General features: G+C 37.8%; 1 protein-coding gene and 1 pseudogene across 1 annotated transcript; both read right to left on the reverse strand.

Moving 5' to 3' along the window:
- Positions 1-4,112: 4,112 nt before the first annotated feature.
- Positions 4,113-5,582, reverse strand: LOC149951774 (uncharacterized; annotated as a pseudogene).
- Positions 5,583-24,602: 19,020 nt separating this feature from the next.
- On the reverse strand, positions 24,603-26,072 carry LOC149951775 (uncharacterized). The gene has a single exon (XM_090168202.1). It carries the CDS (start codon positions 25,964-25,966, stop codon positions 24,662-24,664), a length of 1,305 nt encoding a protein of 434 aa, XP_090024328.1. The 5' UTR covers positions 25,967-26,072; the 3' UTR covers positions 24,603-24,661.
- Between the last annotated feature and the right edge of the window lie 46,017 nt (positions 26,073-72,089).

The raw sequence follows: 72,089 nt of genomic DNA on the forward strand, positions 1-72,089 counted from the left end.
TAATGTTTTTCACCAATTTTGAAAAATTATTTTTCGACCACTAGGTGCGAGATAAAAAATTTCTATTATAAAGTTGTAGGCCGTCATCGAAAACCCTTAAAAATTGTTCACTCGACGAAAAACAATTTATTTATCAGTGAAAATTCGAGCTTGAAAAATTTACAAGTTGGTGAAGCCAAATTACGATTGTTTGAAACGATAATTGAAACCGAATTACCTAATCCAGTTGAAACTTTGGTTAAAAAAACGACCGGATTTAAAAAACACGAGGCTATAGGTCAATCCTAAACATGCATTGGGTATTTAAAGGAAAACTTTGGGAGATTATTATCAGTGTTTGATAATATTTCGAACAATGCCTCGTTATTCAGTAGCTGAGCGTACCGAGATAGTTGCCATTTACTATGGAGAAGCAGCGCAAAACCTTAGAAGAGTGACTGAAATCTTCGCAGAAAGACATCCAAATGGAGCACCATCTGTAAATACAGTAAGACGAGCAATTCACGATTTCAATCAATTTGGTAACTTGCAACCTAGGTTTCGCGGATTGGGTCAACCGGATTTAGACTTCGAGAACAATGTACTCGCGTACTTTGTGGCATATCCTCGTCACAGTTGCGCTAACGCCGCTGCTGATTTGGGTTGTTCTGCAAATCGTGTGTGGAAAATTCTTCGTAAGAATCGCTATCACCCATACAGAGCTACGCTCCACCAAGGACTAATTGACGGAGACCATCAAAGACGTTATGAATTTAGCAACTGGTTACTAAATGCTGTCCAAGAAGATAGACAATTTTTGCGCCATGTTTTGTTCTCCGACGAAGCGTCATTTTCTAGAGATGGGCCCTTTAATCATCAAAACAGCCATCTTTGGTCTGACATCAACCCACATTGGGATTTTGAATATCATCACCAGGTTCAATTTGAACGGGTCAATGTTTGGGTTGGACTTGTTGGAAACCGTTTGATTGGTCCCTTTTTCCTGCCGACGAACCTCAACGGCCAAAGGTATTTACATTTTCTACAGAACGAACTGAGTGACGCAATCGACGACCTTCCTTTGGCTGAAAGACGTCAGTTGTGGTTTCAGCAAGATGGCGCCCCTCCGCATTTTTCCCGGCAAGTAACTGAGCACCTCAACAACGAGATTCCTGAAAGGTGGATAGGGAGAAATGGTCCAGTGCATTGGGCAGCAAGGTCACCTGACCTAACACCGCTGGATTATTTTCTCTGGGGATTCGTTAAAGCAAAGGTATACGCCACGCCCATTGAAACTAGGGAGGAACTCATTAGACGAATAATCAGTGCTTGCCGAGACGTCACACCAGAAATGGTAGAGAAAGCGTTTGAGAACTTAATTGTCCGCGCACAAACCTGTGTTGCAGCCAATGGTGATATTATTGAAAATGTTTTGTAAAAATTTATGTGAATAAAATATCTGCATTTAAAAACCAAACGTGTACATTTTTTCAAGTGTGAAAACTCTACTACGTTTGTATTAGACTTGTTCCCTTTTCAATTATCGTTTCAAACAATCGTAATTTGGCTTCACCAACTTGTAAATTTTTCAAGCTCGAATTTTCACTGATAAATAAGTTGTTTTTCGTCGAGTGAACAATTTTTAAGGGTTTTCGATGACGGCCTACAACTTTATAATAGAAATTTTTTATCTCGCACCTAGTGGTCGAAAAATAATTTTTCAAAATTGGTGAAAAACATTACCGAAAACGCTCAAATTTCTCAAACTGATGTCCCCCGGTATAGAGAATTGACCTTCCAAATTTGAAATCGGTACTATAAATAGTTTTTGAAAAAAAACACTTTTCCGAGCAAAAAAAAAGACCCTGTATATCTGATGTTTGTGTATATATATATATATATACATGTATATGTATATATATATATATATATGTATATGTATATATATGAGGTCAGGGGTTTCGGTCTTGCGGTCACTGGTTATTGGTCCCGTGGTCAAAAACTACGAAGGTAAGCAATCTCAAAACGTCCCTATAACCTGACGGCAGGGGCCACAATGCCACAGGCCAAATTTCGTGCGAATCGGACAATTATCTTGGGCGTGCATAGAAGGTAACAACCAATATATATATATATATATATTGGTTGTTACCTTCTATGCACGCCCAAGATAATTGTCCGATTCGCACGAAATTTGGCCTGTGGCATTAAAAATATAGGAAAATATAGGAAATATAGGAAGTCTGGTCACCCTGAATTAATAAAGCGCAAGGACAGTCACTTAAAACTTCGCGATTTAATTTAATATGTGGCGTGCTCAAGAGTTGTAGCTTCAAATAACCTGTACATACTTACTCCAAATGGAGAAACTAAAAATATTGTGTACAAAAACGCGTTATCATAACTACATCTTAAACTAACCAAAGAAATCAAATATATGTTAAACCGCAATTTACTCAACTAGCTGAAAGCACGGCCGGAGGCCCGTCTTCTCAGCTAGTCCAATATAAAATGTAATTGTTTTATCGCTGCATAGAAATTTATTTTAAGTCAATTTTCCCATTTTGCCTCAGTTCGAAAAACAAATTGGTACTTGAAGTTGCCAGTGACATAGTACTATAGTCAGATCCAATACTATTTAATGGCATATTGGGAATCAATAATTGGTTCTTCAGCTTGTGGGATGCGATTTTCAAAGTCCTGATGGAAAATGTTTCCTGATCATCACTACTGCCTGTTTGTAAAATATACTTATCGGGCATGCTAGTATACACATAAGAATGTTCTTTCAAATCTTTGCTGTAGTGTTTGGTCTGAATGTTGCTCAGTTTCAGTATTTTCAGTTGACCAGGGAAATATCGGTAGTGTAGCATAGTATTTCAGAATGGGTATCTTTCCAACACCATTTGGTCTCAAACACGAGTTTTCTTCAAAATTTATCAAACTATTTCGTAGTTCTTTATATCATAAGACTGTTTCTTTAACAGCTTTTGCCCATTTCATCATAACATCATCACTTAGAAACTGAAATAAACAGCATACTTTAACTATTCAGCAAAATATCTTATGATTCAAATATTTCAAAGATCTTAAGCCCAAAACAGCTTAGTTTAAAAAAAACTAAATGTGCAATTTTGAATAAGACGAAAAGGGTTTATATAGTGGCTTTATAATTAAGTTTATACTCTATTTCATGAATTATCTGCCAAGGCTTAGGGGAAATATCTCTGGGAAAGAACGATAGAAATAAAATTTTTTGTAGAATCTTATTCCAAGTAAAGTGCAAGTATAAAAGAATAAAATAAATAACTTATCTTTATCGTACGACAAAAATTCGTAATGGAAGCAGTCGAAAAAACTGTCAACACAAACGTCGAGTGTAACTACGCCGCCATTTTAACAATCTACGATCAGAGACTACTCAATAATCGGTCAAAGCCCTCTGAACCCATTAAGCCCGCGCAAAAACTCCATTGTCCCCCGATGAGCTTCCCCCTTTTCGCCGGGAGGCGTAAATAGGAATATGGTCGATTCAAGATTTTTTAAGATTTATGTTCTCCTAAAATACTCATTTTACAGTCTTATACGAGTCTTCTTTTACACTTGATTTAATATAAATTTAAGCTAAAACAACAGTCGTATTAATAAGCTAATTAAGTCTTTTTCGAGTGTCAAAGCTGGTCTTTTAAATTATGACTTGGTTAAGATTTAAATAAACCTAATATACGTTAATATATTTAAATATGACATAATCCTTTTGCTCCTTATCACAACCTAAAATGAGTCTCCTGTTTTGGTAAGGGTATGTAGATCCCCCAGTGTCACGAATGAATGACAAATAAGGCACGGAAGCCGCTAGAGTGGCGCCATCTCTGGACTCCTTGCTATAATAAAAGACAGGCTAAGCCTACTACAATTTAATTACGACTCCAATAATAAGTCTATTAATAAGTGAATCTCTCCGGCCACTAGAAACAGTCGTTTACAAAATAGAGGCTTAGCAAAGAATCTTGAGATAGAATTTCGCCCGCTTTGCAAATAATCACGTTAAAAAGAACAAATCGATAGGATAAAAACTTTTATTAAGACTCAGTTAGAACTTAACAGGGAAAAAATCAAACGATCTCCTTCAATTTGTGAAAACCTCCAACAAAGTCGTTTTGAAAGAATTTTCCAAATTAATGAAATATACCTAAAGTAAATTAGTTAGAAACCAATACGTTTTGATCTTAGGGAGGAAACTCAGTCTTGAACGGGGTGTCAGGGTTCGATGGGACACCCTCGTTATTGTCCCCAACTGGGCAAAATTCCAACTCTTCTCTCCTGACGACTGACGAAATCGGAAATTGGTCGATGAAGTCATAAAAAGGCTCGAATTTGACGCTGCTGACATCGATGTTGAGGCATTCGGAGCAGGTAACATTTTCTCTGTCGATGGTTGTGGCGTCTGTGTCAGGTTCGCCAATTTCCGCTTTCACGGCGTGGACGCCGTGGGGCTTGTCAATTAGAGATTCAATCTGTTCCTTCGTCAAACGTCGCAGTTGCACCAAACAATACCTACCACCTGTTTGACGACCAGAGGGGTCCAATTGACGTGGTTTTGATTGGCGCACTTGGTGGTGACGGTTCGAAACGCCAATTTGGTTTCCAGGTGAGCCATGAATTCTAAGGTGACCTTGGAGGGTTTTACTGCTAGCGAAGTTCCGGTCGCAACTGGGTAATTTGTGGGCCTTTTCCACTTCAGAGTGACGTGCTCTTTCGTGGCGAAGTACAATGTATTTATGTTGGGCCCGATATAGGCACTTCGCACATCCAAATGGCTTCTCGTTCGAGTGAGTTCTTCTGTGGCAAATCAAACCAAAATTACTCGCAGACGCGTAACTACACTGGTCACACTGAAATGGTTTTTCGCCGGAGTGAGTTCTTAGGTGGTTAATCAAATCCCCCTTCCTTGCAGAAGCATAGCCACACTGGTCGCACCAAAATGGTTTTTCAACAGAGTGAGTTCTTAGGTGGCTAATCAAATCCCCCTTCCTTGCAGAAGCATAGCCACACTGGTCGCACCGAAATGGTTTTTCGCCCGAGTGAGTTCTTCTATGGAGAATCAAACGACCCTTTTTTGCAGAAGCATAACCACACTGGTCGCACTGAAATGGTTTTTCACCCGTGTGAGTTCTTCTGTGGGAAATCAAACCAGTATTACTTGCAGACGCGTAGCTACACTGGTAACAATGATATGGTTTTTCACCGGAGTGGGTTCTTCTATGGATAACCAAATTCCCCTTCGTTGCTGACGCGTAGCTACACTGGTCGCACTGAAAGGGTTTCTCACCCGAGTGAGTTCTTCTGTGGAAAATCAAACCAGTATTTCTTGCAGACGCGAAGCTACACTGGTCACACTGAAATGGTTTTTCGCCAGAGTGGGTTCTTCTATGAATAACCAAATTACTCTTTATTGCTGACGCCTAGCTACACTGGTCGCAATGAAAGGGTTTCTCACCCGAGTGAGTTCTTCTGTGTTGAATCAAAGAAAGCTTGTGGCTCGTGGCGCACTTTTTTTCTCGGCCATTCATTTTGACAGAATCACGCTTTACTAATTTGGGCCGAAGTTCCTTATGGAATTATGAATTTTTTTCGCAAATACGCCTCCAGAAATGCCTAAAATTTAAACAAAAGGAATACTATAATATTTCGGGTCATTCCATACGGTTACGACCAATCATGTCACCATGGGTCAATCAATTTTTTTTAAATTTTAAACACCGATAGATTTGTCTAAAAAACGGTGATATCCAAGGTTTTAGCTGAAAATATTAAGTAGTTTTAGAATAAACACATTTTAACCGAAACCCCACATTTTTTGGTATATCGTATCTCGATTTCAGTACCCTTTCGCTTTAAGTCTAATAACTTTTTATAAATATATTTTATTTTAACAAAATACCACAATCTTACACATTTCGGCAAGGCCAATTTAATGGTGGAGTTTATATAGTCCTAACTGGAATTGATACCAGGTTATTGGATGTCAAAATGTACATTTTTATTTTTGGGGGTCTCATTCGGGGGGTTAAAGGGTCATGTGGGCGATTGAAAACACGAAATATAAATACACTATTAAATAGCTCTAGAAAAGAGTTTTAAAATAAGCTCTTAAAAAAGGGGTATATTCCTTGTTTTTATTTAATAAATCAATAACTATTTTCTTGAAATTCCACACTTTTGAAATTTTATATTTTGGATATCATACAAAAAATGGTTTAAATCTTTTAGAAATTATTAATACGTATTTAACGATGTGTGATAAATAATGCTCGAATATTTTCTAAATCATAATCTTTAAGAATAAAGGATCTAGCTCTGGAAGCAGTCGCTGTAGGGGTTGATATCAGTCGCAAAATCAAGTTAAGAGGTACATGGCATTTGTCGTCCCGTTTAGGCCATGACAGACTGTTAACTTATGTATTTATTTTTCAACCCTTAATTTTGAGTAGTAAATTGATAAAATATTAAATTGAAACTAATTGCGTGTTAAATAGAGGCATAAACTTTTTAGTGTCGCCTGTAAAGTTTTGTTGTAACTGTAAACTTAACCTAATTGATAAATACCTAGAAAAAACCTTATACCCTTCAGTATTAAAGTTTTGTAATCCACCATTTTGGTTAGCTTGGAAAATACATTAAGAAACACATGGTACAATAAATGCTTCCGAATTTTATTTTTACCTTTTGTAATACCAAGCTCCCAAAAGAATCAACACTCGCAAAATATTCATTTTATATCATCTATAATGTGTGGTAGGTTCAATTTAACTTTCTTTAACTGACCAGTTCATTTTTCACTGAAACTTAAGCGGAATTCACAATTTAAAGAAATAAAAATTAATTATATGTATAGTCAGGAGTGGTTCTTTGAAATATTTTCAATTACTAACCCTAAAACAATATTACTTTTAACTACGTATACAATCACAAAACTCAACGGCTCATGTTTCTCACTTCGTAAAACTCACCTTTTTATATCTGCTTATGGAAGAGATGATTTTATATAATGATTTTTGAGGCACCAGTTTAAAATGATTAACATTAAGGTCAACGTTAAAATAATAAGTAATAGACGAAATTTCATGAAAGGGTACTGAAATCGAGATACGATATACCAAAAAATCTGGGGTTTCGGTTAAAATGTGTTTATTCTAAAACTACTTAATATTTTCAGCTAAAACCTTGGATATCACCGTTTTTTAGGCAAATCTATCAGTGTTTATAATTTAAAAAAAATCGATTGACCCATGGTGACATGGTTGGTCGAAACCGTATGGAATGACCCTTTCGTTGAAACAGATTCGGCGGCCAGCCCTCGTAAAAGGGTCATTCCATGTCAAATCGCGAGGTTGGGAGGCACTACCTCACCAATTTGTACATCAAATTTTGGTGCGTAAGTAGCCTTGAAATAATGAACATTTCCAAAATTTTGGCCCTCTATCGATAAAATTGGCCATTTTATGAACAATTGAAATTTTCCCACACCAAAGGCTCTACCGACCCAAAAATCAACATTTTTGGCCATATCTTCCAGCTAAATACCTTTAAACAATCGCAAATTTGTTTTCTAGGCGTATATTGGACAAGGAATCGTATTCTTGCTTCAAAAATTACCTGTAGATATTGGTTTGGAAGATATTAACGTTTTCGGGGGGTCTAAAAACCCCCCAAAAAACGGAAATGACGTCACCTTCGATTTTTTTTATTTTTATCATTATTTAGCTATTGACCCAAGAAGCATACATGTAATGTTTCAACAATGAGAAATGTTTGATTAAAAATGTATAAGAAAAATTCTAGTTCGAATTGAATTTTTGATTCTGTTGATAATAGAGATAATTTGTGAATGACCTTTAAAAAGGTGTTCAAGGTCATCAAAATTTACATTATCGCTGGGGCTTTTAAATGGTTTATGTGCCCTGAAAGTTTCATTTACTTGACATTATTAGCTTTAGAATTATTGACCCTTAAGCGCGTCTTCTTGGACCATGTCTGTTTTACATAAACTGAACAATGTTCAATGTAAAGAGTTTATTTCGAAATTAACCATTTTAAATGGCCCAACGATAAAGTAAATTTTGATGACCTTGAACACCTTTTTCAAGGTCATTCACAAATTATCTCTATTATCAACAGATTAAAAACTTCAAATCGAACTAGAATTTTTCTTATACATTTTTAACCAAACATTTCTCATTGTTGAAACATTACATGTATGCTTCTTGGGTCAATAGCTAAATAATATAAAAAAAATTAAAAAAATCGAAGGTTACGTCATTTCCGTTTTTTTGGGGTTTCTTAGACCCCACGAAAACGTTAATATCTTCCAAACCAATATCAACAGGTCTTTTTTGAGGCAAGAATACGATTCCTTGTCCAAAATACACATAGAAAACAAATTTGCGATTGTTTAAAGGTATTTAGCTGGAAGATATGGCCAAAATGTGGATTTTTTGGCCAATTTAATCGATAGAGGGACAAAATTTTGGAAATGGTCATTATTTTAAGGCTATTTACGCACCAAAATTTGATGTACAAATAGGTGAGGTAGTGCTTCCCAACCTCTCGATTTGACATGGACTGACCCAAAAGTAAGTTTTGAAAAGAGAGGAGGTTAAGCAGAGCGCTCTAGAAGTTTGAACGTCAGAGGAGAGTCACGTGAGCATTCTCCACGGTTTTATTTTCGCATTTATACTGGATTTTTTTCGCTTTTGAATATTAATAGATGGCGCTAGAGTAGGCGCAAAAAATATTTTAAGGGCACCATTACCGAGGTGCGAGTTAGGCTCGAGCTAGTACGTAAATAAATGAGAGGTCGAACGATTTAAGCAAATTTGAAATATCAATAGTGAAGTTAATTATTAAGTTATGGCTTAGAGAAATTCTTCGGGTAAATAGTGTGCAGTGTATAATTGTTCAAACAGCGGTAACAAATTAAATGATTATAAAAATTCCGAGTGTGAAGAACATAAACCTTTGCTTCAGTTGATTGTTATAACGACTATTCACTTTTTTGGTGGAAATTTTAACGAAATCGGGTCGGAAATTGAAAATTATACGTTTTCAAAGTTCATATTTAACCTGCCACGCGATAAATTGACGAAAATTACCTCGTTGTCGCTAAATAAAATTTATTTGATTCGGGATTGCCAAACTGTTGTGTTGTGAGAGTGAGATAAAAATAAGTTGTTACGCAACTCGTTTTGAAATTTTTAATATTTAGGCTTAGTGAGTACGAGCGATTGACGCGCAGCGCCTCTAGGGGCGAACTCACGCGTAACTTGGTGAAATTAATTTAAAGTTGGCGATAATTAAACGTTAATTAACCTACCAAATGATATAAGAAATATTTCACTGGCATTTTTTCCCGTTTATATAAACTTAAATGTAATATACAATCGTCTTGAAAAATCGTTTATCGCTTTATAACATTAAAAATTAATATTTTTCCCGGGCCCTGTTAAGTTTGCGTTGTCAACCCGCGTATTAGAAAGCAAATGAAAGGCAGTGAATCTTTCCCAGTACTAAGCCTCGGTTTAATCTGCCGCGTATTTTAAAACGGAAAAACCCGAACTAAGATGGGCACTATCATATCTTTTTTGAATCTGATACTTTTTTTTATCGATTTAAGAAATTTTCTTTAAAATTTGATATGATTTTTAACACAAAAAATTCTATAGAAAGAAAAATTGATTTGAAAGGTTTCAAAATACCGTAAAAAGATTGATTGATTTGTGATTCCGCATATTTACGTTACGAAAATTTTATTTTAATGGGATAGGACACGTGTCGACATATATTGAAAAAAAATAAATGCTATTCATTTTTACTGGTCAAGTGAAATTTGATTTGAAAGTGATAGAGGTCGCCATCTACCGAAAAAAATTGAAACGAGATTTTTGTAGGTTAGGTGAAGCTTAATTTTGGATAGTTTCGAAAAACAAAGTTAAAATATTGATTTGAATTTAATATAATCTTCGGCTCTCGGTCAAAAAGTTGATTACTAACAGTCTTTTTCATTTTCCTGGTTACGTAAAAGGGGGGAGGGGTAAACCGTTGTTTTATTTATACGGCATTTCGTCCATAGTTCCTCTAAAACATGTCTTTTGACGAGAGTCACGTGATTTCGCGTGCAATTAATTATTTACGGCATGGGTACAGCACGGCCAACTTTGATGACGCACTTTTCGCGCTTAAGCACGTCATCGAAGTTGGCCGTGGGCAAAGTAAAACTAAAACCAAAACCAGAACCGTAGTTCACATTATTCCGGTGGATTAGGGATTAGGTTTGTAAATTTCTACTTAAGGTATTCGGAGAAAAAAGTGCCTAATTGATTTTTATTTGATATATAAACTTAAGTGACTTTAGTGAAAAATTGATTGGAATTTAATAGAGGTACCGTGTAAAGATTTTTGAAAGGAACAAAATTGATCTAGTAGAAAGTACTAATTTGATTTTGATTTGATATATAGACTTAACCATTAGATAAAAATTGATAGGAATTTGATAGTGGTGTTTACTCAAAATGTTTGAAAGGTAAAAATCTATAGGATAGAAAGTACTCATTTTTGATTTTCATTTGATATTTACACTTTTTGGGATATTGATAGAAAAATTGATCGTAATAGTGAAAGTGGCGCTAAATGAAAATTTTGAGAGGAAAGAAAATTGATAAAGAAAAGTTACTCATCTTTGATTTTAAATTGATATTTAAATGTTGTGGGGTTTAAAACAAAAATTGATCGGGATAATGATAGTGGCGCCTTCTTAATGATTTTGAGAGGTAAAAAGATAGATAGGAAAAACAAGTGACCATCTTTGAACCCGAACGCTCGTTCTAATAAGATACAAATAACGAAATACGTTCTAAGTCCATTTAACGCCCAAAATCCCACGTATTTTGTTATTGGTTTCGTATTACAATTAGCGTTCGCCATCATTTAAAGATAGTACTCAGGTTTTTGAGTTTCAAAATACGCGGTAGATTAAACCGAGGCTTGAGGCTGGGCAAGAGTCACCGCCTTCAAATTTTCGTCTACTTTAAAGATACATTGTGAACGAACCAAAGGATGAAAAGTTACGAAACTTTTTAAATAAACCTTGAAACTTATTTCGAGTTATATTTATAATTCACTGATGACTAAATTCGCGAAAAGTATTAATATCGTTCCGAATTACAACGTACTTTCTAAAATCTCATTTTGCTTTCTAATACGCGCGTTGACAACGCAAACTTTACCTAAACAAGCAGATGTTCGATTATCTATCTGGCGCGTTAAAAATATTATTTTTGAACGTTATAAAGCGATAAAGGATTTTTCAAGATGATTTTATATTACATTTAAGTTCATATTAACGGAAAAAAATTGTCAGTGGAATATTTCGTATACCATTTGGTAAGTTAATTTACGTTTAATTATCACCAACTTTACATTAATTTCAATGGGGGTGGGTAAAAACTTTTAAACCAACAGATTTTACGAAACACTTATGCTCGCACAAATATAAAGTTAAAATCGATATTTAAAAATGGTGTAAATCTTTTTAATTCAATGGGCTTAAATGACCTACCTAAACTGCACAAATTAAAAAATTGCGAGGGACTTAATATAAAAACACAAGATTCAACCAAAACTATAAAAAAAACAGTAATGTTTAAAATCACGCCAAGTGAAATTGTATTAGATTAATGCCTCTGTTGCGGTTCAAAAGTCCACTTTTGACTTAAAGGCCTAGGTTTTCTTCTGCCTGTCCCCCTTTAAATTAGGTCAACATGTTCAGCGGTTGGCCTACCACCAGGGTATTTGTGCTCCACTAAGTTAATTTAAAGGGGGACAGGCCGAAAAAAACCTAGGCCTTTAAATAAATGTTTTGTTGTATAAATTATTTGTAAATAACAAATAAACCATCATTATTATAATAAATAGTTAGAATAATATTTAGTCGATTGGAAAGTTATTTCCGTTATTTTATTTCTGCCGAAAACCAATTTAAAATGTTTGGTTGTTTAGATACGTCCAAATATAAAGTTTTCTGATTCGCGTGCCCTACTTTATCCTACAATTTATCTATGCGGCTGATGGTAACTTTGAATAAAAACGATATTCGTGACCAAGGGTTAGCCAAGAATTTATTTAATTTAATAATTTACATACAAATATTTTTTATTGATCAAAACCAATTGGAAATATTAATTTTGCTTACCTTTATCAAATTAAATTGATATACTTTGTATTAGTAGAGGTATTTTGTTTAGAATAAGGAGTAATTCTAATAAGAATCTCTTTGAAAGTTAACGGGCGCAGCTGTTTTACTAGAGATATTGTATCGATAAGGTAGGACTACCGACGTAGCAAAAGGTTTTATATAAGTGTTACTCGTAACTAAATCATTTTGTATTGTTAATAATAGAGGGTGTCTCAATTTGATCGGCCCAGACGTTTTTCTCGAAAACTGTAGTTGCTAAAAATGTCAAATTATCAGGACAATCAAAAACGGACAATGTTTTATTGAAATAATACGTCATGAAACAAAACAAGCTGGTACCTAGGAGCAACAAACAAAAGGAGAACGCAGCTAGCCTTTAAACACGCTAACGAAGGGTTGTGTACGAATTTCATTGGAGGAGCGTCACGAGCCTTTACGCTGAACGTTTTACGGGGGGGGAGACAATTTCCGAATTTTCCAATTACGACGGCAGCAGGCGCTAAAGCGTCTAGCCAATGAAAAATGTACACAAGAAAATCCACGACTTTTGACGGGTTGCGTTCTCCTTGTGTGGGGTGTTGTGTTTGTTGCTCCTAGCTGGTACTACCCAAAAAGGTTTACGTCTCATGAAAAAGAAAGAGAAACATATCTAATTTGAAACGATTTAGGGTTCGATTTTCTGACAAAAGTGGAATAACCCCTTAATGGTTTAAATTTAAACCATTTATTTAAAAGTGTGGTACGCATTCTCAATCCCATGTCTCAAAGCTTTTAAAAGACACGTAAAGCAACTAAAATTTTGGTCCCCCTTGATACGGTTTTCCGTACTTGGCATTGGCCTTTCGCTAAAGCGAATGCCCTTATTACGAAGCCAAGCTTTACTGGATGTGCATTTGAAATACATATTTCCATCATTTGGTTTGTTACAAATACAGTATTTTTTTGATTTCCATTTATTTTAGTTCCATTTGGTTTAATTTTTCTTGTGGTACGACGTTTGTTACAGACCAAAATTTGATTTGATTGCAAAGACAAAACGCCATTTAATACTGGTACGCGAGATAATTGTAACTCATCAATGGGCCTACTAACATTTTGTTTATCGACTACTTTGATAACATTGTTATCAATATTAGATGTTCGGAATCATTATCAGCAACAAATAAGTCTTTATTATACTGCATTTTTGTTCTAGAAAACAAAGTTTCAGCTTCTACATGATTAAAGTTATTGTTTGGAGACCGGATAGGACCATTAAGCATTTCCTTAAATATGCTTTTATTCCACCTTTATTTTGATTGTATATTTTCGAGTAAAAAATGGCCGCACGCTTTAGGCTTCTTTTGCTAACGTTGAGATTAGAAGCCACTCATACCCGTTTTGAGTGGCATTTCACATCAAATTCCGCACTCCTGCTTCGCTCGTAATTGATCCTCTCAAGCATTGCATTCGCCACATTCACAATTAGATATCTTTGAATCTGGAACACCATTTTTATGTACCTAAACCGAATTACTTTATAGGTTCTCAAGAATCTAATCTGATTTGTTATTTCAACAGGAAATTTTTGTAAAAAAATTGTGTTGTAGGTCAGATAATATTCCGTATTTTCCGAAAAGCATAAAAATGTTTTTATCCCACGATTAGTCTAATACATGTATATTGTTTGATAATTTAAATAAAGCAGCATTTTCACCTCATTTTTTCGAATCTAAAAGTAAAACTAAACCTCTAGACTAGTTTAAACTGATTAACAATGTAACACTATTAATGTTTTGTATTATGTTAACTGATATTAGACATTTTATATCGATAATAAGCTAAAAACATCAAAAACCCTTAAAAGTAATTTATGTTTAAATTTTTTATTTTTCCGATTTTCGGAAAATTAATCTGAATTTAAGGGACCATAAGAGAAAAACACGCGTAGTGAGAGCGCATGGTGATAAATTGTTCGAAATTTGTATACAGCTCTGAAAATTGATATACACGTGCCTTGAACTATACTCTCGACTACCTAAATTTTATTTTTCAAAAAAACTGACTGGAAAAACTTTTATAAGCAAAAAACTCCCTTGATGCCGAGGACGCACGAATCTAAGTTTGAATGTGTTTTTAAAATGATTTGTTCTACGTTGCGCCGCATCTCCGCAACTTTAGGATTAAAAAATGGTAAATCGCGTGTAGCTTGCGTGGTAAAGTTATGAATTTTTTTTATGATAATACGTGTCACAGTGCTACTTAAAACCTGATATGGAACCACATCGAGGTATTTTTTCACTTGACGTTTTGAACGATTTTACCTTTTTCTCTATAGGGAAAAATGGTAAATCGAGTTTAGCTCGGGTCGTAAAGGTGGTTAAAATATAGATTTTTTTTATGGTGATACGTGACATAGTATTACTTAAAAGCTGATATGGAACTACATCGAGACATTTTTTTTAATTAAATGTACCATTATGTGCGCGTGTGAAGGTAATTGTGATAATTAAGAAAACTTCTCATTCTGTTTTACCCGTACGTAATTCAATAATTTCAATATTTCCATATTTATGTATTATAATTCTATATTTATAATAATTGTAATTTTTTATTTAAAAACAAATCACTTTTCACATTTTTGGACATTTTTATTATACATAAAGTATGTAATAAACGTAGATCATTTCAGTTGTATTTGAAGTTTTTCTTATTTATTAGGTAGAAACAAAAACGGGAAATTTAAAAAAAAACGTTAGTGAAATAATATCTCGATGTGGTTCCATATCAGGTTTTAAGTAGTACTGTGACAAGTATCACCATAAAACATTTCATAACTTTACCACCTTTACCACCCGAGCTACACTCGATATACCATTTTTCCCTAAGCAGAAAAATGAAAAATGGTAAAAAACGTCAAGGAAAAAAATACCTCGATGTGGTTCCTTATCAGGTTTTAAGTAGCACTGTGACACGTATTACCATAAAAAAAATCATAACTTTACCACCTTTACCACGCGAGCTACACACGATTTATCATTTTTTATTCTTTAAGTAGCGGAGATGGGTTCAACTTAGAACACAAATTTAAAAACACTTAAACTAAGATGAACGCGGCCTCGGCAACAAAGTTGTTTTTTCATTAAATAAAAGTTTTTCCAGTCGGTTTTTTGGAAAATAAAATTTAGATAGTTGAGAGTATAGTTCAAGGCACGTGTATATCAATTTTCAGAGCTGTATAAAAATTTCGAACAATTCGGGTATATTTTGTAACCATGCGCTCTCACTAGCGTAGTTACCTTGAGTAAATAAGGATTTCAGTTTCGACAATTCCAAATCGTTTTTTTTTTCTCTCGACGTGATTTTCCCCTTAATATTAGTCAATTTAGATACGAAATTTATCCATAAACTGAGCACATTTAAAAGGCTGTTGTGGACTACTATAACTTTCAATTATGGATATATTTAACACGAAATTATTTTTGAAGTTAAGGTGAATGCGTGGTAGTCATTAGGAGCCGTAATAAAAGACCAAAATTAGATGATATCGAGGAAAGTGAGTTTGAAATTAAAAACCTTCAATTTAATTCCGAGAATGTGGGAAGTGTTCTATGTTGCGTTAGTAACAAGCTAATGCCAGTAAGTGGGGTGGCGTAGTTGTTAGCACTTTCGCCTCGCAGCAAGAGGAGCCGGGTTCGATCCCAACTTGTGGCTCGCTTGGCTTACCACCACCCCGCTGCGCGTTGTAACCCGGCCACCTAAATCAATGTCTTTAAAAGTCGCTTGATGATTTAGGCCTTACGTGGTGCCTTGGGTATTAGCCTAGCTGATTATTATTAATATTAGTTAGTCACAAGATAAGCAATTTCATAAAAGTATCGAAAAACCCGTAATTGCGAGCCGCCTGGAGCTTTCCAGTATTAAAGGTGCTAGTGCACAAAAACAATGCTTTCCATGCAAAAACCAACCTTATCGGAAGTAGTTCGAAATGGCCTAACCATCAAATTGAAACAATTCCCCTCGAAGTGAAATGGTAGTACTAATTTTTTCACAGACAAATAAGTAACGTCCGTTGCTTAAATATCGAAATTGGAGTACGATCTTTATCTATCGAAGATCAAAATGAGAATGAAAATTGTCTGACCGAGAAAAAAAAGGACTGGTGGTTCAAGTAGAGACTTCAGAAGATCTTAAAAAGCTCAGGGTGACTATGCTTCCTTTATTTTATAATTTTTTCTATAATTAGCTATGATTTTGTATTTCGTGTGGTTTTTTCGAATTTCGCGCGTGCCTAGTTCGCTTAATGTACTAAATCCCTTTGATAAAATGTAAACTGCTTCTCCAAAGAACTGCACTGCACTGACTAAGGAATATCGTCATCTGCTTATTAATCTGATTTCACTGAGGCTTAGCGTTGCCTCTAATAGTAAAACAAATTTTAATTTTAGATAATACTCCTATATGCTCCTATATTCTCCAAGAAAATACTCTTATATTCTCCTATAAATCGACTGGTGAATTTCCTATATTCCTATCAATGTTTTGGGGTTTTTTTAGTGGTCACCCTGGAAGCTGTAAAAGTATTGGGGTATCGACCGCTCTTAGCGATTCAGTAAAAATCTAGAACACATAGTTAACTAACACACGGGTAATGATTTCTGCCGTTGATAAAGAAATTCAGTAGGAATATCTTCCTAAGAAGTTACTTACTAGTAACGAACTTGCTTTTGAAGAAAAGGATTTAACTCAAAAGTTATCTTCTAAAAACCGTAGCGGAATCGATTTAACCATTTCGGCTTGAAATATGCATGATTCAATGTTAAATTGGTGAGTAATCGATGACATAAGCGAAAGCGACCAATAGATATCTTCAATGATTTTCAGGAGTACTCAACACTGAGGGAAAGGTAATGCGACTAAAAGATCTAGATGTAGATCGATTTAAAGCTGAATATTTTCAAGAAGATTCCGCTACATAAGGCGGATCAAATACTAGTATTTATATTGAGTGGCGTTCAAAAAAATTGTTACATTTGTCCTCTCATGGATGGTCAAATGCCAACTTCATAGGCAGATGTAAAGATGCCACGACCAAGTGCGTAGAAACGAGCTCAAAGACACCTACAAGCGTGATCTTATAGGCTAGAAATGTGTAAAACATGACTTAACGCTTAAGTTTACGAAGGAATACTGTAGAACAGACAAAATCAAATGACCCGTTCGCGTTATATACCGGTTTATATATATATATATGGTATAGAAATATAATAATAATCAGCTAGGCTTATACCCAAGGCACCACCTTAGGCCCAAGTCATCTAGCGACTTATTATGCCTTAAACAAAAAATTGAGTCTTTAACTAAAGAATCTCGTTGATAATATAACACTTCTAATTATTAAAAAGCCGCTAGTATTATTAGCATTAATTAATTCATATTAAACCATGAATTTAGATCTCCTTTGATACTGGCGCCATCACGTTCAAAAAAGGGTGAGCTTTTAAGCCCCGCCCACAGTCGCCTGCCGAAAATTTCGCAACTATTAATATTTTAAGTCGGTTTGATAAGAGCAATTATTGGTAAGAAAAACGCGAAAGTTGCGCGTGAAATTAGTTTTAGTTCATCTAAAATAAATTTAGCGAGTGTAGAATAAACCCAAAAGGTTATTGCTAGGTTAGCCCTTGATAAGGAGGAAGGAATTTTAAAACCACAAAGGCTCAAACATCTAGACAATATTGGTTTACGTTTGTTAACAGAAGTGAATGAGAAACCAGTGGCGTAGCCAAGGGAGGGGCACAGGGGGCACATGCGTATGGTCGTACGTACAAATATTGGGTACGCTACTGTGAGACACCCAGTCTTGACTTTGATACTTATCAATCAAGTATATTGACTGAATTTTAATTGATATTTACCAAATTCAAACCGAATTCTTAGCTGTAGCCAAGAGGTATAAAAATTATTCAACCTGACTTCAATGATGCTAAGCCTAGGTCCGATAAGTTACGTAAATGAACTGATGATAGATTCTTAAAATTATCAGAAGAGGTGGAAAGAATGACTGTCAAAAGAATCACTTTTGAACTAGTCATATAGGTAGAAACGGACATTTTAAAAGCACTTTTTAAACCACAATTAATGTAAGACTAAAGGCCTTTTCACACGAGCCAACCTTTTTACACAACTAGATGAGTCAACTCGAGTTGAGTCATCTAATTGGTTCGTGTGAATAGAAGATCGATGAGTTGATCCACCAGATCAGTTGGCGATAAAAAAATGGATCATTGATCCATTTTTGCTGACTCAGCAATTTGATTTGAAATATTTTAGCCAATCAAAATGAAGTTCCCGTCGGGAGTTTTGCCGCATAATTTTGTTAGGCCTAAATTTAAATTTACCGCTTTTTCGTGTTTCGTCTCTTATTTTCTGATGCTTACGACAGATGGTGTTTAAATCGCTGACGGGTCAAAGATCGAGACGTCTGTATTTGAACGCGACTGTTACGCGCGCGTTTGTTAAAGAAAGTTTTATCTTTGTTAAGTAATCTTTTTGCAATGAAACCTACAAAGGTAATTGAAATTTCAATAACATTTGTTTGAAAAGGGTGGAATATATCTATAATAGGAAATTTTTACCAGGTTATATTTCCTTGGACACCTGGAAAAATTAGGATTTTGATTGAATATATTCAAAACAATCCTTTTTTGTATAATACCAAAGATGACTTGTACAAGGATAAGGAAAAAAGAGAACTTAAGTTTCGTGAAGTTGCTGAAATCATTGGATGTTCAGGTACAGTTCTTTAAATTTTATGTTTGATCAATTTTCATATACATTTCTTATAACCCCTTTCATTAATTTATATTTATTTCATAGTTTCTGATGCCAAAGACAAATGGCAGAAGTTGCGAACTTATTACAACAAGGAACACTCGAAAGCTATTTCAAAAGCAAGTGGAATGGGAACTGGACAAGTATATGCCCCAAAGTGGGAGTTTTATACATCCATGATGTTTTTAAGTTCGAGTTTGGAAACTGCACCCTCTACTTCAAATCTGGATTTCGAAATAGATGGAAAAGTATGTAAATTTCGAAAGAAATAACTACTACATCGTAGATAAAACTAAAGCTAAACCGTTTAAACTAAAATTAGGTTTACACCATAAATGAGGAGCCTAATACCTGTCTTTTTCAAGAACTAATAGAAGAATCTGAAGAAGAATCTGTGGTCCCAGATGATTTACCACTCCCAAAGAAGAAGAAAATTGGATGTACTCGTTCCAAAAAATGTGAACCATCAGCAACAGACAAAAAGAATGAACTAATGGAAAGCTGCATTAATTTGCTTAAGGCTCCAATATCTGCAAATGAGAAAGTTCAAAGCGCCGATGAATTGTTTGGATTGCACTTAGCCCACATGATAGCTCCCCTTTCACCTAAAAGCAAGGACTATGTTAAAATAAAAGTTATGGAAGTAGTTTTCCATACTGTACACAAGGAATCCTTAAAGGAGTAAAAATTTTCTTATTGTGTAAATCATAAACATATATATATTTATATATAGCCTTGTCATATTTAATATACATATAACCCTGTCATATTTAATATATATAACCCTGTCATATTTCAAATATTTATTCAAACAAAAACATACTAAATAAAGTTCATGTTCAAAATTGTGCAAAGTTTTCTTGCCCTTCCAAGGCCCCTTCTCCTAGGAAATATTTTTTCAAGTTTTCCCTGGTTTCTCGTGCTTCTTGAGTGCTATGGACCCCAAATTTGGTCAATGGCTGAAGGTTTTTGTTTGAAACAATCTGGTAGTTTCTTGTTGAAGCGTAAGTAGTTACATTGGCTCTGAGAAAGTTATGCAAGACACATGCTGCAAGAACTATAGTCACTACATTGTCTGGTACAGCTTGGATTGGTTTTAGAAAAATCCGAAACCGGTTGCTTAAGATGCCAAAAAAGTTTTCTGACACTCGTCTTGCCCGAGAATGTCTAAAATTTAATAATTTTGTCTTAAATCAAGTGAAAATTATCAACAAATGAATTAACAGCCAGTGGCGTAGACAAGGGGGGGAGTATTCCCGGGTACAGGACCCACTTTGGGGCTATCTTTACCGGTACAAAATTTCATCCCCTTGACGAATTTCTGGCTACACCACTGTTAACAGCTACCGTTTGTTGTGGATAGAATTTTCAAAAGATATTTCTCTTAGTGCATATGGACGAATGAGGTACGGTTTCATAGGAAATCCTTCATCACCAATGATAACAAAGTTAGTTGGTTGAGTTTGGCCTGGTTCAAAGATAAATATAAAAAAAATTAACTTCATTAAGCCAAGGGTCACAATAATATAAAGTAGCTACCTGGTAATGCGGTGGGTGTTGGGAGATTCATTTCTTTCCTTTCCAGCATTTTGCCCAGTTTTGATTTTGAAAATACTGCTGTGTCATGTGCTCTACCATTGGTTCCAACGTCGAGAAAAATAGCCTAATAATATATCATTAATTATTGTAATGGTAAATTTAAATTGTTGTGATCTTATTACCTTGAGGTCTGCGTCAACCAATGCCAATAATACCAAACTGAAATCACCTTTGTAATTGTAATAAAAAGACCCTGAATTTGGAGGTGGATAAACGGTCACATGCTTCCCATCTAAAGCTCCGATGCAACGTGGATGTTGCCACTGTTCTTGAAAACCTTTGGCAACATTTAACCATTCAGATGAACTTTTAGGTGTTTTTATGTAACTAAAGAGATATTTCTAAAGATAAATCACTTAAATTTGAACTTTTATCAAAAACACATACTCTTTACATAAAGATTCAAAAAGAGCCTTGCATGTTTCATACACAATACCGTGAATGGTGCTAATACCTAGTCTAAACTGAAAATGAAGAGACGTGAAACTCTCACCTAAAAACCAAATCACAAGTTAAGAAAATATGAGTGCTTATAGTTCAAAATATTTATTTTCATACCCTACCTGATGCCAAAAATCTTAGCGTGACATTCAGTCTTTCTTCGGCACTAATTGATTCTCTCATTACAGTGTTGTTTTTTTCAATATAGCATTTTACTTTACAGAGTAATGTAACGAAACAATCCTCGTCCATTCGCAAATATCTCCTATAGCTTTTTTTGTCTTCTAATTTTAATTCCCTAATTAAATTTTCTGAAGCGCCTTGCTTTTTCCTACGAGACAACCAAGGCTTAACCCAAAACTCCCTTTTTGATTTTTCATTATAACCTTCTTCAGCATCATCAAGCATAACTGTTAAAAGCAAACCACTTGCAGCCTTACGTTTTAATGCCATCCTGTTAAAATATTATTCGAATATTAATATGAAATCTATCCTTTGCTTGAAAATTAAAACCACAAGAGACAAACCTTGGAGAGAGAAAAGCCATCTGCTTTAATTGGCTTCCGGAATGGATATCGCTGTAAATCGCATCATTACGTCACTTATTTTTTATTGGCCCGTTAAATGATGGATAGAAAAAGTTGCCGGTAAAAGTTGGAACGTGTGAAAAGGAGGGTTTTTTGAGTCCAAAAGATGAACTAGTTGTATCAACTTTTTGACTCATCTAGTTGTGTAAAAAAGTTGGCTCGTGTGAAAAGGCCTTTAGAGAGTCTAAAAACGAAACGCAAAATGAACTCACTAAAACTCCAAAGTGCGAGCGGGATTTTTCGCGTCATATCCTTTCACCTCCGATTGGCTCCATTAAGTAGTCGTTGTGACGTCAATCGGCAGAAAGTCCATCCTTATTTTAATAATGATGGTACCAGGTAAATAACCTACTGTTCTATATTCATGGTTGAATATGAATAAATTCATGTTATTACTAATAAAAAGAGTTATATTATCCATGAGACCCTTTTGCCGATATTGGCCGATACCGAAATTACAAAAAGAGGCCGATATATCGGTGCATGCCTAAATTACACCAAATTTACATTTTAATTTCCAGGGTTACGCGTAAAAAATACATTTCCATATCTTTAAGTATATTCTTACTCTGTCACACTTGTTGTTGATTATGATTATGAGTGTATAATCAGGTTGACAATGAAAGTTTGATTTTATGACACTTGTAAAATAAACTACAAAACTAAGCTAAGACTACGGTGCGCCTAGATTATTAACTACTTGTGCCTTATTACTAAAAACTAAAACGTATACATGTAACAAACCCGTTAAGCGGTTGAACTAATTATTTATAACAAAACTACAACGCACTCTCGTTAGGCGAGATGTGCTGACTAAGAGTTACGTTGGGAATATAGTTTCCTTTTGTTTGTCTTTAAACAATTATATACTCAGAATTTGAAGAACACTGCTGTACACGAACCGGTTGAAGCCTCTATGATACTCTAATTATCGTGCTGGGGCGTTGTGCTGCACCATGATGGCCGTTGGTGAAATGATGGTGGTATGGCGGCGGGTACGACGGCTTTACTTGGGCTCTGGTAGAGTCTACTGCCTCTATAAACTCCTCCAACTCCTCTCTCTCTTTCGAGTTTCGTTTCATTCGTGGTTTAACCTAGGAGCAACAAACACAACACCCCACACATTGAGAACGCAACCCGTCAAAAGTCGTGGATTTTCTTGTGTACGTTTTTCATTGGCTAGACGCTATAGCGCCTGCTGCCGTCGGAAGGGGGAAATTCGGAAATTGTCTCCTTTTTACGTTCAGCGTAAAGGTTCGTGACGCTCCTCCAATGAAATTCGTACCGAACCCTTCGTTAGCGTGTTTAAAGGCTAGCTGCGTTCTCCTTGTGTTTGTTGCTCCTAGGTTTAACGAAAATAGTTTACTTTTCTTCTCAATCAAAATCACAACCGGGCCTAATAATTATTTTTCAAAACACGAGCCCGTTTTTTAAAAGCGCGTGCCTCGATCGAGAAACTTCAAATCTCTGCACGAGTCTATTTTTAATCCTCAAAGATCTTTTTAAAGACCGAGAACAGAGCGAATTTCCACCCCTCTTATCCTGTACTTAATTTTTTGACGAGTGACAACTGATTGACATCTCTGACAGCTTGAGTGACCGCCTGGACTATTCCATGTATCGTGACTTACCTCTTTTTTTATTCTAATTGTATATATTCTATTCAAAAACAGTCAAAGCCGTCGGTCACGCTGTCACTCAATTTGGCGGGGGTCAAAATTCGCGCACGAGAAAATGGAATCCCTGTTCTCGGCCTTTAAACGTTTGCCAATGTTTTCAGTTTTATTTGTAATTCATCTATTGTTCGACCTAATTGTCTGTAATACATTTCTTTACATCTGGGATTAAAAGCGGGTTGATTTAATACAAAGGAAAAAGTCCTACGCAGTAGTAATTGAAATAGGCATACACAAGCCTACGTAGTAGAAAAACGATATCAAACCGAAGGCACCTCGTAAATTTTTTGTTAAACGTCGGGTCGCGCGCGCCTAAAAAAAATATTTTTTATTTCGATAATAAGTCTAATATTATGATTAAAAACCTCTGGTTTCAAAACTTCTACAAGTAAACAGAATCCCTCCACTTCAGTTCCTTCTATTTTAGGAATAAAAATACAGCTTGGATTTGTCCCAAATTGCTCGAGCTACGGAGGAGAGAAATTCGCCGAAAATTTCAGGATTTTAAGGAGCGAAAAAGGTCAGTTTCGGACTCAATGATATTTTGGGAAAGAGAACGTTATGGGCTTCAAAACAAGCCCGCATTCATTCGTTTTTATTACTATCGATTTTTCGTGCAACCAACACTTAAATCTTTTAAATACATATTCTAAATATCTAATTTTATATAAATAAATAGATTTTCCCAGCTACCTTGATGTGGAGCTAATATTTCGGCTGGTCCGACTATCTGATTAAGGATTTACAAAATGAATAAAGGCGGTATTGCGAAAACTTCACCATGGACAATAGTGTAAATGATATACTTATTACGTTACTTACACCAGCACGTAATTAAAACTTCGTTTTGTACAAACCACTTAAATGTAAGTTGATCCCACAGTGTCTTAGATAAATGACCACTAGGGCACGGAAGCCGTTAAAAGACAGGTTAAGCTTAACACAATTAAGTTACGTCTCCACCAACCCGTCAATTAATTAGTGAACCTTTCCGGCCTCTAGAAACCGTCGTCTGCTAAATAGAGGCTTAGCAAATAATCTTAAGATAGAGGTTGAGTAACTACATAATTTCGCCTGCTTTTAAAATAAACACGTTAAATAAAGAACAAATTGACAGAAATTTTTTTAATTTGACTTAAAATTGAACGTGAAAAACCCAATCTCCTTCAACTTAAGAACGTCTTTCAACGTTCACCAAGTGAGTCGTTTCGAAGGCATTTTCTAAGTTTATGAAATATGAAAAGTAAATTAGTTGGAAACAAATATAAACACAGAATTGAAATTAAAAATAGTTTCTTTAGTTTCGTCAAATAAATTCACAAGTTTTCTCCTTCGGGAGGGAACTCGGTCTTGATCGGGGTGTCAAGGTTCCTTGAGACACCCTCGTTTTTATCCCTAACTGGGTTAAATTCCAACTCTTCTCTCCTGACGACTGACGGAATCGGAAATAGGTCGATGAAGTCATAAAAAGGCTCTAGTTTGACGCTGCTGACATCCATGTTTAGGCATTCAGAGCAGGAAACTCTTTCTCTGTCGATGGTTGCGGTGTCCGGTTCGCCAATTTCCGCTTTCACGGCGTGGACGCGGTAGGGCTTTTCAGTGAGATATTCGATCTGTTCCTTCGTCAAACGTCGCAGTTGCACCAAACAATATCTACCACCCGTTTGACGACCAGAGGAGTCAAATTGACGTGGTTTTGATTGGCAATCTTGGTGGTGACTGTTCGAAGCGCCAACTTGGTTTCCAGGTGAACCATGAAATGGTTTTTCACCAGAGTGATTTTTTTTGTGGCGAATCCAATCACTTTTACTTGCAGATGCGTACCTACACTGGTCACTTTTAAATGGTTTATCGCCCGAGTGAGTTCTTCTGTGGCGAATCAAATTACCCTTCTGGACAGAAGCGTAGTCACACTGGTTGCACTTAAATGTTTTTTCGCCGGAGTGAGTTTTTCTATGTTGAATCAAATCCCCATTCCTTGCAGAAGCATAGCCACACTGGTCGCACTTAAATGGTTTTTCGCCGGAGTGAGTTTTGCTGTGTTGAATCAAACCCCCCTTCCATGCAAAAGCATAGCCACACTGGTCGCACTTAAATGGTTTTTCGCCGGAGTGAGTTTTGCTGTGTTGAATCAAACCCCCCTTCCATGCAAAAGCATAGCCACACTGGTCGCACTTAAATGGTTTTTCGCCGGAGTGAGTTTTGCTGTGTTGAATCAAACCCCCTTTCCATGCAAAAGCATAGCCACACTGGTCGCACTTAAATGGTTTTTCGCCGGAGTGAGTTTTGCTGTGTTGAATCAAACCCCCCTTCCATGCAAAAGCATAGCCACACTGGTCGCACTTAAATGGTTTTTCGCCGGAGTGAGTTTTGCTGTGTTGAATCAAACCCCCTTTCCATGCAAAAGCATAGCCACACTGGTCGCACTTAAATGGTTTTTCGCCCGAGTGAGTTCTTCTGTGGCAAATCAAACCAGTATTACTTGCACACGCGTAGCTACACTGGTCACACTTGAATGGTTTTTCGCCCGAGTGAGTTCTTCTGTGGCGAATGAAATTACTCTTGTCGCTCGTGGCGTAAACGAACTCTGTGCACTTCAACTTTTTTCCTCGGCCATTCATTTGGACAGAATCACGCTTTACAAATTTAGGTCAAAGTTCCTTTTGGAATTATGAATTTTTTTCGCAAATACGATCAGAAAGTCTTGTATTGTTCGTTATCAGCAAAAGCGCTTCCAGAAAGGTCTAAAATTTAAACAAAAGGAATACTAAAATATTTCTTTAAAACAGATTCGGCGGCTAGCCGTCGTAAGAGAGGTTAAGCAGAGCTCTAGAAGTTTGAACGACAGAGGAGAGTCACGTGATGATTCATTTTATTTTCGCGTTTATACTGGATTTTTTCGCTTTTGAATAATAATAGATGGCGCTAGAGTAGGCGCAAAAAATATTTTAAGGCCACCATTACCGAGGTGCGAGTTTGGCTCGGTCTAGTATGTTTAGAAATGAGAGGTCGAACGATTTAGGCAAATTCGAAATTTAAATAGTGAAGTTCATTATAAAGTTATGGCTTACCGAAACTCTTCGGGTAAATAGTGTGCAGAGTATAATTGTTCAAACAGCGGTAAAAAATTATATGATTAGAAAAATTCCGAGTGTGAAGAACGTAAACCTTTGCTTCATTCTGATTGTTATAACGACTATTCATTATTTTGGTGGAAATTTTAACGAAATCGGGCAGGAAATTGAAAATTATACGTTTTCAAAGTTCAAATTTAACCTGCCACGCGATAAATTGACGGGAATTAATAGTGATAGTGGCGCTATATGAAAATTTTGAGAGGAAAGAAAATTGATAAAGAAAAGTTACTCATCTTTGATTTTAAATTAAAGTCCATTTAACGCCAAAAATCCCACGTATTTCGTTATTTGTTTCGTACTACAATTAGCGTTCGCCATCATTTAAAGATAGTACTCGGGTTTTTGAGTTTCAAAATACGCGGTAGATTAAACCGAGGCTTGAGGCTAGGCAAGAGTCACCGCCTTAAAATTTTCGTCTACTTTAAAGATACATTGTGAACGAACCCAAGGATGAAAAATTACGAAACTAGCTTTTAAATAAACGTTAAGTTATATTTATAATTAACTGATGACTAAATTCGCGAAAAGTATTAATATCGTTCCGAATTACAACTACTTTCTAAAATCTCATTTTGCTTTCTAATATAAACGGAAAAAAATTGTCAATGGAATATTTCGTATAACATTTGGTAGGTTAATTCACGTTTTATTATCACCAACTTTACATTAATTTCAATGGGGGTGGGTAAAAACTTTTAAACCAACAGATTTTACGAAACACTTATGCTCGCACAAATATAAAGTTCAAATCGATATTTAAAAATGGTGTAAATCTTTTTAATTCAATGGGCTTAAATGACCTACCTAAACTGCACAAATTAAAAAAATTGCGAGGGACTTTATATAAAAACACAAGATTCACCCAAAACTATAAAAAAAACAGTGATGTTTAAAATCACGCCAAGTGAAATTGTATTAGATTAATGCCTCTGTTGCGGTTCAAAAGTCCACTTTTGACTTAAAGGCCTAGGGTTTCTTCTGCCTGTCCCCCTTTAAATTAGGTCAACATGTTCAGCGGTTGGCCTACCACCAGGGTATTTGTGCTCCACTAAGTTAATTTAAAGGCGGACAGGCAGAAAAAAACCTAGGCCTTTAACCAAATGTTTTGTTGTATAAATAATTTGTAAATAACAAATAAACCATCATTATTATAATAAATAGTTAGAATCATATTTAGTAGATTGGAAAGTTATTTCCGTTATTTTATTACTGCCGAAAACCAATTTAAAATGTTTGGTTGTTTAGATACGTCCATATATAAAGTTTTCTTATTCGCGTGCCCTACTTTATCCTACAATTTATCTATGCGGCTGATGGTAACTTTGAATAAAAACGATATTCGTGACCAAGGGTTAGCCAAGAATATATTTAATTTAATAATTTACATACAAATATTTTTTATTGATCAAAACCAATTGGAAATATTAATTTTGCTTACCTTTATCAAATTAAATTGATATACTTTGTATTAGTAGATATATTTTGTTTAGAATAAGGAGTAATTCTAATAAGAATCTCTTTGAAAGTTAACAGGCGCAGATGTTTTACTAGAGATATTGTATCGATAAGGTAGGACTACCGACGTAGCAAAAGGTTTTATATAAGTGTTACTCGTAACTAAATCATTTTGTATTGTTAATAATAGAGGGTGTCTCAATTTGATCGGCCCAGACCTTTTTCTCAAAAACTGTAGTTGCTAGAAATGTCAAATTATCAGGATATACTCTCTCCGGGAGGACCCTTTTCTTTTGAAATTTTCCGAAAAATCGTCAAATGTTTAACCATTTTAAAATTTGTAGTTTTTGAACGATAGGTGGTAGACGAAAATTTTCAATCAACAAGTTGTAGAGCGTACTCTGAAACTTATACTGAAGTTGGTTTGGTAATACGTCATGAAACAAAACAAGCTGGTACCTAGGAGCAACAAACACAAGGAGAACGCAGCTAGCTTTTAAACACGCTAACGGAGGGTTGTGTACGAATTTCATTGTAGGAGCGTCACGAACCTTTACGCTGAACGTAAAAAGGAGACAATTTCCGAATTTTCCCAATCCGACAGCAGCGTCTAGCCAATGAAAAACGTACGCAAGAAAATCCATGACTTTTGACGGGTTGCGTTCTCCTTGTGTGGGGTGTTGTGTTTGTTGCTCCTAGCTGGTACTACCCAAAAAGGTTTACGTCTCATGAAAAAGAAAGAGGAACCTATCTAATTTGAAACGATTTAGGGTTCGATTTTCTGACAAAAGTGGAATAACCCCTTAATGGTTTAAATTTAAACCGGTTTTTTTAAAGTGTGGTACGCATTCTCAATCCCATGTCTCAAAGCTTTTAAAAGACACGTAAAGCAACTAAAATTTTGGTCCCCCTTGATACGGTCTTCCGTATTTGGCATTGGCCTTTCGCTTAAGCGAATGCACTTATTACGAAGCCAAGCTTTACAGGATGTGCATTTGAAATACATATTTCCATCATTTGGTTTGTCACAAATACAGTATTTTTTTTTATTTCCATTTATATTAGTTCCATTTGGTTTAATATTCCTTGTGGTACGACGTTTGTTACATTCCAAAATTTGATTTGATTGCAAAGACAAAACGCCATTTAATACTGGTACGCGAGATAATTGTAACTCATCAATGGGCCTACTAACATTTTGTTTATCGACTACTTTGATAACTTTGTTACCAATATTAGATGGTCGGAATCATTATCAGCAACAAATAAGTTTTTATTATACTGCGTTTTTGTTCTAGAAAACAAAGTTTCAGCTTCTACATGATTAAAGTTATTGTTTGGAGAACGGATAGGACCCTTAAGCATTTCCTTAAAAATGCATTTATTCCACCTTTATTTTGATTGTATTTTTTCGAGTAAATAATGGCCGCACGCTTTAGGCTTCTTTTGCGAACGTTGAGATTAGAAGAAACTCATAACCGTTGTGAGTGGAATTTCACATCAAATTCCGCACTCCTGCTTCGATCGTAATTGATCACCTCAAGCATAGCATTCGCCAATTCACAATTAGATATCTTTGAATCTGGAACACCATTTTTATGTACCTAAACCGAATTGCTTTATAGGTTCTCAAGAATCTAATCTGATTTGTTATTTCAACAGGAAATGTTTGTGAAAAAAATTGTGTCAGATAATATTCCGTGTTTTCCGAAAAACATAAAAAAGTTTTTATTCCACGATTAGTCTAATACATGTATATTGTTTGAAAATTTAAATAAAGCGGCATTTTCGCCTCATTTTTTCGAATCTAAAAGTAAAACTAAACCTCTAGACTAGTTTAAACTGATTAACAATGTAACACTATTAATGTTTTGTATTATGTTAACTGATATTAGACATTTTATATCGATAATAAGCTAAAAACATTAAAAACCCTTAAAAGTAAGTTATGTTTAAATTTTTTATTTTTCCGATTTGCGGAAAATTAATCTGAATTTAAGGGACCATAAGAGAAAAACACGCGTAGTGAGAGCGCATGGTGATAAATTGTTCTAAATTGGTATACAGCTCTGAAAATTGATATACACGTGCCTTGAACTATACTCTCGACTACCTAAATTTTATTTTTCAAAAAAACCGACTGGAAAAACTTTTATAAGCAGAAAACTCCCTTGTTGCCGAGGACGCACGTATCTAAGTTTGATTGTGTTTTTAAAATGATATTTTCTACGTTGCGCCGCATCTCCGCAACTTTAGGAATAAGAAATGGTAAATCGCGTGTAGCTTGCGTGGTAAAGGTGGTAAAGTTATGAATTTTTTTATGATAATACGTGTCACAGTGCTACTTAAAACCTGATATGGAACCACATCGAGGTATTTTTTTACTTGACGTTTTTAACGATTTTTCGTTTTTCTCTATAGGAAAAAATGGTAAATCGAGTTTAGCTCGGGTCGTAAAGGTGGTTAAAATATAGATTTTTTTTATGGTGATACGTGACATAGTATTACTTAAAAGCTGATATGGAACTACATCGAGACATTTTTTTTCAATTAAATGTACCATTATGTGCGCGTGTGAAGGAAATTGTGATAATTAAGAAAACTTCTCATTCTGTTTTACCCGTACGTAATTCAATAATTTCAATATTTCCATATTTATGTATTATAATTCTATATTTATAATAATTGTAATTTTTTATTTAAAAAGAAATCACTTTTCACATTTTTAGACATTTTTATTATACATAAAGTAAGTAATAAACGTAGATCATTTCAGTTGTATTTGAAGTTTTTCTTATTTATTAGGTAGAAACAAAAACGGGAAATTTAAAAAAAAAGTTAGTGAAATAATATCTCGATGTGGTTCCATATCAGGTTTTAAGTAGTACTGTGACAAGTATCACCATAAAAAATTTCATAACTTTACCACCTTTACCACCCGAGCGACACTCGATATACCATTTTTCCCTATGCAGAAAAATGAAAAATGGTAAAAAACGTAAAGGAATAAAAATACCTCGATGTGGTTTCATATCAGGTTTTAAGTAGCACTGTGACACGTATTACCATAAAACAATTAATAACTTTACCACCTTTACCACGCGAGCTACACACGATTTATCATTTTTTAATCTTTAAGTAGCGGAGTTGTGGTGCAACTTAGAGCACTTATTTAAAAACACTATAAAACTAAGATGAACGCGGCCTCGGCAACAAGGGTGTTTTTTCATTAAATAAAAGTTTTTCCAGTCGGTTTTTTGGAAAATAAAATTTAGATAGTCGAGAGTATAGTTCAAGGCACGTGTATATCAATTTTCAGAGCTGTATACCAATTTCGAACAATTCGGGTATATTTTGTAAGCATGCGCTCTCACTAGCGTAGTTACCTTGAGTAAATAAGGATTTCAGTTTCGACAATTCCAAATCGGTTTTTTTTCTCTCGACGTGATTTTCCCCTTAATATTAGTCAAAGTCAATCCCCCAACTCTGAACAAAATCGGTGAGAACCACCTCGGGTCGTCTCCTCGTAAGTAAATTTGGAGCTAAGGAACTGAAAACCGCGAAATTTTAAGTTTCAAATTGTTTTCAAACCACCGTTTATTTTAGAAAACTGATCCACCCCCAAGGCTAAACATGGCCGTGACCCCGTCGGATTTTGCCCACTTGTCCACGTGACCAGTCCGCTTCTGGTAAAATACTTAAAATGAAAAATTTCTGATGTTTGGTGTGTTTCATGACTCTGCGGGGGTGCTTTTTTATGAATAATTGATCAGTTCCCCCTTTAGTACTGGAAACCTAGCTAAATATTGATAGAACCCGTAACAAATTAACACAATGCTGAAAATTTGGGAATTTTTAGATTTTGGGGCGCTTTTTCACGTGGTGTAGTCTTCCACATTCTCCCGGACTTGTAATCCTTAAAAATTCTGGTAACTCTGGTGATACTTAGCTTATAAAGACACTGTATGGCTTATTGTAGCTTAAGACATCCTTCATAATTTCTATTTTTTGGTTGTTTGTAGTGCGATAGACCGGAAGTGCACAATCAGACCAGGAAATTTTAGCCCAGGCCCGGACTGGGTATCAAAAGGCGTACCGGGCGGGAAAAGCTAAGGGCGCCAATATCTTTGATCAGAACACTATTATACACCCCCCCTCCCAGGACAGGTCCACCCCTAAAGGTGTTTGCTATTAAATTATTATAGACTTCTGTTGTTACAGGTTCAAATTATTTCAGTCTTTTTTAAGTTTTTAACATTTGTTTTAAATTCCTATTAAACTGGTTATAAATACAGGGTGTTTTGAAATGCTCTGACTGGGCATTTTTGTCAGAAACTGCAAGAGATAGAGTTGCGAAATTTTTAGGGTAATATTTCTAGTGTGGGATCGCTTTAAATCCTAGATTTCAGAAAAATCGGAAATAATTTTGGGTGTTTGTAAAATATATTTTTCACCGGTAGGTGCTAGGAAAAACGTTTCGATAAGAAAGTTGTAGAGTCCTGTCGAAAATGTTCAAAGAAATTGGTTTCATTGGAAAATAACACTTTTTCACGAAGACATGAGCTGATGAAAAAAAACTGTCCATAGGGGCCAATAGCATTCGCATTTTTGTACGTAAATGTAAGAAAGATTTAATTGAACATTTTATTCGAATAACCATAAGAATTTTACAAGTGAGATTCTATGATAAGTGCGTTTGCCGCGATTCATGTTTGGGCACGATGAAGCATGTTTTGAAACGAGCGTCTGATCTTATCAGGAGTGACAAGTTCGAAGGCTGCAATGATTCGGTGACGCAAATTCTTCTATGTTCTCAACGGGCGTTACGTAAACTTGTGCTTTGATGAACGGATCCGTTAGGCCCGGAGACCTCGCAGGCCATCGAACGTGACCGTTCCTGCCACATCAACGTTGAGGGAACTCGTGGTTCAGATGCCCCACTTCACATCTAGGTACGTGGGGTGGTGCGCCGTCATGTTGGTACCACATCTGTCTGTAAGCTTCCAGCGGAATATCTTCTAAAGCGTCTGCTATTTCGTTCTGCAAAAGCGCCAAGTAGCGTTGTCCATTAAGACGAGCTGAGAGGAAAAATATGACAATTACTCGATCCCCGAGCAAACCCGCCCAAACATTCATTCGGAGTTGTTGTTGATGATGGTGAGGGAAACCCCAGTGAGGATTTCGTCACACCACATGTGGGTGTTTTGATGGTTGAAAGGCCCATCTCTCCCAAAGGAACACTCGTCGGTGACCAGCATTTGATCGATGAAATTTGGGTTCTCATCACGCATGGTTATTAGCCAGTTGCAGAAATCAAATCTACGTTACATATCTACTTCGTGCAGAGCTTGGTCGCTCGATACGAATGGAAGTTGTGATTGTGAAGAGTGGTCCACACGTAGTTCCTCGATAATCGACGCTTGCTCGAGGATACGCAACAAAATAGGCTAGAACGGTGACTTCCATGTTGATGTTTTGACGACCTGGTCCACGAAATCTGTGATTGACGTTTCCGTAAGTCTGAAAGTCACGGTGTTTCGGTTTGGTCTTCTATATGGATATCGAACGGTGAACAATTTACTAACCCTATGCGCGATACGATTGGCTTCACCATAAAATACCTCGACCATAAATTGGCGTTTAGGTAAATTACATTTAATTTTTTTAAGGAATTAAATCTTTTACAAAAATGCTAAGGCTATTAAGCCCCTATGGACAGCTTGTTTTTTTTTAAATGCCCAGTCAGAGCAATTCAAATCACCCTGTATAACGGTAACACGGTATATGAGTATTATAGTTCAGGTTTCCGATGAAATCTTCGAATCAGATGTACGACCAGACTTCCTCCCTGGGCAGTATGTCGCGACTACTTTGGACGAGAAGTTATATTTGGGTTAATTCTGGAAACAAATGAAGAATACGAGAGTCTCTGGTGAAATTGTTTCACCCCATGGGGGTCAGAGTTCCTATTTTTGGCCAAATAGAAAAGACGAACACTATATTCCAAAGAGTCAAATTCTGTGCGAGGTTAAACGTCCAACGTGCCCTAGGGGAAGACACTATTATTTTGATAAAGAATGTTTGAAGAAAGTCTTATCGGTTTTCTCAAAATAGAAAAAAAAACTTTAGTTTTTTTCTATCTTAAAAAAATATTTATTGAATGTATTGTTTCACCTTTAATAATTTTTCACAAATTTTTATTTCACCTCCACAAAAATTTTCGGTAAGCAATATACGTGCGCCAAGATGTTTAATATAAAATTTCATCAATTTTGGAGCACACCCTTTTTGTGTAAATAAATGATAAGTCTTACCTTGTGTTTAATTTATTAGCAATATTTTGTGTGAAAATGAATAAACCTTAAAATTAAAAAAAAATTATTTTGACCTTAATAATCGAGATACCATCGATTTTATTTTAACATATATTTTCTCTCTATAAGTAGGCTTTCAGCTAAAATATTTAATGAATTTCCAGTTGACCCTTTTTCTGAATCAAACATCAAGTACTACCCCCCTAATGAGCTCATATTGCAAAAACTAGAGTTGTTAATTTTCCGGAAAAATAAAATGCGGAAAAATAAAATTTGAAACATAAATTACCCTTTAAAGGTTTTTAATGTTTTTAACTTTTTATCGATATAAAATGTCAAATATCAGTAAACATACTACAAAACATTAATAGCGTTACATTGTTAATCAGTTTAAATTAGTCTAGAGGTTTAGTTTTACTTTCAGATTCGAAAAAATGAGGCGAAAATACCGCTTTATTTCAATTTGCAAACAATATATTAGACTAATCATTTTCCGCGGAAAATTTTCCGACTTACAACACTAGCAAAAACTATAACATCTATAAAAAAACTGATCTCAATATCGACTTTAGATGGTCCTTTTAGCCTGGGATACCAAATTTCGTATTTAAAAAACCAATACTAATTGAGATATTCAATATAATATGAAGACAGTGCGCAAAATCTATTAAAAAAAAGTCAAATTTGAAAAATTCATAACTTTTGAAATTTTTCAATTAGGGCCCGCGTGCTTCATACATTTCCATACGAGTGCTATATAAACCCACAAAAAAAGTTTGGTTGAAATCCGCCACTATCGAGCAACAAACCCTGTCGATTTCAGAAATAATTATCCCAAAGTAAAATCTTTATTTTGGAAATTTGACCTTGAACCCGTGACAAAACCATTAGAGAATGTTTACAGATAAGAGGTTTTTGGACTATGTTCGCCACGTGATCGCGTCAGTTGCCCGAGCAAATGGTCCCTTTCGTTTTGGTTTTTAAATTGAAGTGAAAAAACTCTCGAAACGTTCTTCGATATTTTCTCTTAATATAAAATGGAAGAAATGTGTTTAATCCGTAGCGAGATATTAAATATCAGAAAAACGGTTTTAGTTACTAGAGGATTAACTAATCTCATTAATGCTAGTTCGAAGAGAAAAGATGGCTTACATGAAAAACTTGACAAATTATCAGAGTTTCGTTTACATGAAGACTGAAGGAGGGAATATAGTACAGGGAAAATAGCATTTTTCTCGGAAATAATTTGGGACACGCAACTCTCAAAGGGATTGTGTTGCCATCGGGGTCCTGATTTTGGGTAAAAAAGTTTTCCGCGATCAGATGAGTTGATCACGTCTAAAAATGGTCGCCATTTTGCCAATTTTCGGGTTTTTGGGAATAACGTTTCAACGGTGTTTGTTATCACATTTATGATGCGGACCAAAGTTGTAGAGAATGTCATTTCCTATCGAATGGGATATAGTATACCATAGTGCTCCAGCGCCATCTAGAGGAAATAAATTTAAATCCACTTTGCATATAATAAAATAGTGTATTTTTCGACTATTGCTCCACAAAGGCTAGGTATAGCACGTTTTTGATACAGAAAAATGTTTAGACATCACAATTTCAAAAAATGGTATATAAAATATTAATACGATACCCCCATTAGGCTAAAACATATAATTTTGCAAAATTGATGGAAAAAATTTTTTGAAACGAAATGAATATAACAGCATTATTTACTTTGTTCATTATAAATCAATATATATAGTTTACTAAGGTTCTAGTGTTACATTTGTTGTTACTAAATATTTCTTGAATAAAAAATGGAAAATTTAATATTTTAGTACTACCAGAAGTAAAAAAAGTACATGAACCGAAGTTTTCAGTTCATATACTTATTATACAGCTCAATATAGGTAGGGTTTTTTTCGATAAAAATTTATTAATTAAAAATTACATTGAGAAATATTTTTAGAAGAGTTGTTTATATATTTATTAGATCATCCGATTCCTTTTGTCTTCGTATGCATTTAGACACGAAATACCGCTACATTCTCCGCACATTGCAGAGCAACTCATCCCATATCTCCTACAGGTGCAAGTCGTACCACAATTGCTAGTTTTACAATGGCAAAATATCATCTTCAAAATTCTGTCTGGAGCTGGAGGACGGTCCGTTGGAATGGCGATTAGCAATTCACCGTTACTTTTCCAGCCCCACTCTTCAGGATAAAGTTTTCTTCCGATCCATTCTCGTGTTTGAAAATATACTCTTTCAATGTGGTATTTGGCCGATTCGGTTGTAGGAGGAAGGGTAGCTAGCTCGAAAGCCGTTTTTAGTTGTTGTTTTGATACAAATTTGTTGTATAGTAAATACCGGTGTTGGTTTAATGATTTGGTTTTTAACCCGGCTCGGTAAAGTTTAAAAAAAATCCTTTCTCCAGCTGCTTTGTAAAGAGCGTGTCTGTCAGGATTTTCAGTGTTGAAAATTTCCGCTTCTTTCACTAGGCTTTCATTGTCTCTAACCAACTTTAAAACTGTATTTTAGCCTTTTTTGTGGAGGCTCGATGTAGTATCACATCCAGAAAACGCGTGGATAAAAGGCATAATATTAGATAGTCTACCCAATTTATGTTTTAATTTTAGCACATTACTTATTTTGTCGGATTTTAACCCTTTTCTCGGTCTTAACATGAATAAATTTTTGTTAATAACGTGGAAAATTAACAAAACCAAGATATCTGAATCGTCGGCAACGACATAGACTGAATTTACTGGATTATTAATCTTGATTGCTAGCTCGCTAATAAATTTGGATTTGTTTTCCGAATTTGATAAAAAGTCACTCTGAGGCACATTGCATATTAGACCTGGTTGAATCTTAACATTCGGGGAAAACTTCCCTCTGCGTTGCTGTTCTACACTTTTCGTACTCATTTGGCTGGAGTTGTAACCATAAAATACATCGATGACATTTTTTCCATAGTGGTGCTTGATATATCGGATGTATTGCTGGATAATATCCATGTATGTTGCGGGGCGTTGCCAAACGACTTTGTGGAGCAAAGGGCCACCGTCTATAATATACGAATCTTGATCGTTTTTCTGAAAGGCGGTGGAAGGATTATCAATTTTGTCAAATTCTTTCAAGATATTTGGTTTTACAGATTATCGTATCAAGCCATCGACAAAAATCAACGTTGGATATGTAGATAATTCGTAGCTAAAACATTCTTCAAGCTGAACTGGGCTAGTGTTTGTACAAATAATTCTATTAAAAAGTTGGACAGGATTTATACTGACAACATCGTTGTTTATTTTGAGTGTCTTTTTGTTGGAAATTGAAAGAGTCTTAACTTTGTCATTTCTTTTTACTTTTAGGTTTCCAATGGTTGTACCAACAATTTTTTGGAACAAACCATGACCAATTTCCTTAGCACTTTCGCAATTAATTTCATTTTCCGCAACAATTCCATTCTGTAGAGAAACGAGACTGGAGCCTACATCGACGGAAAATGGACTGTGTTCTTCAAACCAGTTTCGAATTTTGGAAAGGTCTAGTTGGTCACGTGAAATTCTCGACTCTCTAAGTTCAATATGTTGTTCACTTGTTGAAGAATGCACTCCGGCTAACTCTTCGATGGCGTAACTAATGGCAGAACACAGCGGCATCGCGGAAATCCATTTCGCCACAGTACTATCTTCGAAACCTCGGCCTTGCGTTAACCATCCTTTAATTTTCAATGCGCGCATTAAGTTTTGTTCTATGACGATATCGGACCAGGTGCCGCTCCAAAATTTATCCGATCTCCGTATTGTGAAATTTCCACATTGAGTAAATTTAATAAAGTACGTCAGCTTCACTCATTTGCTTGGCCATCTTTTCAATTTGGCTTAAATACAAGAGAGTGGATTTCGCGTAGTGAATGTGACCGGTGGAAAAAAAAATGGAACCATTTCTTTTATACAAGCTACATGAAGGTTCAAGTTGCCTGTTCTTTCGGCAAATATGAACAGTTTAACCAAATTAACCATTTCCATGTACATTATCCAAAGCTTAGGAGTTTTCCCCGAACTCTTGAGAGTTTCCATCGTACGTTTGTGCTTTTCATACAAGGTTATCAGTACTTTATTTTCAAGATCTACTTTCTTTGGAGTTTTATATATTGCAAGTAAATCTAACTCGTTCAAATCTTCTTCATTTAAACCAGATATTTTCCATACTAAATGATGTAGCGCCTGCTCCGAGAGTAAATGAGCTCTAACCGCCCTTGCGTATGCGTGTCCGTTCATCATATGGATTATTGAGTTTTTCGCATAAACTGTTTCCCACGCGTTTTCTAGTCCGCTACAATCCATAATGTATCCTATTGAACCCAAAAATGACATAAGAGTGTGAAATCCACCCAGCCGTACTATTATATCTGATATTGGGTTTTCACTTGAAACGGACTCAACCATAGTAACAGCTTTGAAAAACAGAGGTTGATCGAAAGTTAGCACACATACACTTTGATTGTATTTCTGACTTTTTTCATTGGCATAAACTAGTGCGGAGTGTATAGTGTTTAAATTTCCAGGGTTGAGATTAATGAATGGTAAGGCTGACACACTTGACTTTTGGTAATCTGTCTTTATACACGCGCCAGATACATAGCCACTCCAAGAGACTCTCGACTCTATTTCACACAGATCTCCCAAAATAAATGAATAATTTAGCCTATTGATATTTTCATTTAACTCATGAGGTTTCAAAATGTGTGAGTAATCTTTAATTACTATTTTCAAGAGTCCGTTTGAGCCAGCAGATTTATAGTTAGTGACGGGAATTTTTCCGAAATCTCCCAATTCGATGGAAGAAATAACCGCTTTAGGTCTAGGTATTTTCATATTCATTTTAGTCGCGCTTTCAGGAGTAGCGCAACATATTCCTCCCATGGAATGAAATGTACCATGCCTATCGAGTGTTCGCACGTTAAAATCGGCGTTATCAAATACAAATTGAATAAAAGCACCTTCTTCGTATTCTACTTCCGTGTTTACAACAGCTGACGATTCGAATTTATGGGCTTCTTTGTAAGACATACATACTCCTAATTTACAGAGTATATCCAACATATGTTTTGAACCGTACTTTCTGTGTAAATGTACTGCTAGGCCAAATAGAACTGGTGAAATGTAAGATCTCGATCGAACTAAAGACATGATAATATTTCCCAAGGTCAACGATTTTGTATTTCTTTTTTGATCATTTTTATCTACTCCTAGAAGTAGGTTCAAAAAGCGTTTCAAACTTTCTGGTAAATAATTTTCTCCTCCATTTAGAATATCTTCTACAGATGGATAAGACTCGTAGTCAGATACTTGAAGCTTGATGTCCTCTATTAAAATTTTTGCAGCTGTTTCAACTGTCCTTAGTCGTTCTTCGCTCTGGTCAAGCTTTTTGTCTTTGTACCATTGGTCGTTCACGATGGTCTCCATCGTACCTTTAAAACAGAGCATGCTTCCTTTTCCACGTTCTCCAGTGATTACAATGCTATTGCCGAAATATTCCATTACTTATTTTTAAAATGTTTTTCCGTCCAATTAATTGCATTCTCTAGTAAGTAGGAATTAAATTGAGTGTAAAGCTCCGTAACAGAAAATTGACAGAGATCAGTAGATTCTACAAGAAAATTACAAAGCTTATGAAATGCTTCTGTCGATTCAAGTTTCAATGGTCTTCCCGGACGTCCTTTCGCTTTCTCTCTCCCGAAAGCCGTGTGACATACTGCGTGGTATCTTGCTTCCTCGGCAACGAGGTCTATTGTAGAGCATACTCTATGATAAACCTCTTCGCTCCATTGGTCTTGGCGTTCCTTACACTTTTTTTTCAATCGACTCTTTTATTTCAAGAGTTGCTACCAGTCGGGCTGATTGAGTTCGTGAATTTGATTTTTAATTTGACACTTTTTTGCACAAAATAGGCAGTCTTCCTTAATATTGAAAGTTGGTGTGACTGCTCTTGTTACAGTGTTATCTTTTTCAATTTCCTTGGCCTTTAAAAATTGAGCGATTTTTTATTTATTTATATAAGTACGGCGACAATTAGAATGCACACTAATTGAGTCTAACGTATTTAAGTTTTGCCAAATAATATCTCCTCTACTTTTGCTGGCACTGATAATGCCTTTTTTGGTGACTTTAATAACATCGTCACCTACCAGAGGTTCATTACATAATATACAGGCCACTTTCATGATTAATCATTCGCGAAAAATCAATAACTATAAAAAATGTTTCCTTTTACAGAATACTTGCTTTTACTTTAGTCAAAAGCATCAATTTTTCACTATTTTCAGCCCTACGAAAAACTGCTCTTATGCTAAACTCGCTGTTAAATATGGTTAAAGGTAATAATACAAGACATTGAAACAAAAAAAGCTATTTATTTATTTGAAAAATAACAAAAACTATAACGAGAAGTATAAAAACAAGCTCATCCGCGTGACTTTGGTTTCGTATGACTCGTCGTAAACGGAATGTCCGGCTCGAACTATCCAATGACCTTGGATCAAATTCCCCGCGAAATTTGAAAACTTATTACTGACACTAGCATTGGCTCCCTCTAATATCTCTAATTGCCGTTTATTACATAAACGATCCCTCAAATAAAGTATTTAATATTATATTATTTTGCGGAATTATAATTTTATTTCAGCTAGATGGCGCTGTCATATTATAACATTCTATAAACCATATGATTTGAAGTTCTGATGTCTTAAACATTTTTCTGTATCAAAAACGTGCTATACCTAGCCATTGTGGAGCAATAGTCGAAAAATACACTATTTTATTATATGCAAAGTGGATTTAAATTTATTTCCTCTAGATGGCGCTGGCGCACTATGGTATACTATATCCCATTCGATAGGAAATGACGTTATCTACAACTTTGGTCCTCATCATAAATGTGATAACAGCCACCGTTGAAACGTTATTCCCAAAAACCCGAAAATAGACAAAATGGCGACCATTATTAGACGTGATCAACTCATCTGGTCGCGGAAAACTTTTTTACCCAAAATCAGGACCCCGATGGCAACACAATCCCGTTGAGAATTGCTTCTCCCAAATTATTTCCGAGAAAAATGCTATTTTCCCTGTATTATAAAAATTGTGAACCCGAAACGGTTTTTTAAAAACAATAAAGATCTTATAGGCTAGAAATGTATAAAACATGACTTTACGCTTAAGTTTACGAAGGAATACTGTAGAACCTTAGACCAAGAAACACAGGGACGTCGCACGGTAGATATTTCGCACCCGAAGCTTCGTTGCGGCTGCCTATTTCCTATTTATCTCGCGCTGTGTCGCTAGTAGCGAAGGTAAGTCAATTTTTATTGGCTATTTGACACACGTGCACAGCCCTACAATCGGTCAGCATGTGCCTGCAACAGTGCGGCTCCAAAAAACGAAATTTCTGGTATGTTTTTTTAATATTTGTGTCCCTAAAATATTAAAAAAATATAAAATAATTTAAAAATATGTAACTCTTAGCTGATTATTTTTTTTTCAAGTTCTTTAAGAAACGTTATTTTTATCTGTCATGAATGGCGCCTATTGACTATCTGTATCACCTAACCCCCCTCTCCCTACCGCAGCCGCAACAAGGCCCCGCCGAAAAATAAAGCGTTGGGTATGCTATGAGCGAGACGTCCCTGTGTTTCTTGGTCTAAGGTAGAACAGACAAAATCAAATGACCTGTTCGCGTTATATATATATATATATATATATATATATATATATATATATATATATTACTGGCGCCATCACGTTCAAAAAAGGGTGAGCTTTTAAACCCCGCCCACAGTGCCGTCACCGCATACAGTCGCCTGCCTAAAATTTCGCAACTATTCATATTTTAAGTTGGTTTCATAAGAGCAATTATTGGTAAAAAAACGCGAAAGTTGCGCGTGAAATTAGTTTAAGTTTATCTAAAATAAATTTAGCGAGTGTAGAATTAACCCTAAAGGTTATTGCTAGGTTAGCCCTTGATAAACCACAAAGGGTCAAACATCTAGACCCTTTTGGTTTACGTTTGTTAACAAAAGTGAATGAGAACCCAAGTCTTGACTGTGATACTTATCAATCAAGTATTTTGACGGAATTTAAAATTATATTTCCAAAATTCAAACCGAATTCTTAGCTGTAGCCAAGAGGTATAAAAATTATTCAACCTGACTTCAATGATGCTAAGCCTAGGTCCGATAAGTTACGTAAGTGCACTAATGAAAGATTCTTAAAATTATCAGAAGAGGTGGAAAGAATGGCGGTCAAAAGACTCACTTTTGAACTAGTCATATAGGTAGAAACGGAAATTTTAAAAGCACTTTTTAAACCACAACTAATGTAAGACTTAGAGAGTCTAAAAACGAAACGCAAAATGGACACCTTAAAACTCCAGAGTGCGAGCGGGATTTTTCGCGTCATATCCTTTCTCCTCCGATTGGCTCGATTAAGTAGTCGTTGTGACGTCAATCGGCAGAAAGTCCATCCTTATTTTCATAATGATGGTACCAGGTAAATAACCTACTGCTCTATATTCATGGTTGAATATGAATAAATTCATGTTATTAGTAATAAAAAGAGTTATATTATCCATGAGACCCTTTTGCCGATATTGGCCGATACCGATATTACAAAAAGAGGCCGATATATCGGTGCATGCCTAAATTACACCAAATTTACATTTTAATTTCCAAGGTTACGCGTAAAAATACATTTTCGTATCTTTAAGTATATTTCTTACTCTGCCACACTTGTTGTTGATTATGATGATAATCAGGTTGGCTTAATGTGGAATTCTCAGTATATGCTACAACAAACACTAAATGAAAATGTATTAGATATTTCCGGAAAATAAAGTTATTAATGATAAAAAAACAAGCTTTTACTTTTAATAGCATTTAAAACTGTTTTTGCTATTCCCACAGTGTTTAGTAGCCCAATTGCGCTGATTTTGGAAATGGAAACACGTAAAACATTCATACCTGTGCCTATTTCCAATATTTTTCCTTTTCCTTCACCAGATTTCCATTTAATGTTGCACCAACATGAGTGTTTTAATCAGCAGTATTACTCTTATTCATTTTAAATACTAAATTAAGTTTTTATCTTATAAATTCATATTCTAAATATCTAATTTTATAATGACCCTCTAGCTGGCTACTCAAATACTGAATCAAAAATGACTACTTTGTTCAGCTGCCATGCTGGATTGCAAGTTTTAAAATCTCCAGACTTCATGGCTGGCGCTAGATGCTAGGCTACTTTGGACCCAGTTCAGTTTTTTTTTTCACACTCATATAGAACTAATTTTTCTTGAAATAAAATATCCTAGTTTAAAAATTTCAAGTATATTATTAAGTAAATAGACTTAAATTTTTAAACTGTTACAAAAATTTTAATTGTAAGTATGAGAGGGTTTCAAGTACATTTCGCTTAACCAGAATTAGCCAGCCAATGACATATGACCATTTTGTAACCAAGCTTCAAGATTCAAGTGGCAATCCATTACTTGTTTAATATTAATCTTAAGGGGCCAATATAGTAGAACTCATGAATATGAGTTCAGTTGTTTGGACTTCATTACAATATAATTATAAAAGTATAATTTAGAAGTATAGTACAGTAGAACTCATGAAATATTTGGTGTACTGTTTGGAGAAAACTACATATTTATATAATTTGCGCCGCACGTGAGCGAAACTCATTTTACTGAACACTACAAAAATAGCTAGATAAGAGGATCCAGTTGAAAGTTTAACAACAAATTGACGCTTACTTTCATTTTAACTTCAAATTGTAACCTCTAAGCAACTCTCAATTATGTAACTTTCAGGTCCCCAGAAATAAACACGTTAAAAAGAAAAAATCGATAGGGAAAAAAACTTTTATTTAGACCTGAACATGAAAAAATCAAACTATCTCCTTCAATTTATGAATTACCTCCAACAAATCAGTCGTTTTGAAGGAATTTTCTAAGTTGATGAAATATACTTAAAGCAAATTAGTTAGAAACAAATACGTTTTGATCTTCGGGAGGAAACTCCATCTTGATCGGGGTGTCAGGGTTCGATGGAACACCCTCGTTATTGTCCCCAACTGGGCGAAATTCCAACTCTTCTCTCCTGACAACTAAAGAAATCGGAAATTGTTCGATGAAGTCATAAAAAGGCTCGAATTTGACGTTGCTGACATCGATGTTGAGGCATTCGGAGTCGATGGTTGTGGCGTCTGTGTCAGGTTCTCCAATTTCCGCTTTCACGGCGTGGACGCCGTTGGGCTTGTCAATTAGAGATTCAATCTGTTCCTTCGTCAAACGTCGCAGTTGCACCAAACAATACCTACCTCCCGTTTGACGACCAGAGGAGTCAAAAAGACGTGGTTGTGATTGGCGCACTTGTTCTTGATGGTGACTGCTCGAAGCGCCAATTTGGTTTCCAGGTACCCTATAAATTCGAAGGTGACCTTCGAGGGTTTCATTGGTAGCCAAGTTCCGTTCGCAACTGGGGAATTTGTGGGCCTTTCCCCTTTCAGGGTGACGTGCTCTTTCGTGACTAAGAATGTTGTTTTTATATTTAGACCGATATTGGCACTTTGTACATCCAAAGGGTTTCTCGTCCGAGTGTCTTTTTTTGTGGCTCATCAAAACACTCTTACTCGCAGACGCGTAACTACACTGGTCGCACTGAAATGGTTTTTCGCCCGAGTGAGTTCTTCTGTGGCATATCAAACCACGATTACTCGCAGACGCGTAACTACACTGGTCGCACTGAAATGGTTTTTCGCCCGAGTGAGTTCTTCTGTGGCATATCAAACCACGATTACTTGCAGACGCGTAGCTACACTGGTCACACTGAAATGGTTTTTCGCCGGAATGAGTTCTTCTATGGATAATCAAATCCCCTTTCCGTGATGAAGCATAGTCACACTGGTCGCACTGAAACGGTTTTTCGCCCGAGTGAGTTCTTCTATGCAGAATCAAATCCCCCTTCCTTGCAGAAGCATAGCCACACTGGTCGCACTGAAACGGTTTTTCGCCCGAGTGAGTTCTTCTATGCAGAATCAAATCCCCCTTCCTTGCAGAAGCATAGCCACACTGGTCGCACTGAAACGGTTTTTCGCCCGAGTGAGTTCTTCTATGCATAACCAAATCCTTCTTCCATGCAGAAGCATAGCCACACTGGTCGCACTGAAACGGTTTTTCGCCGGAGTGAGTTCTTCTATGCAGAATCAAATCCCCCTTCCTTGCAGAAGCATAACTACACTGGTCGCACTGAAATGGTTTTTCGCCCGAGTGAGTTCTTCTGTGCCTAATCAAACCAGTATTACTTGCAGACGCGTAGCTACACTGGTTACACTGAAAGGGTTTCTCACCCGAGTGAGTTTTTCTATGTCGAATCAAATCCCTCTTCCTTGCAGAAGCATAGCCACACTGGTCGCACTGAAATGGTTTTGCGCCTGAGTGAGTTGTTCTATGTCGAATCAAACCCCCCTTCCACGCAGAAGCATAGCCACACTGGTCGCACTGAAACGGTTTTTCGCCGGAGTGAGTTCTTCTATGCAGAATCAAACCAGTATTACTTGCAGACGCGTAGCTACACTGGTCACACTGAAAGGGTTTCTCACCCGAGTGAGTTTTTCTATGTCGAATCAAATCCCCCTTCCTTGCAGAAGCATAGCCACACTGGTCGCACTGAAATGGTTTTGCGCCTGAGTGAGTTGTTCTATGTCGAATCAAACCCCCCTTCCACGCAGAAGCATAGCCACACTGGTCGCACTGAAATGGTTTTTCGCCAGAGTGGGTTCTTCTGTGGCTAATCAAACAAGTATTACTTGCAGACGCGTAGCTACACTGGTCGCACAGAAAGGGTTTCTCACCCGAGTGAATTCTTCTGTGGTGAATCAAAGCGCGCTTGTGGCTCGTGGCGTAAACGCACTCTGTGCACTTGAACTTTTTTCTTCGGCCACTCATTTGGACAGAATCACGCTTTACCAATTTAGGTCAAAGGTCCTTTTGGAATTATAAATTTGTTTCGCAAATACGATCAGAAAGTCTTGTATTGTTCGTTATCGGCAAAAGCGCTTCCAGAAATGCCTAAAATACAGCGAAATTAAAAAAAGGAATACTAAAATATTTCGTTAAAACAGATTTGGTGGCCAGCCCTCGTAAAAGTAAGTTTTGAAGAGAGGAGGTTAAGCAGAGCGCTCTAGAAGTTTGAACGTCAGAGGAGAGTCACGTGATCATTCTCCACGGGTTTATTTTCGCGTTTATACTGGATTTTTTTCGCTTTTGAATAATAATAGATAGCGCTAGAGTAGGCGCAAAAAATATTTTAAGGCCACCATTACCGAGGTGCTAGTTAGGCTCGGTCTAGTATGTTTAGAAATGAGAGGTCGAACGATTTAGGCAAATTCGAAATTTAAATAGTGAAGTTCATTATAAAGTTATGGCTTACCGAAACTCTTCGGGTAAATAGTGTGCAGAGTATAATTGTTCAAACAGCGGTAAAAAATTATACGATTAGAAAATTCAGAGTGTGAAGAACATAAACCTTCGCTTCATTCTGATTGTTATAACGTCTATTCACATTTTTGGTGGAAATTATAACGAAATCGGGCGGGAAATTGAAAACTATACGTTTTCAAAGTTCAAATTTAACCTGCCCCACGCTATAAATTGACGAGAATTACCTCGTTGTCGCGAAATAAAATTTATTTGATTCGGGATTTCCAAACTGTTGTGTTGTGAGAGTGAGAGAAAAATAAGCTCGGCAACACTTTTCAAATCAAATATACTTTTAATTTTAGATTTTATCGATCTTTACTTCAACCAATATTTATTAAATAAACTAAAATCAGTTTTAATATTAATCTGTCTTTAATAATTACATCATAAAGCTCTATTTATAGCTAACACTACCCCCATTTTCAAAAATTAAGCTTTCTAAATGAATAATACGTAACTAATATATATATATATATATATAAATCTTTAAAATATCCAGCTTTCAACGTTTTTTAGTATAACAATTAATTATGATATGGTTATTGATACCAACAGATTTTACGAAACACTTATGCTCGCACAAATATAAAGTTAAAATCGATATTTAAAAATGATGTAAATCGTTTTAATTCCATGGGCATAAATAACCTACCTAAATTGCGATTGACTTTATATAAAAACACAAGATTCAACCAAAACTATAAAAAACTAGTAATGTTTAAAATCACGCCAAGTTAAATTGTATTAGATTATTGCCTCTGTTACGGTTCAAAAGTCCACTTTTGACTCAACCAAATGTTTTGTTGTATAAATAATTTGTAAATAACAAATGAACCATCATTATAATAATAAATAGTTAGCATAATATTTAGTCGATTGGAAAGTTATTTCCGTTATTTTATTACTGCCGAAAACCAATTTAAAATGTTTGGTTGTTTAGATACGTCCATATATAAAGTTTGCTTATTCGCGTGCCCTACTTTATCGTTCAATTTATCTAAGCGCCTTTTGGATTTCTAGTTGATGGTCCATGATGGTAACTTTGAATAAATACAATATTTGTGACCAAGGGTTAGCTAAGAATTTATTTAATTTAAGAATTTACAAACAAATTTTTTTGATTGATTAAAATCAATTGGAAATATTAATTTTGCTTACCTTTATTAAATTAAATTGATACACTTTGGATTAGTAGAGGTATTTTGTTTAGAATAAGGAGTAATTCGATTAAGAATCTCTTTGAAAGTTAACGGGCGTAGATGTTTTTACCAATGCTTCCATTTCCAAAAGATCATTTTACCCAGACATAAGCTGAAAAATACCCACTTTTACCCATTCCAAATTTTAAAATACCCTGAAAATTCCCATAAAAAACAACGATTTAACTTTTTTTAATTATCACAGTTAAACCTTACTAAATCAGTAGCCCAGGACAAAACAAAGAAAAACGTAGGTATGCAATTCGCTTACTAAGGGACGAAAACAATGTTTTTGTCTGCTCCAATCGGCAAAAGTTTACAACAGAGAAAGAACCTAAAAAGGTCTCGACATAAGCAAAACCAGTTTTCCACTTACTGCCAACTTAGTTACACTTTGTCAAAAAAGAAAATTATATTATTTCATGGTAGATTTTTTTTAATTTTTAAATACCCTTAAATTTCCCATGAAATGTTCAAAATACCTTCATTTTACCCATTACCCTCAATCTCGAAAAAAAATTCCCTCTCGAGGTCAATTTTACGCGAAAAAGGGTAAAATACCCTGAAAGTGGAAGCACTGGTTTTTACTAGAGATATTCTATCGATAAGGTAGGACTACCGACCTAGCAAAGAAGTTTTATAGAAGTATTACACGTAATTAAATCATATGCCGATAAAATTAAATGTAGTTACTTGTGCATAGATTACAACATGGAATTTTAAAAAACTACGGTTTTTTAGTGTGCATAATGTTAATAACTGATTTTTAACATTGTGTACAATTAAATTAGTTGTTTTTTAAAATTCCATATTGTAAATCATAGTGTTTTGCTAATAATATTTCTTAAACGTTTTTTTCATTTGGCCTTTAGTTTATAAGGAACTTCGTATAACCTGCAGCATTTCCAGCTGCTTAGCAGAGGATTTTTCATTTTGAAAGCACAAATCGTCCACTAAGTAAATTTGGAGCTAAGGCACTGAAAACCGCCAAATTTCAAGTTTCAAATTGTTTTTAAACCACCGTTTATTTTAGAAAACCGACCCACCCCAAGGCTAAACATGGCCGTGAACCCGTCGGATTTTGCCCACTTGTCCACGTGACCAGTCCGCTTATGGTAAAATACTTAAACGAAAAATTTATGATGTTTGGTGTGTTTCATGACTGTGCGGGGGTGCTTTTTTATGAATAATTGATAGGTTCACCCTTTAGTACAGGAAAACTAGCTAAAAATTTGATAGAACCCGGAACAAATTAACACAATGTTGAAAATTTGAGAATTTATAGATTTTGGGGCGCTTTTTCACGTGGTGTAGTCTCCCACATTCTCCCGGATTTGTAATGTCCTTAAAAATACTGGTAACTCTGGTCCTACTTAGCTTATCGAGACACTGTATGGCTTATTGTAGCTTAAGACATCCTCCATAATTTCTATTTTATGGTTGTTTGTAGTGCACAATCAGACCAGGAAGTTTTAGCCTACATTACAAAAATTGTGATTTTCCTCTTTTTAATTAATTTATGAAGAGTAATAAGGTCAGATTAGTATTTACACGTTAAATATTTAATTTTCTCTGTACAAAATATGTGGTAGCCTTAACAAAAACTGTCATTAGTACCTTGATCTTCATTTGTTCGTTTGTGCAAGATATTGTTACGCAGCCACTGCCCGACGGACGGACGGACTTCTCTCTCGCGCCCATCCTTCTCTCTCGCCTCTGACCGGAGAGAACCGGTTTCGCGCCTCTCTCTGCCTCTAGAGGATCGCGGTGCTAGGGTCGTCCTTGACCCATATAAAAGGGGTCGCCGGCCCTCGAAACAGGGTCTTCGACACTTTCTCGCCAGTAGGGACTTAAGCTGAAAAAGCTCAGCCCTTCGGGTCGGAACGTTAAGGTGGATAGGTCGCCGGCTGAAAAAGCCAGACCTGACACTTTAACCCGCTAATCGGAGACTAGTCCCCCGCGTACAACTTTTGTATAGTATTGATTAAAGAGATAGTAAACGTATTTGGATTTCGATACGTAACAACTGGTGGAGGCGCCGGGCACGCTCCCATTCCTCACCGTAACCGTATGACCGACGGAAATTTACGTCGATTTTCAAGACGCTCCTGAGTCCCCCGCGGAAGATAACGCATCCGCCGCCGCTTGTACCGACACGGTCACCGTCGTCGCTTCCGCCGCCCACCCTGCCGATTCCGAGACTATTTCCCGACGCTCCCGAAGAAATCTCAGACTAGCCCCAGAATTTGGCTTTCTCTTTCGGCCCCCTCAATCAACTACAACGTCCACCATGGCCAACGTTGCCGCCGCTCTCACAGCTGCGCTAAATGCTCTGACTCTCCGTTAAGATTTGGCGAAATTTGATCCAGACACCGCCGAAGTAAATGACTGGTTGCAAATTTTCAACAACAATACCCCCGAACCCGAAATAATTTCATGCCTCTCAAAAAGTCTCCAGGGAAAGGCTCTTTCCTGGTATGCGCTGCAACTACGAAACTCTGCCACCGCCAACCTAAACTGGACAGGCTGGGAGAACGCTCCAAAAGCAGAATTCAGCCGCTCTCCCCGGGCCTTGTTCAACGAACTCCTTTCCCGCCAACAAAAACCAAGAGAAGACCCAATCAAATATTATAGAGACGTACTCGTTTTATGCTCCCTGGCCAATCCTGGCATGACCGACCAGGAAAAAGTAAATCATCTCGTGCGTGGTCTTGCCAGTGACGTTCGAGACAAAATGGTGCTGATGGAGCCCACTACGACGGCCCAATTCCTCGAAAAATTACAACTTTTGGCAACCCTTTCTCCCCCACCTATCACCCCTGCCACCAGCGAAGGTCGAATCCTCGATCTTCTTGCCACCATTCTAAAAAACCAAACACCCGGTGCAAGTAACAACGTACCACAGCCAACTACCACACCGCTGTTATACACCTCATCCGCAAACGATGGCCTCGAAACGTTACGATCTGAAGTCCATGATCTGCGACGAGATATGGATGAAATTCGGCACCTCTTGAAAAGACGAGACCGTGCCCCAAGCCCTGGTATGCGATGTCACAACTGCGGATCTAGCAACCACTTAGCCGCCTATTGCTGTGGTCGGGACCGCTACCGCCAAACACCAGCCGCATACAGCTACAGGTCACCCTCTGGGGAACACCGCAACCCTTCTAACGACAGAGGGTACGAACGCTCCTCGTCCAATGAACGCCGCGGTTCTGGCTCTCCGTGGCGGGGACGTAACAACTCGCCCCACCCCAACTACAGAAATTCGGGAAACGGTCAGTGACGACGGTATTAGGAGGAACCCGGTCGTCCACGCACATCGCCCCTCTCCTCAGTACGCCCGACAACCTCATCACCGTTCCCGCTGCCGTAAACGGTGTACGTCTACAAGTCGTCATCGACTCTGGCAGCACTAAAAACATTATCAGCTCCGAATTTTGCCAGACAAACGCCATCCCAACCACCTCTGGCTCCGACATACGTCTCAGGGTAGCCGATGGCTCCTTGGTCACCCCGATTGGGACTGCCCAACTCACTCTACAAATCGGCCCCGACCGCTACGACATCGAAGCCCTAGTTATAAGCAACTTTAACCACGCCCTCCTGCTAGGCCTGGCCTTTTGCTACACTCATGGCGTAGATATTAGCTTCAAAAATCGTACCATCAGCTTCAATAATTTCGTTTACGCCCTCCCTGATCACATCTTCGACCATTCACTGAGAGTCCGCTGCGCTGCTGACGTCACCATCCCACCGCAGACCGAAATGGCCCTAGAAGTTTCCATACCGAACGCATCGGACATCCTTCTCGTCGAAGCAGCACCTAGCGCCATCTAGCGTTTCGGCATACTCGTGTGCAAGACACTCACTGACTTCAAGAACGGAACCACTCGGCTTCGGGTGGCCAACCCACATCAGCGCCCGATTTTCATTCCTCGCAGAGCTTACCTTGCAACTGCTCACGAGATTTTCGACCTTCACCTACTCGAGGACGCAACCAATTCAGACCACTCCTTCAGTCTTCCTGAATCTTTAGACATCGGCGAGCAACTCTCGGATCCTGAGCGCCACCAACTACGGCTTCTGCTGCAAAAATACAGCTCCGTCTTCTCTCGACACGAGACCGACCTGGGGCGAACCTCACTGATTACTCATAACATCTGTACTGGGGACTCCGCGCCTATACGATCTCAACCCTACCGGAAGTCCATCACGGAAAGGGAGATCCTCAAAAAAGAAGTTTCTAAACTTCTAAACGCCAAGGTCATTCGTGAATCTTGTAGCCCTTGGGCTGCCCCGGTCATTCTGGTGAAAAAGAGAGATGGGGCCTGGCGTTTCTGCGTCGACTGGCGGAAGCTCAACAACGTAACCAAAAAAGATGTACACTCGCTTCCGTGCATCGATGACACATTGGACAAATTGGCGGGTTCAACACTTTTCACCACGTTGGACCTCGCTTCCGGTTATTTTCAAGTTGAAGTAGCCGAAAACGACAAAGAGAAGACAGCTTTTGTCACACCAGACGGACAGTATGAGTTTAACGTGCTGGGGATGGGCCTTTGCAACGCCCCCGGCACGTTCCAACGGCTCATGTACAAGGCGCTGTGAGGCCTTATGTGTTTGGATGGCGATCGCCTATTTGGACGACATCGTCATCTTCTCGTCCACCTTCACCGACCACCTCACACATTTGGACCAGGTCCTGTCCAGCCTACGCCGCGCTAACCTAAAGGTCAAGCCCAGCAAATGTTCCTTAGCTAAAACCCGTATACGATTCTTGGGACACATCATCGACGGTGATGGTATCTCGCCAGATCCCAAAAACCTGACAGCTGTCGAACATTTTCCGCAACCAAAGACCCAGCGCCAAGTCCAGCAGTTTCTTGGCCTAGCCGGGTATTATCGCCAGTTCGTCAAAGGCTTCTCACAGATTGCCAAGCCACTCATCAACCTGACGAAAAAGGACGAACCTTTCGTTTGGGGTCCTGCAGCCGACGCCGCCTTTCGTCTGCTCCGCAACTGCCTCGTAACCCGCCCAATAATCCAACATCCCCGATGGGATTTACCATTCGAAATATTTACCGATGCCTCTGCTTACGGAATTGGGGCCATCTTAAAACAGCGAGTGGACCACAAAGAACACGTTATTTGCTATACTAGCCGACTTCTTAACTCCGCCGAACCAAACTATAGCCCAACAGAGCGGGAGTGTTTAGCTATAGTTTATGGCGTTCAGCAATTTCGGCCTTATATTTATGGCCGTCCGGTAACTATAGTTACCGATCACCACGGCCTATGTTGGCTCACGTCCGTCAAAAACCATAACGGACGTCTCGCAAAGTGGTCGCTCATTATACAGGAGTTCGCTCCTATCATCAAACACAAAGACGGTCGACGACATCTCGACGCCGACGCCCTTTCTAGGGCACCCCATGATTCACCCCCGCAAGTTGAAGAATCCCTCGTCCTCTCGGCTGAACCCGGTAGCCTTACCAATTCAGTCACACGGTTGGACACCTTTTTTTTTTATTCAATAATCTCACACAATTTTGTTCAATAATTGACGGCTTTTAAAATTCATTTTGCGCGTGAAAATACCCCTACATGTTATGGTAAAAAAAGCACGCCAAGAAGGCTGTGTGCCCAAGACATGTACCTGTAGTGTCACGCGCTAAAACGTCATTTCAAAATCCGTCAATTACAGTACAAAATTAATTCGCGTGTGACCCCTCCTAACTAAGCACGATGCTTGTTTTTAGGAGGGGTTTTATAACAAATGATTATATATAATATATATTTAAATCAAGTCATAGTCGGTAGCTAATTCATATGAGGAAGTACGTGGATTAGTTACACTTATATAGTTAAATTTTCAGTTAAGCTTATGTATTGGGAAGATTTAAAAAGTTCGTTTATAGCTCTATGAAATTTTTCTATGGTATCTAAGTTTCTAAATTTAATATCCAAGTTGTTATATAGGGTTGGTCCTAAAAATTCAGCATTTCTTTGAGTTTTAGTTTTTTTACATAGCGGAACTTTTCTTTTTAATTGAGTATTAAATCTTGTCGACCTGGGGTATGTATTATTGGCATTTTGATTATTGTCGCTTACCATTGTTTTAAAATAAAATAATAATATAGATTTATAGAATAATTGTTTTAAAGGTAATACATTTAGTTCTTCATATAAAAGTTTGGTTGGGTAGTTCCATGGTTTGTTTAGGCATAACCTAACACACCGATTTTGTAGCACTTCAATGACTTCCAAGCGACAGTCGTAGGCACCACCCCAACATATTAGACCGTAGTTTATGATAGATTGGACGAGACTAAAATAAACAGTACGTAGAATTGGTGTACTTAAAAAGTCTCGTAATAGACTCAACCCGAATAAGGCAGATATCGTGTCTTTTTTTATATATATTTTATGTGTTCAGACCAGTTTAAGTTTTTATCCACAATAACACCAAGGTATTTTACTGACTCTGATTTTTTAATTTTTGGGCAAACACAAGAGCTATTGTTCAATTGGGACACACAGTTAACATTCTCATCAATTAATGTTTCAGCAGCTTTGGTCAAAGAGAAGGTTAAGTACCTGGACTTATCCGCGTTTAGACTTAGTAAATTTATATCTAACCAATTTTTAGTGTTTATTAGGCTTAGATTGGCTTTCTTAAATACTTCGGCCCACGAGTCACCAACGAATATCTGAACTGTTTCGTCCGCAAACGCAACGATATGATTGGATATGCCCCTTTCTAAGAAATCGTTTAGATAAATAGTAAATAATATGGGGCCTAATACTGTCCCTTGAGGAAGGCCAAAATGGTATGTTTCAATATTAGACAAATTATTTTTTATTTTTACTCTAGCATTTCTGTTTTTAAGGTAACTTTTAAACCACTGTAGGGCGTGTCCATTTATACCAAGTCATTCTAGTTTTTCTAGCATTCGCTGATGACTTACGGTGTCGAAAGCCTTCGCCAGCTCAAGGAAAATAGCAAGGACTTTAGTATTATTGTCCGGTGCGTTTACAATAAAATTATGAAATGAAAATAATGCGTCGTTGGTACTTAACCCTTTTTGAAATCCAAATTGTTTTTTTGAAATTAAATTAAATTTTAGTAGGTATCCATCTAGTTGTATTTTTACGCATTTTTCAATTATTTTTGACAAACAGTTAAGTACCTTTGATATTCGAAAACTTCAAAGGCAAGATTCGTACATGCGAGACATCATTCTGTACTTAGAGGATCCTGATAAACCCGTCGCCAGAGCGCTCCGCCGAGCGGCTTCCTGTTTCGCCCTTCAAGACGACCTTCTCCACCGTCGCGTGCACACGTCAACAGACGTTTTCTACGCCCTCGCTGCTCCGACGCGTACATGACGACGTACAAGCGGGCAATCCAGGACTTCACCGCACATGGGAACGCGTCCGTGCGCGCTTCTGGTGGCCAAAGCTGATGTCTCACGTCAATAACTACGTGACTTCCTGCATGGCGTGTCAGCGCCATAAGACATACCCTTTTAAACTTCCCGGTTTCCTGCAGCCAATTCCTCCTACCACCAAAAGATTTCAACAAATAGGAATCGACAAATTGGGCCCTTTTCCGCCGAAGAAACAGCCCGGTTCCTGGTCAACCAAGTCATCCTACGCTATGGTACTCCCCGCGACCTAATCTCGGAACGGGGAACCGAATTCCTGAACCGCACTGTCGCGGAAATAACCAAGCTGTTCAGTATTCACCACCATCGAACAACCGCGTATCACCCCCGTACAAATGGCCTAGTCGAAAGATTTAATAAAACCCTGGCCGATATGCTTTCCCAATACGTGTCGGAAAATCATTGGGACTGGGATCGTTTCCTCCCGTATTTGGTGTTTGCTTATAACACATCCCTACACGAGACAACGGGGTATTCCCCCTTTTTCCTCCTACATGGTTACCACGCCGATTTAATGCTCGACGTGGCCCTAAATCTACCGTCAACAACCCTTCAAAGTCAATTCGGCCTGGAAAATATCACGTACGCTCAACGGGCCCGCCACATCGCCGCCGACCGCCACGCTATCACCCAAGACAAAAGCAAGACTCGTTTCGACGCCGATCGCCGCGAAAACTCTTTCCGGGAAGGCGATCTCGTTTTCGTGAGAACTCCTCGCCGTATTCCAGGGCGATGCGAAAAATTATTACACCAGTATTGCGGCCCCTATCGCATTGTGTGGCACACAGCGCCCAATGACGTCGCATTTTACGCTAAGCCTAACACCTGTGAATTCGGAATTCGTGACCCTCCCTCGTCAATATCCGCTTCCATTTCTTCACCCCCTCCCACCACCCCCACTGATAAGGATGTCAACACTGATAAGGCTGTCCTACGCCGGTCAACCCGTGCACGGCGAAGCCCGGACCGGTTTTCCCCCCTCGCCTAGCGTTCCTGGGTTGCACAACAACAACACTCCCAATTGTGTGTGTAGTGGACTCCTCGCTTAAACATTCCGTCTTTAGAGCGTCTACAAATCGAAGAACATACAAGGTCAATTTTTCGACGTTCACATTTTAAATCGCACACATCTTTGCATTTACAATAGACAATCTGCAGAATCTCTTGCGGGGCGGGTTCTAGGGTGGAAATTATAGGTTTTAATTCAGTGCCTACCTGTCTTCAGCCCCCATCTGTGGTGTTAATTTTATTTCCAAGCCATATTTGAATTTGGTGATAAACACGATATATATGCAGCTGCGCTTGTTGGTGGTAGAGATGCTAATTCAAAATTTGAACTTATCGAAGAGCTAGCGGTTGCTTTCTTAAATGTGTGATATTGTTGAGCATCTAAAGTGTTGCTATCAGTCGCTCCTTATAGGCGTAACGATAAGGTTTCACCGGCTATCCCTATTTCTTCGTGACTAGAATAAGACATGTTGAAAATTTTTACGTTTTGCTTTTTTTTTAATAGATTGAAAGCTTTCTTTTTCCTTTTCTATAAAGTGCTGACGTAGTATCACAGCCAGTGACAGCGTGAAGAAAGAGTAGCACGTCTTTCAAATCCCCCAAAGCCCCTTCTAGAGCTTTGATATTAATTACTTTATCAGTATTACTTCCGTGTGCTGGTTTTACAAAAAATAGAGATGTTTTAGATGTCGAGATCGAAAGGGAAAGTAGCAGAATTAGTAAATCCGTGTCTTCTCCAATGAGTGCAACATTTTTGTTCGGTCGTTTAAGAGCTATGTCAATGGAAGTGTTCACAATGAGGGTATCCGCATCATCTTTCGCTTGTTTGACTGAGAAGCCTTCTGCCCGAAACTTAATTAATTAATGTTCAAAAAAGGAATGTTTGGTTCCGGGAGTTTTTAGAAAAGTTTCTTGAGAGGTGGATGCTTGAATATCCTCTTCTATTTTAATTCTATTCCATTACTCTGGAATATCTTCTTCGCTATTCTTCGCCTTTTGTGGTTAGAGTTTCTTTATAGCCATTAAAAACAATGGTTGTATTAGCTCCATAGTGTTTCTTTACAAAATCTACATAAAGAGTCATACCATTGAGTTGGGAATATTAATCTAGAGATCCAATCAAATCTGCTCCCCGCGAAACAAGTTTTTGAAAATTACGAATGTGTCGTCTCCTCTAAAATGAGCTAAGACAGCTTTGTTCGTTTTCCTAAAAATTTTAATCAATGTCGAACTTTTTCATTATTTTTTTATTTATATTTTCCATTTTAAGCATTTTCAAAAATTTAAATTTTTTACAGTGGGTACCCTTAAAATTGGTCAGATTCCCATGTTATTTTCAATGGGTAAATGTCCATTTTGTGTGTCAAAAACACTTTTGGTTGCCATGACAAAACGGTTGCCTATGGAGACATTTCCCTTTAGGGTTTTACAAGTTATATGAAGGTCTACCAAACCCCCGAGTTTGAACTAAATCGGTGCGTTACACCTCAGGTCGTCTCCTTGTTAGTAAATGTGGTACCGAAGATTTGGCATAGATTGTCTCCCATAATTCTGAAAATTTTGGTCACACTTGAATGGTTTCTTACCCGAGTGAGTTCTTCTGTGGCGAATCAAATCACCTTTACTTGAAAATTTGTAGCTACACTGGCCATACTGAAATGGTTTTTCGCCGGAGTGAGTTCTTCTATGGAAAAACAAATTCCCCTTCGTTGCAGCTGTGTAGGTACACTGGTCGCACAGAAGAGGTCTTTCTCCCGAGTGAGTTCTTTTGTGGTCATTGAAATTACTCTTGTGGCTCGTTGCGTAAACGCACTCTGTGCACTTGAATTTATTTTTCTCTCGGCCACTCATTTTGCCAGAATCACGCTTTACAAGTTTGGTTCGAAGTTTCTTTTGGAATTATGAATTTGTTTCGCAAATGAGATCAGAAAGTCTTGTATTGTTCGTTATCAGCCAAAGCGCTTCCAGAAATACCTAAAATACAGCGAAATTTAAAAAAAATGAATAGGGTCAATCGAGGTAAGTGTGATCAGGGGGTAAGTGTGATCACCCCTTATAATTTCCCAAAATATTTTTATAACCAATAATTTGATGAATGGATATTGAAATATACTTAATTATACCTTTTTGTTTATTTTCAATATTAATTTAATTTAATTTAGTTTTAAAAAATTTAGTTGAAAAAATGTTATACTCTTATACTCGTGTTTAGAGATTTTAAGCCCAAAAGAATTTTTTTGAACTGACAAACCAGTTTTACATTTTGGTATTTTGTATTATTCTTTACCTTCCACCTGCTAGGAAAATTTTGTGTTTTTGTTAATATTTTTAGGTTTTCAAAATTTAATCTGAAAAAGTCTTTAAAAATTTGCAGTGCGGGGTAAGTGTGACCACACGAAGATATTATTTTAGTTCTACGAAAAAAATATAGCTTTATTGGGATTTAATTTTTAATCTCTGTATGCAAATTCCTTTCGATTGGTCAAGGATTTCAAGTGATCACAATTACCCCACCCCCTATCACACTTGCCCCGCATTTTGGGGATAAGTGTGATCGGTAACAGAGTTAAATTAAATAATTAATATTTATATCAATATTTAATTTATATTATTGCGTGGTTGTGTAGGATTAAGTGGCTGTATTAATGGTACCAATTCTTAAGAGGGTGCTATTTTTAGTTTAAGAGTAATTTCAAGTAAACTCACAAAAAAAATATTCTTATCACATCCGAGCTAATGTGAGACGTGCAGCGTGAAAAATTACATAATACAGTAGGCCCGTTTAATGTAAATCCGTTTAATGTGATCACCCGTTTTTATGATCAAAACGGCGGGAACCGATTCACTCCTATCTTTTAACATTGGAATCCGCCCCCTTACTGTGATCATCGTCCCGCCTATTGTTATCTCGCGATTTTTATGATCAAAACGGCGGGAACCGATTCACTCCCATCTTTTAACATTGGAATCCGCCCCCTTACTGTGATCATCGTCCCGCCTATTGTTATCTCGCGATTTTTATGATCAAAACGGCGGGAACCGATTCACTCCCATCTTTTAACATTGGAATCCGCCCCCTTACTGTGATCATCGTCCCGCCTATTGTTATCTCGCGATTTTTATGATCAAAACGGCGGGAACCGATTCACTCCCATCTTTTAACATTGGAATCCGTCCCCTTACTGTGATCATCGTCCCGCCTATTGTTATCTCGCGATTTTTATGATCAAAACGGCGGGAACCGATTCACTCCCATCTTTTAACATTGGAATCCGCCCCCTTACTGTGATCATCGTCCCGCCTATTGTTATCTCGCGATTTTTATGATCAAAACGGCGGGAACCGATTCACTCCCATCTTTTAACATTGGAATCCGCCCCCTTACTGTGATCATCGTCCCGCCTATTGTTATCTCGCGATTTTTATGATCAAAACGGCGGGAACCGATTCACTCCCATCTTTTAACATTGGAATCCGCCCCCTTACTGTGATCATAGTCCCGCCTATTGTTATCTCGCGATTTTTATGATCAAAACGGCGGGAACCGATTCACTCCCATCTTTTAACATTGGAATCCGCCCCCTTACTGTGATCATCGTCCCGCCTATTGTTATCTCGCGATTTTTATGATCAAAACGGCGGGAACCGATTCACTCCCATCTTTTAACATTGGAATCCGCCCCCTTACTGTGATCATCGTCCCGCCTATTGTTATCTCGCGATTTTTATGATCAAAACGGCGGGAACCGATTCACTCCCATCTTTTAACATTGGAATCCGCCCCCTTACTGTGATCATCGTCCCGCCTATTGTTATCTCGCGATTTTTATGATCAAAACGGCGGGAACCGATTCACTCCCATCTTTTAACATTGGAATCCGCCCCCTAACTGTGATCATCGTCCCGCCTATTGTTATCTCGCGATTTTTATGATCAAAACGGCGGGAACCGATTCACTCCCATCTTTTAACATTGGAATCCGCCCCCTTACTGTGATCATCGTCCCGCCTATTGTTATCTCGCGATTTTTATGATCAAAACGGCGGGAACCGATTCACTCCCATCTTTTAACATTGGAATCCGCCCCCTTACTGTGATCATCGTCCCGCCTATTGTTATCTCGCGATTTTTATGATCAAAACGGCGGGAACCGATTCACTCCCATCTTTTAACATTGGAATCCGCCCCCTTACTGTGATCATCGTCCCGCCTATAGTTATCTCGCGATTTTTATGATCAAAACGGCGGGAACCGATTCACTCCCATCTTTTAACATTGGAATCCACCCCCTTACTGTGATCATCGTCCCGCCTATTGTTATCTCGCGATTTTTATGATCAAAACGGTGGGAACCGATTCACTCCCCTCTTTTAACATTGGAATCCGCCCCCTTACTGTGATCATCGTCCCGCCTATTGTTATCTCGCGATTTTTATGATCAAAACGGCGGGAACCTATTCACTCCCATCTTTTAACATTGGAATCCGCCCCCTTACTGTGATCATCGTCCCGCCTATTGTTATCTCGCGATTTTTATGATCAAAACGGCGGGAACCGATTCACTCCCATCTTTTAACATTGGAATCCGCCCCCTTACTGTGATCATAGTCCCGCCTATTGTTATCTCGCGATTTTTATGATCAAAACGGCGGGAACCGATTCACTCCCATCTTTTAACATTGGAATCCGCCCCCTTACTGTGATCATCGTCCCGTCTATTGTTATCTCGCGATTTTTATGATCAAAACGGCGGGAACCGATTCACTCCCATCTTTTAACATTGGAATCCGCCCCCTTACTGTGATCATCGTCCCGCCTATTGTTATCTCGCGATTTTTATGATCAAAACGGCGGGAACCGATTCACTCCCATCTTTTAACATTGGAATCCGCCCCCTTACTGTGATCATAGTCCCGCCTATTGTTATCTCGCGATTTTTATGATCAAAACGGCGGGAACCGATTCACTCCCATCTTTTAACATTGGAATCCGCCCCCTTACTGTGATCATAGTCCCGCCTATTGTTATCTCGCGATTTTTATGATCAAAACGGCGGGAACCGATTCACTCCCATCTTTTAACATTGGAATCCGCCCCCTTACTGTGATCATCGTCCCGCCTATTGTTATCTCGCGATTTTTATGATCAAAACGGCGGGAACCGATTCACTCCCATCTTTTAACATTGGAATCCGCCCCCTTACTGTGATCATAGTCCCGCCTATTGTTATCTCGCGATTTTTATGATCAAAACGGCGGGAACCGATTCACTCCCATCTTTTAACATTGGAATCCGCCCCCTTACTGTGATCATAGTCCCGCCTATTGTTATCTCGCGATTTTTATGATCAAAACGGCGGGAACCGATTCACTCCCATCTTTTAACATTGGAATCCGCCCCCTTACTGTGATCATCGTCCCGCCTATTGTTATCTCGCGATTTTTATGATCAAAACGGCGGGAACCGATTCACTCCCATCTTTTAACATTGGAATCCGCCCCCTTACTGTGATCATAGTCCCGCCTATTGTTATCTCGCGATTTTTATGATCAAAACGGCGGGAACCGATTCACTCCCATCTTTTAACATTGGAATCCGCCCCCTTACTGTGATCATCGTCCCGCCTATTGTTATCTCGCGATTTTTATGATCAAAACGGCGGGAACCGATTCACTCCCATCTTTTAACATTGGAATCCGCCCCCTTACTGTGATCATCGTCCCGCCTATTGTTATCTCGCGATTTTTATGATCAAAACGGCGGGAACCGATTCACTCCCATCTTTTAACATTGGAATCCGCCCCCTTACTGTGATCATCGTCCCGCCTATTGTTATCTCGCGATTTTTATGATCAAAACGGCGGGAACCTATTCACTCCCATCTTTTAACATTGGAATCCGCCCCCTTACTGTGATCATAGTCCCGCCTATTGTTTTCTCGCGATTTTTATGATCAAAACGGCGGGAACCGATTCACTCCCATCTTTTAACATTGGAATCCGCCCCCTTACTGTGATCATCGTCCCGCCTATTGTTATCTCGCGATTTTTATGATCAAAACGGCGGGAACCGATTCACTCCCATCTTTTAACATTGGAATCCGCCCCCTTACTGTGATCATCGTCCCGCCTATTGTTATCTCGCGATTTTTATGATCAAAACGGCGGGAACCGATTCACTCCCATCTTTTAACATTGGAATCCGCCCCCTTACTGTGATCATCGTCCCGCCTATTGTTATCTCGCGATTTTTATGATCAAAACGGCGGGAACCGATTCACTCCCATCTTTTAACATTGGAATCCGCCCCCTTACTGTGATCATCGTCCCGCCTATTGTTATCTCGCGATTTTTATGATCAAAACGGCGGGAACCGATTCACTCCCATCTTTTAACATTGGAATCCGCCCCCTTACTGTGATCATCGTCCCGCCTATTGTTATCTCGCGATTTTTATGATCAAAACGGCGGGAACCGATTCACTCCCATCTTTTAACATTGGAATCCGCCCCCTTACTGTGATCATCGTCCCGCCTATTGTTATCTCGCGATTTTTATGATCAAAACGGCGGGAACCGATTCACTCCCATCTTTTAACATTGGAATCCGCCCCCTTACTGTGATCATCGTCCCGCCTATAGTTATCTCGCGATTTTTATGATCAAAACGGCGGGAACCGATTCACTCCCATCTTTTAACATTGGAATCCGCCCCCTTACTGTGATCATCGTCCCGCCTATTGTTATCTCGCGATTTTTATGATCAAAACGGCGGGAACCGATTCACTCCCATCTTTTAACATTGGAATCCGCCCCCTTACTGTGATCATCGTCCCGCCTATTGTTATCTCGCGATTTTTATGATCAAAACGGCGGGAACCGATTCACTCCCATCTTTTAACATTGGAATCCGCCCCCTTACTGTGATCATCGTCCCGCCTATTGTTATCTCGCGATTTTTATGATCAAAACGGCGGGAACCGATTCACTCCCATCTTTTAACATTGGAATCCGCCCCCTTACTGTGATCATCGTCCCGCCTATTGTTATCTCGCGATTTTTATGATCAAAACGGCGGGAACCGATTCACTCCCATCTTTTAACATTGGAATCCGCCCCCTTACTGTGATCATCGTCCCGCCTATTGTTATCTCGCGATTTTTATGATCAAAACGGCGGGAACCGATTCACTCCCATCTTTTAACATTGGAATCCGCCCCCTTACTGTGATCATCGTCCCGCCTATTGTTATCTCGCGATTTTTATGATCAAAACGGCGGGAACCGATTCACTCCCATCTTTTAACATTGGAATCCGCCCCCTTACTGTGATCATCGTCCCGCCTATAGTTATCTCGCGATTTTTATGATCAAAACGGCGGGAACCGATTCACTCCCATCTTTTAACATTGGAATCCACCCCCTTACTGTGATCATCGTCCCGCCTATTGTTATCTCGCGATTTTTATGATCAAAACGGCGGGAACCGATTCACTCCCATCTTTTAACATTGGAATCCGCCCCCTTACTGTGATCATCGTCCCGCCTATTGTTATCTCGCGATTTTTATGATCAAAACGGCGGGAACCGATTCACTCCCATCTTTTAACATTGCAATCCGCCCCCTTACTGTGATCATCGTCCCGCCTATTGTTATCTCGCGATTTTTATGATCAAAACGGCGGGAACCGATTCACTCCCATCTTTTAACATTGGAATCCGCCCCCTTACTGTGATCATCGTCCCGCCTATTGTTATCTCGCGATTTTTATGATCAAAACGGCGGGAACCGATTCACTCCCATCTTTTAACATTGGAATCCGCCCCCTTACTGTGATCATCGTCCCGCCTATTGTTATCTCGCGATTTTTATGATCAAAACGGCGGGAACCGATTCACTCCCATCTTTTAACATTGGAATCCGCCCCCTTACTGTGATCATCGTCCCGCCTATTGTTATCTCGCGATTTTTATGATCAAAACGGCGGGAACCGATTCACTCCCATCTTTTAACATTGGAATCCGCCCCCTTACTGTGATCATCGTCCCGCCTATTGTTATCTCGCGATTTTTATGATCAAAACGGCGGGAACCGATTCACTCCCATCTTTTAACATTGGAATCCGCCCCCTTACTGTGATCATCGTCCCGCCTATTGTTATCTCGCGATTTTTATGATCAAAACGGCGGGAACCGATTCACTCCCATCTTTTAACATTGGAATCCGCCCCCTTACTGTGATCATCGTCCCGCCTATTGTTATCTCGCGATTTTTATGATCAAAACGGCGGGAACCGATTCACTCCCATCTTTTAACATTGGAATCCGCCCCCTTACTGTGATCATCGTCCCGCCTATTGTTATCTCGCGATTTTTATGATCAAAACGGCGGGAACCGATTCACTCCCATCTTTTAACATTGGAATCCGCCCCCTTACTGTGATCATCGTCCCGCCTATTGTTATCTCGCGATTTTTATGATCAAAACGGCGGGAACCGATTCACTCCCATCTTTTAACATTGGAATCCACCCCCTTACTGTGATCATCGTCCCGCCTATTGTTATCTCGCGATTTTTATGATCAAAACGGCGGGAACCGATTCACTCCCATCTTTTAACATTGGAATCCGCCCCCTTACTGTGATCATCGTCCCGCCTATTGTTATCTCGCGATTTTTATGATCAAAACGGCGGGAACCGATTCACTCCCATCTTTTAACATTGGAATCCGCCCCCTTACTGTGATCATCGTCCCGCCTATTGTTATCTCGCGATTTTTATGATCAAAACGGCGGGAACCGATTCACTCCCATCTTTTAACATTGGAATCCGCCCCCTTACTGTGATCATCGTCCCGCCTATTGTTATCTCGCGATTTTTATGATCAAAACGGCGGGAACCGATTCACTCCCATCTTTTAACATTGGAATCCGCCCCCTTACTGTGATCATCGTCCCGCCTATTGTTATCTCGCGATTTTTATGATCAAAACGGCGGGAACCGATTCACTCCCATCTTTTAACATTGGAATCCGCCCCCTTACTGTGATCATCGTCCCGCCTATTGTTATCTCGTGATTTTTATGATCAAAACGGCGGGAACCGATTCACTCCCATCTTTTAACATTGGAATCCGCCCCCTTACTGTGATCATCGTCCCGCCTATTGTTATCTCGCGATTTTTATGATCAAAACGGCGGGAACCGATTCACTCCCATCTTTTAACATTGGAATCCGCGCCATATGGATAGAGAAGAGGATAAATCATGGGATCACAATTGGGATGTAAAATTGATGGTTGCTGAGTCGAATCCGATGCTTTGTTGTAGATCCTGAAATCTCTATCGAATGGCGGCTCTCCGTCGATATTTTGGAAAACTATAGCGATTTCATTGGCGCGTGGAGCATTGTATCGCCTTTGGTCATTAGAGGCGTCTGAGGAGATTGACAGTGTTAAAACGGGCACGTCTTCACCGTCATCTTGAGAAGAAAACTCTTTTTGCTACTTCAGCCATCATTTTGAAGGACTTCGCTAAGATATTGTTTTTAGCATAAAATCTGTAAGAAAGGCCATAGTCACGCGAAGGCATTTTACGTTTTCCAAAATTGGGTTACTTTAGGAACGCTATTGCGGGGAAAAAGCGTTGTATACAATGTACGACGACAAATAAAAGTATTTACTTCTATCATAGTTATTTGAATTATATAAAATTCATGGTTACGTTATTATGTACGACGAAAAATATTCTTATTCCTATAATCTTACTGCTATCTGTTTCTTTACTTTTTTCGAATTATTGTTCAAAACTTAGGCTTTCCTGATACCACTACCAAAGGTTAAAGTGCCTTCGTAGTTCATTGCTTGGGCTGTATCGAAGAGATAACAATTTTTTTTGGGTGAGATTTTGGGCTAGTTTCTAAATTTCGAGTGTGCGGGATCGGGGATCCTTTAAATTAATCTGGCAACCCCGCTCCCACAGAAATCCGCCGTTAGCGGGGTTGAGAACTAAAACCATGTGTAGTATGTTTGAGAGGGGGGATGGTATTTCAATTTTTTTTGGGTGAGATTTTGGGCTAGTTTCTAAATTTCGAGTGTGCGGGATCGGGGATCCTTTAAATTAATCTGGCAACCCCGCTCCCACAGAAATCCGCCGTTAGCGGGGTTGAGAACTAAAACCATGTGTAGTATGTTTGAGAGGGGGGATGGTATTTCAATTTTTTTTGGGTGAGATTTTGGGCTAGTTTCTAAATTTCGAGTGTGCGGGATCGGGGATCCTTTAAATTAATCTGGCAACCCCGCTCCCACAGAAATCCGCCGTTAGCGGGGTTGAGAACTAAAACCATGTGTAGTATGTTTGAGAGGGGGGATGGTATTTCAATTTTTTTTGGGTGAGATTTTGGGCTAGTTTCTAAATTTCGAGTGTGCGGGATCGGGGATCCTTTAAATTAATCTGGCAACCCCGCTCCCACAGAAATCCGCCGTTAGCGGGGTTGAGAACTAAAACCATGTGTAGTATGTTTGAGAGGGGGGATGGTATTTCAATTTTTTTTGGGTGAGATTTTGGGCTAGTTTCTAAATTTCGAGTGTGCGGGATCGGGGATCCTTTAAATTAATCTGGCAACCCCGCTCCCACAGAAATCCGCCGTTAGCGGGGTTGAGAACTAAAACCATGTGTAGTATGTTTGAGAGGGGGGATGGTATTTCAATTTTTTTTGGGTGAGATTTTGGGCTAGTTTCTAAATTTCGAGTGTGCGGGATCGGGGATCCTTTAAATTAATCTGGCAACCCCGCTCCCACAGAAATCCGCCGTTAGCGGGGTTGAGAACTAAAACCATGTGTAGTATGTTTGAGAGGGGGGATGGTATTTCAATTTTTTTTGGGTGAGATTTTGGGCTAGTTTCTAAATTTCGAGTGTGCGGGATCGGGGATCCTTTAAATTAATCTGGCAACCCCGCTCCCACAGAAATCCGCCGTTAGCGGGGTTGAGAACTAAAACCATGTGTAGTATGTTTGAGAGGGGGGATGGTATTTCAATTTTTTTTGGGTGAGATTTTGGGCTAGTTTCTAAATTTCGAGTGTGCGGGATCGGGGATCCTTTAAATTAATCTGGCAACCCCGCTCCCACAGAAATCCGCCGTTAGCGGGGTTGAGAACTAAAACCATGTGTAGTATGTTTGAGAGGGGGGATGGTATTTCAATTTTTTTTGGGTGAGATTTTGGGCTAGTTTCTAAATTTCGAGTGTGCGGGATCGGGGATCCTTTAAATTAATCTGGCAACCCCGCTCCCACAGAAATCCGCCGTTAGCGGGGTTGAGAACTAAAACCATGTGTAGTATGTTTGAGAGGGGGGATGGTATTTCAATTTTTTTTGGGTGAGATTTTGGGCTAGTTTCTAAATTTCGAGTGTGCGGGATCGGGGATCCTTTAAATTAATCTGGCAACCCCGCTCCCACAGAAATCCGCCGTTAGCGGGGTTGAGAACTAAAACCATGTGTAGTATGTTTGAGAGGGGGGATGGTATTTCAATTTTTTTTGGGTGAGATTTTGGGCTAGTTTCTAAATTTCGAGTGTGCGGGATCGGGGATCCTTTAAATTAATCTGGCAACCCCGCTCCCACAGAAATCCGCCGTTAGCGGGGTTGAGAACTAAAACCATGTGTAGTATGTTTGAGAGGGGGGATGGTATTTCAATTTTTTTTGGGTGAGATTTTGGGCTAGTTTCTAAATTTCGAGTGTGGGATGGTATTTCAATTTTTACAACTCCGAGATTTTTGATAGATACCATATTTATTCATTATTTATTCCAAAAAGAAAAAATACCCCTAATGAATAAATATGGTATCTATCAAATATCTTATTCGTGTGATCTAATGTATATCGATCAAAGAAAATGTAATTTAAAATTCCGCATCAATGAACATAAAAACGATGTTAAAAATAACAAAATTATGACGTCCGCTTTAGCCGAACACCTTGTTAAAAATCCGAACCATATTATTGACTTTATAAACGTAAGAAATATTGTGACTTTAGATAACTATGTAAAATTAATAAATTATATGTACGAGACTCCTTAGAGATGATTAAAAAACGTAAAAAACAAGTTCTTTTAAACCGTGATGATGGACCGAGCAGTGTTATTGCTGATAAGAGTTTACTTGTAGATAATCCCCCTTTCCCCTTCTAATTAACATGTGACATTTCAATTTGGTACTGAGACTGCCGTCTCCAAAAATGCAGACCAGACGATCCGTTTGCAAAAACGCGAAACTAGTCATCCAATCGTGTAAGTTTAAGATTTTAAACTGTATTGTGTAAATAAAGTTGTGTTTTTAAATATTTTTAATCTGAGTGTATACGCAAGTCGCTTTACACATATTTCTATACGTCTTATTATCAAATTGCGATAGCGTCGGGCGGGATTTGATCATATGTCTGTTGAATAAAACCAAAACCGGCGATCGCGATTTGAATCCGGACCCACCTGCTTGGCATGCGTGTGTTCTACTGTCTCGTATTACGCTGCAATGGTATTTAGAAAAACAGCTTTGGCGAAAGTCCGTTTTTCTTCACACTTTTATCAACGTATTAACTTCAATTTATTCTATGATATTTGTAATATTTGTAAATTAAATTAAAATTATTATAATTATTTAATATCAAATCCGCCGTGGCCAGGATTCAAACCCGGTACATAATAATAGGTTAGCATGTACCAAACGCAGGGGTTTTTACTTTTGACAAAACCCACATTTTCTTTAGTGACCATGCTGTATCGGACCACGGACTATATTATACCTAAAGGGACGGTTTTAGCTGAGGCTTCCACAATGCTTTCGGCCTTGTATTACTACGTTCTGTTGAGATAGGGGTCGCGGGGAAAGGGGGGAAAACCCGGAAGACCCTTTCGGTCATTCAATGCCATTTAGCAGACGATTTTCCAGTAGATAAAAGTAAGTCTAACTTGTTTTATTTGGTTTTAGCGGATTAATTATTATAAACGACTATAAGAAGTTTTTTCGCGAATAACATTTCTTATAACCATTCAACTATGGTTAAAAGACATTGCATGTATTCTTTATGTAGTAATAGGGGTAATTCTATTAAAGGAGAACTGTCACCACCCAAAAATTGGTTAAAAACCATTTAAATGGATAGAGGACGTCCGAAAATGGTTAATATTGCCAGTATTTGATTTATTATTAGCAACCAAATTTCGTGTTTTATCCCCCCCCCCCTCCCGACTCGAGAATCTCAGAACCGCTTGGTTGAACCTACCTGCAGCGCCATCTCGTGAACGAAATAGTTTTCCCCGGTTTTATCGTTTTTTGGTCGGAACTGTCGTCTTAGTTTTTTACCCTAGTTATATTGGTATATTGTAATTAATCGTGTTTTTAATACGCCTTACATGCCGCACTTTCTCATTTCATTCCCTAATTATAATACGTTTTAATGATTTTTACTATCAAAATGTGGATTTGTCGCTGTCGAATCCCACTATTAATATTATGGCCGATAATTCCATCTCAAGATGTGGTACACACAAATAAGGAAAAGAAAATACAGATTGCGGAAAATGACCAATTGATGCGGTTCGGTTGAGTGATCGGAAAATAGAACAAGTCGTCAAAGTGGGCTATTCCACCACCGTAAATAAAACCCATATCAAGCCCAGAAGAGTTAGGCCTAGGCTCAAAAGAATTTGCAAAGACTCCAAACAGATGCCCCAGAAAAGCTCAACCTGAATTTCAACTATTTATTCTAATAAACCTACTTCTTTTATTTGACAATGCAAATTTATTTTAGAACCTGAGTCTCCAAAAACTTCATGAATTTGAAAATTAATTGCATTAACAGCCCTTGACATTATATTGTAATTCATTTTAGCTCCGAAGCCACGGTGGTTCAAAGAGGTTTGTTTACTAAAATAATTTCCGTCTAAACTAGGCTTTTGAAGTTTGAAGCAACTACATACGATTTTTGGAAACTTGACAGACATACTAGAAGCAGAACCATTTGAAGCTATATCAAAAGTCAAAATTTCAGCCAGAGATTCCAACAGCAGACCGCTTTCGTTCTTTTGGAGCTCATCAGTACTGTGCAGGAACTCTGGCTATACTTGGAAATCTGCCTATATCATTAAACTAATATACATCCAGGGTGTCCTATATGTGAGCATTCCACTGCAATTTATAGTGAAATTCTTCACTAATTATTGCATGGCGATTGCTATACAGCAGACAACGTTTACGCTCGGGTGTCCGTTGAAATCCAACGTTAAGAAAATTCTTGGCCGATATATAGAGGTCGGCGTTTGGATAAGAGTAACTCACTTTATCTTTTTTTATCCACAACCGACGATTATCCGAAAAATAAAATTATTTTTTGCATGTTAAATCCCTTTCTATCCGTGGATAATATCTATAAATAAACAGTTAGCCGCAATATCTGTTTTTCCGATCTCTACCGATATATCGGCCAATTTTAACAAAGTTATCTATCATAACAGTAGTGTATATGATAAAATCATTGTAAAAGATGGTTGAATACGCTTTCATATCACTTTTTTTTCTAATTTTCATTAAAAACGTTTGCAAGAGCATATCCGAATACGTTTATTTTCATTTTACGTAATACATATTTTCTATCACAAATCCGATTTCGTTGTTTGTTTACACTCGTTAACCCCTGCCTAAAAACAGGTACAATCTAGTTTCTGAAGTCTGGCGTACGTTGCGCAGCCAACCAAATAAAATATTATCATTAGTTAGTTAATCGATAATTTTCTTATTTTTAAATGTTTTTCGTTAATTGTTTTCTTGTAATACCGGTATTACAAATGTCGGCTTCTAGATATTAGAAAAAGAGTCCGATATATTAGTGCATCCCTAAATTACACCAAATTTACATTTTAATTTCCAGGGTGACGCGTAAAAATTTCATTTTCATATCTTTAAGTATATTTCTTACTCTGCCACACTTGTTGTTGATTATGAGGGTATAAATAGGTTAGCTTAATGTGGAATTCTCAGTATATGCTACAACTAACATGAAAATGTATTAGATATTTCCGGAAAATAGAGTTATTAATTATAAAAAAAACAAGCTTTTACTTTTAATAGCATTTAAAACTGTTTTTGCTATTCCAACAAAGTTTAGTAGCTCAATTGCGCTGATTTTGGAAATGGAAACCCGTAAAACATTAATACCTGTGCCTTTTTTCAATATTTTTCCTTTTCCTTCACCAGATTTCCATTTAATGTTGCACCAACATGAGGGTTTTAATCAGCAGTATTACTCTTATTCATTTTAAATACTAAATTAAGTTTTTATCTTATAAATTCATATTCTAAATATCTAATTTTATAATGACCCTCTAGCTGGTTACTCAAATACTGAATCAAAAATGACTACTTTGTTCAGCTGCCATGCTGGATTGCAAGTTTTAAAATCTCCAGACTTCATGGCTGGCGCTAGATGCTAGGCTATTTTTGACCCAGGTCAGTTTTTTACACACTCATACTAAGAATTAATTTTACTTGAAATAAAATATCCTAGTTTAAAAATTTCAAGTATATTATTTTTGTAGCGACAATTCGAAGCGCCAATTTGGTTTTCAGGTGAACCATGAATTCTTCG

The sequence above is a fragment of the Leiobunum rupestre genome, chromosome 3, assembly GCF_980474605.1.
Source record: "Leiobunum rupestre chromosome 3, qqLeiRupe1.1.hap1, whole genome shotgun sequence".
NCBI lineage: Eukaryota > Metazoa > Arthropoda > Arachnida > Opiliones > Sclerosomatidae > Leiobunum > Leiobunum rupestre.

Coding starts and splice junctions, on each gene's coding strand:
- LOC149951775 (XM_090168202.1), bottom strand. CDS start 25,966: ATGAATGGCCGAGGAAAAAAGTTGAAGTGCACAGAGTTCGTTTACGCC.